Here is a 66,950-nt window from a genome sequence, read left to right as displayed (position 1 = left end):
CTCTAAGCCTCAATTTCTTCATCTGTACAATGGGGATAATAACAGCATCCACTTACGTCTGCTATGAGTAGTAAATGAATTTGTGCTTATAAAGCACTTAGCAAAGTGCCCGGTACACAGTAAGGACTCAGTAAATATCTCTTATTATTACTGAGTAGATGTACTCAGCAATTATATAATTATAGCACAGATGGATCATATCCACACACGTGTACATTATAGCAATATAAACCATTGTCTCCTTTCCAACTCCACCGAACACCCATTTATTTCTGGCCCTGCATGATTTCAGCAACTTCCTGATTCCCTCCTTCCAGTTTCTCACTTTTGTAAGTTGACCTGCATACACTGATAGGTTACTCTTCTCAAAGCCCAGCTCTGATTATATGTGCCATCTCCCTGTTGAAACACTATCTTCAAAGTAAGTGCAAGTTTCTCTTCCTGGCTTTCAAGGGTCTGCATATGATATGGCCCTAAGTTCCCACTCACCCCTTGTCCTCGCTATTGCCTGACATGGACTCTAGTTCCAGCTAAACTGATTTATGGGCCCTTCTTCATACATGAAGTTCCTTCTGCATTTTCTCCATCCAAAACGGCCACCCATCTCCTTACCCTCCCTCCACCTCATGGCTTTCTGTCAAAGTTTTCAATCAAGTACTCTCTCATCTCCAAGAGATGCAGGCAACTTCTTCCTTTGAACTCATTTGGCCTTTATTTCTTGAATTATAATAGTGTTAGGAAAAGAGCTTAGATTTTGCCACCAGATAGACCTGCGTTCAAATTTTGAATCTTCCTCTAGTGTCTCATGTCCCTGAGATTAAATGTCCTCATCTGTAAATTGGGGAAAATAAAATTATGGAGACGACTGAAGGAGACTGGCAAATACACGGCTCCTGCTCAGAGCCTGATTCAAGGACTTTTTCAGCGTCTCTTCCCTTCTCCTGTACGGGCATGACGCAGTTTAAATCCCCTATTTGTGGAGAGTGAGAACTTCACCTTCATTGTGTTGGTATCACTCACAGTTCTCAGAATAAATCTTTATAGACAGATGCTCACTAAGGACATGTTGAACTGAACCCACTGCCTCTTATTCGCTAAGGGGTCAGTTCACTTAACCTCTCTGAGCATCAGTACTCTTGTCCCTAAAGTTAGTGATATGAAAAAGAAATCTTTATGTTCCTTCCAGCTATGCCATTCTTTCATTCATTCAATAAATATCTACTGAGGAGCACTTACAATGTGTTAGACAATCTGCTAGGTTGTGGGGATGCCACGGGGAAGGTCAGATGTTCTATAATTAGAACTCTGTTCCACAGCAATGAAAACTCAGCCTAGCACTGGCTGTGGACCTGTGGAGCGTGGGCTAGCAGTGCTGGGCTGCAAATGTCGGTAGGAGAGAGCAATGTGTGTAGGCAGCTTGGGAGAGCTGGAGCCTCCAGGAAGGCAGTACTCTTTCATCATAGGTTGGAAAACCTATTGTTCCCCTTGGCTTGGTGCTTCGTAGGCGGCTGCCCATTAGTTGGGTATGAAAAAATTTTTAACGGCTTTACTGAGATAGAATTTACATACGATAAAATTTGCTTGTTTAGGGCTTCCCTGGTGGCGCAGTGGTTGAGAATCCGCCTGCCAATGCAGGGGAAACGGGTTCGTGCCCCGGTCCGGGAAGATCCCACATGCTGCGGAGCGGCTACTGAGCCTGCGCGTCTGGAGCCTGTGCTCCGCAACGGGAGAGTCCACGACGGTGAGAGGCCCGTGCACCGCAATGAACAGTGGCCCCCGCTCGCCGCAACTGGAGAAAGCCCTAGCACAGAAATGAAGACGCAACGCAGCCAAAAATAAATAAATAAATAAATAAATTTATTAAAAAAAAAAAAAAAGTTTCTCATCACAAATCTGCCATAAAGATGAGTTCACTAATTTGGGGTATTACTTTAAAAAAAAAAATTGCCTGTTTAAAGTGTACAATTCAATGGTTTTTTAGTATATTTACAGAGTTGTGCAACCATCATCATATCTAGTCTAATTAGAACATTTTGATTCCCCAGAAGAAACTGACAACTTTATCTTTGTAATAAAGGTCAAGTGAATGAATACCTTAGCCCAAGTCAAGTCCTGCCTTTCTTCACCAGCACAGAAATGTGGCTCAGATTGTTGTGGAGATGATAGGGTTGAGAAGTCAGAGTGTAGAAATATATATCTTAATTAGATCACTGGTATTCATTTGGTATGTCGGCTTAAAACATAACGTCAACCCCAGAGATCTCCAGCTTGGTTAAATGTGAAGTAAACATCCAGCCACATGATCTTCTCCAAGCACAGCCCCTGCTCTACCAGCTCCATGGCTCCCTGCTGGCTACAAGCAGGTTCCTTAAGCTGGTATCACATGATGACCCAAGATGGGGCCAACCTACCCTTCCTGTTCCTCTCCGTCTCCTCCCAACCTTTGCCCTCAATCCCTCTCTCTCCTCCCTCAGTCAAGTCAATTACCCCTCTGTGTGCTGTCTTCACAGGCACCCACCTGTAATAGCAAAGCCTTCTCTGGACCTGCCCCCCTCCCTACCCCAACTCTGGCTTCTCTTTACAGACACCATCCTTGGGTAAGTTACACATACTTCTGCCCATTTCCTCATTCCTAATCCCACTGCAACCTCACTTAGGCTCCCGTGACCCCCTCCTAACGCTTGCATCGAGACCACCCATGACTTTAGAATTGCCTGACCCAGAGGGTCCTTTCAGGCCTCCTCCCTGCCCTCTTGGTCCTCTCTCCTTGAAACCCTGTCACCCCTGGCCTGTGACCCATGCCCTCCTTCCACCAGTCTGCTCAGCCTCCCACCTGGCACTGCCCCCTCCCTCCCTCTTCCCAGCCTTGGTGGGGCTCAGGGCCCCCTCCTTGGCCCATGGCTCTCCTAGTGCTCAACACCCCAGCCCTGCTGTGACCTCACTCTTCACCCACACGCAGAGGCTCCCAAACCTTTCTGGGCACCAGGTGTCCGGCAAGACAGAAATGCTGTTCCCAAGGAAGACACCTTGGCACTGACCTTGGCTCTGTGCAGGGTCTCTGGACCCAGGCTCGGATAAGCAGAGGATCAGAGGGGAATGTGGGCCAATTTACATAAGAATCCAGCACCGCTGGGGAGAAGAGGGCCCCCTCCTCATCCCCTTCTCCTTGAGATCTGAAGGTAGAGACACGCAGCAGGTGGACCCCACGAGCTTGTCCCTGGTCCTGGAGCTGGTGGAAAGGGCAAAAGCCTCAACTGACAGCTCGCCCCAGGGATCCAGTGGACGAGCATCCACCGAGGGACGGGGAGGGCTGGTTCGGGGCAGTGCTTAGCTCTGCTCTTCTGTTTGGGGAAATGAAGGAGAGGGTTGTTGGCCTCTATGGGCTGCAGCTGGAGTGGTGATGAACAGTGACACCATCTGACAGTGGTGGGTCATTACAACAGTGACGTAAGGACTTCAATCCTCCGAGTTCTTGGGTAGTTGGGAAGGAAACAGGTCTCTTAACAGAGAGATATTGGACTTTCTGTTAAGAAGGGCAGGTGGGGGCTTGAGCAGTTAATTTGAAAAACAAAGATGTGACCACATTTGTACAGTGAGGAAGTGAGTGAGGCATATCGGGCACACATATGCAAACATACCCCATTCTCATCCTGTATAGACAATGCTACTGGACATCTCCTCTTGGAGTCCTGCGGGAACCCCAACCTCAGCATGCCTGAAGTTTTTGCTGTTTGTCCTCCCAAAGGCCCTATCCCGGCATGTGGCACAACCAGTACAGTCCCCAAGCCGGAAGCATTGGAGTCATTCTTTAAAAAATAAACGACTATGCAAATGTCTTTTCATTATATAAGTAATGTCCACCATGGGAAAATTACAAAATGATCCCATTTTACAGATGTGGGAACTGAGGCCAGGAGAAGAGTCATCATGACTTCAAGAGCACACAACCAATACGAGGCATTCCTAGGTGCACACTGGTTATTCTAGAGATGAGAACAAATGTTTGACATTTCTGGCTTTTTAAGAAGTCTCTTCAGATGCCAGTCTCCTTGGAGTGTGGTTAATCTGTTGATGTCCTGTGAATTCACTGAGGTCCGGTTTCAGGGTTGCTCCCAGGAAGACTGACTGTCCTGATGTCCTGACCCACACTGGTACACTGATTCTGTAACAGATTCTATAAAAGTCTTCTTGAGGCCCTCCTGCTGGTGTCTGGAGACTTTGCATATTTCACCTTGTCTCATCCTTACTATGATCCCATGAGTTTCATGAAATCCCTCTCCTTTTTTTTTTTTTTTTTTTAAGATGAGGAAATTGAAGTTGAGAGAAGGTAAGCAACTTGCCAGCTCCCATGGCTGAATTCGAGTCAGACCTGTCTGACCACGAGCCTTGGTCCTGTCCCTGGCCTTTCTATGCTTGCCAGCCTTGGGCCTGGCTAGGAGGGGCACTCTGAGCACTGCTTCTCAAACTTGACCGTGCACTGGGAATCTTGCCAAGATGCAGATTCTGATTCAGGACGTCGGGGTGGGATCAGAACGTCTGCATGTCTAACAAGCTCCCAAGGGATTCCAAGGCTTCTAGTCTGAGGACCACAGTGTGAGAAGCAGGAGTTCAGAGCGCCCCTCTCATTCTGCAGCAGAAGAAACCAAAGCTTGAAGTAAAGCAACATACTTCAAGCCACATGGCAAGTTAGGGGAAGGGGCAGGAGAAGGTTCAGGAACCCTGATTTCCAGTCCAGACCCTTTCCTACCCTGTGTGTCAGTTATTAAGTTATCGCCTCTCAGCTCCAACCCTGTCTTTCTACGCTTGGCTTTGGATACTGGAGATGGGATTCTGCAAACTACACTGTTCTGCTTTGCCCACTGGCCCTACATTAGGATCTGTGCATGTGCTCAAGAGATGAGAGACAGAGGCAGAGAGACAAAGAGAGAGACAGAGGGGGGGAGAGAGGGAGAAAGGCTGCTCAGCCATCAGTTGGAGTGGGGGAGGGGAAGGGGGAAGAAGGGACTTGCTCCCTCCTATTTGCTTCCAGAGGACTTGTGTCTGCCATGCTCTCCCTGTGAGCATAACCCAGCAGTGCTTCTATCGCAGTAGCAGTTCCTCCCTGTAGCAGCAGCTGGATCCAGTCTGCAGTTTTTCCCAGTCCTTGCAGAACATCCTCACAGGCACCAGCACCAGTGATCAGTCCCCCTTCCCCAGGGGTTGGGTCCCAGGTCCACGGGGCCCTCCTCCAAGTGTTTACTTTGAATAATTCCAACCTCTTCCCTGTGTCCCCCAGCCCTCGGAGTCAGCAGCTTCTTGCACTTACTCCCTCCTAAGTGTTTCCTTCTTGACTCTTCAACTACAGAGTTAACAACATTAACTGACCTTATATTTCTTTATACTAAACTCTCTCTGTTAAAATAACTGGACCTTGGCCAAGATACTGTATGATATATTAATTTAAAAATAAACAAAACATCCCCTCTAGATTCTGAATTCCTGGAGGGCGGCCACTGGGTCATTACGATGAGTCTGGCGTCTATCGGAGTGAGTGCCTGGGCATAGCAGCAAATACACACACACATACACACACACACACACACACACACACACACACACACACACACACACAGAATGGATGAAGCTGTTAAACACTTTTCTTTTAATGCGAGACCCGTAGACAGACCTTAAAGTCCAAGTTTTAGAATTAACAGGATTTGGGTTTCTAATCAGACTTTTTCAATTATTAGGCAAATTGCTCGCACTTCCTCTCCATTTCCTCCTCTGGAAAAGGGAGGTAATACCCCCGTTTGGGTTGTTAGAATTAGAAATGATGCAGGCAAAGAGCTGACACCATGCTTTGGAGAGCTGCCAGGACACAAGCTGTTAAAAGGGGATCAAGTCGATGTTCTAATCAGGTTCCAGCGGAGAAGAACAAGAAGCACATGGTGACCTAGGAAGGTTAAATTGTCCACGAGGATGAGACAAGCGGGAGGTAATTTTCTGATGAGGTTAAGACAGGGAGGGAGTCGAGGCCTAAAGTCTCCTTGGAGAAGGTTTTGGGCTTATGAGGAGCCTGGTGAGCACCAGGCGGCCATTCAGGGCCCTCCACGTGCCAGACCCAGTGCCAGGCCCTAGGGCTGCAGAGGTGAATGGGACGGGCCTGTTGTCTTGGAAACACACAGGGCATCCAATCAATTCACTCAACTCACATCACGGAGGGTCTACTGGGGGCCGGGCCCTGAGCCAGTGGCTGGGCGGCAAAGGTGAATTAAAGTAGTCTCCGACCTGAGGAATTCAGAATTGAGTAAGGGGCAAGTGAGACCAAAAGGATAGAAGGCACATAAAGCTTGGAGGATGCTCTGCTACTTAAATGGTCTTGCAGCCCCCATGTCCCTCTGCAGCCCATCCTGCTAACTCATGGCCATTGCAGCCATATCCCTAGGGCTCAGCTCTGCTCTGAAAAAGAGCTCAGCAGGCGAGAACTCTGGTTCAGGGGACAGGCACATCTGGGTTCAAATTCTAGTTCCTCCTCTTGTTACCTGTGTGGCTTTGAGCAAGTCTAAGGCAGATTTCATCTGTAAAATGGGACAGTACACAACCTAACAGGGATGTGCTGGTGGTTAAGGGAGAGAAAGTGTGGAAAATGCTCAGCACAGGGACTTCCCTGGTGGCGCAGTGGTTAGGAATCCACCTGCCAAGGCAGGGGACACGGGTTCGAGCCCTGGTCCGGGAAGATCCCACATGCCACGGAGCAACTAATCCTGTGCGCCACAACTACTGAGCCCGCGTGCCACAACTACTGAAGCCCGTGCACCTTCTGTGGCCTTGCTCAAGGCTGTGTGGTCTCCAAACCAGGTTCTCCGGGCCTCCCAGAGATGCAATGAGATACCCAAGATCCTTTAATGTGTTCCTTTTCTGTTTAAATATCTGGAGTTGTGTTACGTTGCTTGCAAACACAGCTCACTGCCAATGTGTTGGACACTGCTGGGTGCTGGGGTACAGAGAGGAAGAAGGTGTGGTTCCTGCTCTCAGGGGTGCCCAGTTTAGTGGTGGTCATAGCATAATATGTAAATAAAGTCACTTTATATTTATTCATTCAACAGCTTTTTTGCAAGTCAGCTCTGTGGTGGGCATCCTGCAGCATGAACTGTACAATGGTCGAGGCTCAAAAATAAGGCAGAGAAGGGACAATAAATCTGCCTTTTCTTCCCATCCATCTGGGCCAAGGGAAACCCTGCCTACTCCTCAAAGTGAGCTCAATCACCAATGAAGTCCCCTTTGATCAGTGCCTCCTGCCCCACCTTCAGCTTCCAGCTGAGTTCTGTCACTCCTTCCTTTCAACCCTTGTGGCTCTTTCTACCTTTGGAAGAGATTGATCACACAGCCTGGGGAGAGGAGTTCAGGGGAGATCAATCAATAGGACCAACGGGCCAAGCTCTGTGCTAGACTCGGGGCAGACGGAACTAATAGTAGATGCTTGATACCTGGCAGCTCTGAGCTACCACGTTACAGGCGTTATCTCGTTTCTTCTCCCAACAAGTCTAGGAATAGGTGCTACTCATCTAATTTTATGGATGAAGTGTGGAGAGGCCTGGCTCAGAGTTACGGAGCCATTTAAAGGCAGAGTCAGGATTTGAAACCAGGCCACTTTGACTTTAGGACCCACTACGTCAGGTAGTTCAGGTGAAGCGAGGAGCCATGCTGCCTAACTCTGTGCTCTGAGCATGCTTTCCTGGCTGTTCAATGTGCTCCTCATGGACAGGGAGCCCTGTTCAGTATCCACACAACACTCTATGTGTACCGACCGTCTGGCTGATACAGCCACAGAAAGTCCTGTAGGAAACCAACCAGAGAAAGATTTGCATTGACACATCTGGGGACAAACTGCATTGGGAAAGCTGATTTTGTTAACAACTGAACAGGAGTTGAGAAAGTGAAGAGGACTCAGCACTCTAAAACTCTTTGAATGAGCTTCAGATGCAATGACAATGATGATGATGGTGGTGGAACTGGTGGTAGAAGTGACGGCAGTGGTAATGATGGTGGTGGTGGTGATGGTCATGATGGGGGTAATTGAGATGTCAATGGGGGTGCTGGTAGTAGTGATGTTGGTGGTGGTGGTGAAGCTCATGGTGATGCTGATAGTGTTGGTAGTGGTGGCAGTGGCGGTGATGGTGGGGGTGACAGTGCTGATGATAGTGGCAGTGATGTTTGTGTTGATGGCAATAGTGGCAGTGGTAATGGTTGTGATTGTGATGATGGTGGTGATGGTAGAGGAGGTGGTGGTGATTACGGTGATGCTGGTGATGGTGGTTGTGGTGATGTTGGTGGTAATTGTGGTGGTGGTGATGGTGGTACTGGTGGTAGTGATGTTGCGATAGTAGTCATGATGGTTGTACGACTGTGGTGTGATGGTGGTGGAAGTGGTGATGTCGATGGCGATCACAGTGATTATGATGATCATGGTGAAGGCATAGAAATGGAAAGAGCATAGGACTGAGGATTCAGACTGACCTGATTTAAAATCCCAGCTCCACTATTTACTGGCTGTATTACTTGGAGCAAGTTAATACTTCTTTCTTTGAGTCCCACTTTCTTCATCTGTCAAATGAGAGGACTAAACTGAATCCATTCATTTATTCTATCAACAAACACTTATTGAGCATTAGTAGGTGACCAGTAGTGTATAGTTGCTAGGGATTCAACAGACTTGTAGTTCAATAAAGTTATCAGAGGGCATAGAACCAATTGTGTTTATAATCAGTACGAAAAGCACTGAAATAGAACACAGAAGAGTGAATGCTAAGTGTTCATTCTGGAGTGGGAGTGGGTGGTGTTTCACAGAGGTGACCTGGGCCATGTAGGAGGGCATAATCCCATTAGGCAGAGGAGGGGGTCGGCTTCCAGGAGCCCTGCCTGAGCAAAGGTGCAGAGGTGTGAGAGGCTGGGAGGGTGGTGAAATCTCCAGACTGATAAAGACAGGGGTCATGTGGGAGAGGCCAAATCTTGATCGGCCCCAAATAATAGACTTCAGCGCTTCTCCAAGGTTAGCCCCCTATGATGGTGTTAATCTCAGCCAGTTGAGTTCCTGAGGTCCTGCAGGCATAAATAATAGTTTGCTCCTGAAGGTAGAGAGAATGTTACCCACTATCAGATAACACAGCTGGGCATTCCAGTATTCCAGAAGGCTGATGGCCAGAGGTCAGGACATGCCCAAGGCTGGTGCTGCTATTTATCTCCACTGGAGAGAGAGAGAGAGAGAAAGAGAAATAGAGAGAGACCTCAACCTTTCAACCTTACAGCTGGCTTGAGATTTAATCATACACATTCAACAGCAAGTGAAATTCAGCTGTGTCAGTCAGGCTCTTCCTTCCTTCCTCCCTCCCTCCCTCCCTTCCTTCCTTCTCTCTCTCTTTCTCAAACTCAGAAATGGGTCCTGGCTAATCCAAGAGGAAAAGGAATCTATGGAGGGTATCAGGAAGCTGTAAGACATGATGGGATGGCTTGAGAGCCAGACTTTGACAGGAAGTAAGGGAAGCCAAGCGCACTGAAGATGCTGCCCACGAAGTGTCTGCTGAGCGATGAAGCCTTCTTGTATTGCTATCTGGACACTTGCTGCCGGGACACTGAAGACCTCACCCCCGTCTTCAATAATCCCTAATGACCAGACGTCTTTCAAAGGTCAAAGCCAGGAAGGAGCAGCTAATCAGCTACACTTAGAATGTGTGCCCACACTCCAGTGCCAAGGGGTGGATGGGACTCTCTCCTCCTTAGGTTTCCTGTCTGTTTCTCCCTGTTTGGGGGCCCCTACAATATAGGAAGGATGTTCAGATGCTGGACAGCTGTTGGATTTGTAGTATTCATGTTTATTAATTTTATACTGAATGTGCACACAAGGTGACTACATCAGATAGATTATCATTATTCACTTAAAAGACAAATAATAATCACTTGACTCCCCACACCCTAATTCTCACCCTTGGGGTGATATAATGAAAGTCAGAAAAATCTCCTGTGTATACAAAATCTGTTTCATAAATGAGGAATGAATGAAAAACGAAGTTTCTCTGCTTACAGAGGGGAAGGAGGCAGCTGTCCCCTGACCCTCCTGGAAGGGTCTCCTTGGAAACTGAGTGGGCCTGAGTCCTCACTGCAGCCCTGTGGTATGTAAGTCAGCCCGGCAGGGATTGAGTACCTGAGAAGCTCCATTCTCCCTGGAAATGTAAACACATTCCTCCATGATTAGGTACATCTCTCTGGAGTTCTCTCATCTAAACATTTGTAAACAACTTTAAGTTTTGCTCTTAGGTCTGGCCCAGGTTTCAGGAAAGTTTGTTCAGAAAGCCCTAATTGTGCAGAAACACACAGATATTTTTCATATGCTCCGTAGCAACCAAAGTGACAGATGTTTTCCACATCCATGAACATTCACTAACACCCACGTTGTGCCAGGCTCTGTGACGGGCACTAGGGGCGGGCAAGGAGCAAGCCACGGCCCCTGCCTTCACGGAGCACTCAGCTCCAAAGGGAGAAGAGGCACAGTCCCAGACCCAGTTCAAGCGTCCCCACCCCTACGTCTGCTCAGCTCACGTGCCTTGCTTCCTGTCCAGAGTGGCCTTAGTGACAAGTCCCACCTTACCTTGGCCTTAAAGCCTGGACACTCGTCACAGACCGAGAAGCCCCCCATGTCAGCGCCAGCTGACAAAGAGAGACTGCTGCTCCTGGCCACTAGCTGGCCTGGACCCAAACTTCAGAGGCCCTGGCTCTCCCAGCAGCTTCCTGGGGGGGGCCAAGTCGTGCAAGCTGGCTGTGCAGGGGGCTAGTGCCCACGGGGTGGACTTTGACCAGAGAGAGCAGGAGATGGAAATAATCCAGCAACTAAATTGCTTGCCCCACTCTTCCAACTCCAGGGCTGTTTAAGTTGCAGTGAATCCTAGTCTGCTTGAGCTGCCATAACAAAATCCCATAGACTGGGTGAGATGAAACAACAGAAATTTATTTATTTATTTATTGGCCGCACTGTGCGGCTTGTGAGGATCTTAGTTCCCCAAACCAGAAATTGAACCCGGGCCCTCAGCAGTGAGAGTGCAGAGTCCTAACCATTGGACCGCCAGGGAATTCCCCAAACAACAGAAATTTATTTCTCATATTTCTGGAGGCTGGAAGTCTGAGATCAAGGTGCTGGCATGGTCGGGTTCTGGTGAGGGCTCTCTTCCTGGCTTGCAGACGGCCGCTTTCCAAGAAGCCTACCTCAGCATTCATTCATTCATTCATCCATTTGTTCATTCATTCATCTCTGAGCCAACATCGGGAGACTCCCAGACCTGGCTGGGCCCCAGGTGAACCAGACCAGCCTGCCCTCTCCACACAGTGTGAGAAGCTCTGACTGACCATCTGCAAGGGGCAGGAGGCACAGAGCAGGACAGGAGTCGTTGGGAGTGGCAGGGGGTGAGCAGTGGTCAGGGGGACGTCGTAGAGAGTGGGTGAGCGGTGGTACTCTGGGCAAAAGAAACTGCCTGTGCAAACAGGGATGAGGGAGAGAAGCCAGGGGTTCAGGAGGGCTGCTGTGCAGTGTGAGGGGGTGATGGGAGGGGCCAGGTCCTGGGAACACTTCGGGTGAGGTACCTGGACTGTTTCCTGTGGGAGGCTTCTGAGAGGTAAGGAGGAGGGACAGTGACAGGCCCCCAGCATCAGGTAAGGAGACCAGCAAGAAAACAATGAGATTACACATTGTCAGTCCCAGGCTGAGGAGCTGGGGCTGGAATCAAAAGTTCTAGGGAGGAACTAGAACCCTCCTGGGGTTTCCTGCAGCACAGAGGTACCTGGGCAACATTAAGTAGTGATGCCTGTCTGTATGCATGCATGAATTCTGGGTGGATGGACCCTGTTCTTCCCTCTGGTAGCCCTTGCCCTGAGCCAGTACTTTCCAGGGAAGGGCAGAGCAGAGCAAAGCTCTTCCCCTCTTGCTCGTGAGACCCGCCCCAGGCTTGAAAAATGGGGTGAATGAGGTCTACGTTCCTGGAACCCAGGAGGATGGACAAATGTACTTATTGTGATGGAAAAGAAGCAGAGCTGTGAGACCTTGGGCAAGTCCTTTCACTTCCTCTGGGCCTCAGTTTCCTCTCCTGTACAGCAAGGAAATGATACCTGTCATGCGATTGTTGTGATGATAAATTTGGTCTGTGAAGCATCCAGCCCACCTTGGATACCTAAATACGGCTAGTTCTGACTCCTTCCGCTCCTTCATTCTCTCCCATCCCCACCCACACCAGCGACGCTGGCAGCTGGCTGGGTGGTGACTCAGCTAAAGTACCTGCAGCCCCCGACTCCTTTATGCACAAATCGATCCACAGACCACCCCGCCCTCCCTCGCCGGGCTGTGATGGGGAGGTTTGGAGCTCTGGCCTTCCAGGTGTCTGGGGCTGGGCTCTGCATGCACACCCCAACCCCCAAGAGCCTTTGGTGATCTGTTTTCAAAGCCACTTTAGTGTTCATTTTAGGGAAACGAAGGGGAAAAGAAGCAAACTCCAGGCTCCTATGAGTAAGCACTGCAGTGAAAGGACACACAAAGATCTCCCACAACCCTAAGAAGTAGTTTCTGTTAAAGCCCAATTTAGAAGAGGAAATTGAGGTACAGAGAGGTTAGGGTACACGGCTGGCAGGGTGGCCCAGCTGGAAGGTGGTTGAATCACATGGAAATGCACATCTGTGTGTCTGACCCCAATGCCTTTGTTTCTTCCATCACCCCCCTGGCCTAGAGCCACAGAACAAACACAGGGCCTGGCTGCTCAGCATCAGGGACCTCCCAGAGGAAGAGAAGTCCACCCACCCTCGTTGCCTGCCCACACTTTATTGTAAAGTTAACCAAGGCCCAGAGAGGGCCAGTGGCCTGTGGGGTCACACAGCCAGCTAACTCCGCTCTCCCACCCTGATCTCCACACACCCCATTCAACTACCACAATTTCCTGATTTTAGACAATTGTCCTTAAGAACTTTGTATGCATCTAACTGTGAAAATAGCCCTTGCCCAATACCAGAACAAAGCAGAGAAAAGACCCTGGAGGGTGAAGAGGGTTCTTGGTAGGAGTGATGCGAGAGGGGTTCGACCATTACCCTGGTTTCTGGAAAGAACAAATGATCGGCTTTTTATTCTTGTCTTTTTAATGAGAAAGCTTTCAAAACAAACTGGCGACTTCTCAGTGTGTCTGCATCTGTCACCATCCGCCCTTCAGCCCTGCACACGGTGGCTGTCAATGTGATCAGGTCCGTACAACTGACCCTTCTGAGTCTGGCCATGTCACCAGGCAGGGTTGTTCCACGTCCGAGGGTGGCAGGGATCAGCCTGGTGGTGGCATTGTTGGGACAGGGTCCTGCCAGGAGGCCAAGTGCTGGCAGTGAGGGCTGCAGGATAGCTGAGTCAGGGGCTCCCCCAGGGGCTCCCCCTCTGCAGCAGGCGTCCCCCAATGCACGAAGCTCTGGGAGTGGGTTAAAATGCGGATCCTGACTCAGGGATCTGGGTGGGGCTGAGATGCTGCATTTCTAACAAGCTCCCAGGGATACAAAGCTGCTGGTTGTGGACAAACTTTGAGGAGAAAGGATTTAGTGGATATATGCTGAGCACCGGGCCCTTTAAAAAATAACCTCTTTACACGTTGATTTTTACATCTCCTTTATATATCCATTTTGTACATTTTCCCTGCTTTTGTCCTCCCCCCTCCCATTTCAGTCATTATAGAGCTGAGAGCTTGCCAGGGGGGTTTCTACAGAGAAATTTCCATTGCCCACTTTTCCCTTCTAGAAGGTTGACTCAGGTCATAGTGCAGAGAGTAAGTGTAGGGGTCAAGAATGGAGGTGGGGAGGCCAGTGAGAGGGCCTTAGAGGTTGTCTAGGGCCGAGATGGTGGTGACTTGGACTAGGAGAGTGACGGGAAGGGAGAGAAGCAGAGGGATGCCACAGTATTGAGCTGTGGTGACTGGGGGTATGAACGGAATGAGGGGAGACTTGGCAGGATTCCCAGGGTGGAGGTGGGTGACACTGATGGGCATGTGGGGCTGGGAGGAGGGGAACTGGGGCAGGGAGGGGAGAAGTGGCTCTGGCAGGAGCACAGGACATGGGACACCCTGGGGTCAGGCTTTGGAGATGACCAGGCAGCAGGCACCTAGCATAGAGCCTGGCACAGTGCCTCAGTGAATGCGTATGGAATGAGTAAAACTGAAGCTCTGGGCCCCCAGAGATGGCACAGCAGGGACCACTGGATGGGCAATGGACCCCATTGTGCCTGAGAGGCCCTGAGCCATTAAAGACTATTTGTGAACCCTCTGGGGCTGGCAGACTGAGCTCCTGGCCCTGGGGATGTGGCCTTGTGTTGGTCACTGGAGTCCTTCCTTTTCCTGTGGCCCATGTGACCCGGGAACCACGAAGCACCGATTACACGCATGATGGTGGAGTTCACCACAAGGGGGCGCGCATAGGCTTTCTTTAGTTTTAATTTCAAACTCCCATGACAAATTTGGGATTTCTTGTGTTGCTGAACAAAGAGAAGCCTGACTTAGTCTTCACAAGTTACAAGGCTGACCCCAAGTGCTGTGGTGTTTCCTATTCTACCATGTTGCAACTACCCCCAGCCTGGGGAATACAGGCTCGGGTTCCAAGACCAAAATAAAGGTCCTCATTCAGCAACTCAGTTTGGATGGCAGCCTCCAATGGCACAATAATGCAACACTCCCACTGGTTGTGTGACCTTGGGCACATCAGAACCCCAGCTTTCCTAGGATGAAGAATGGGGATGATGATCATTCTTTTCACACACAGCTGTTGCGGGAAGTGAGCGCAAATGGAAGCAGTACCGTATTATTTTTTTTAGCCGAGTCCCTCAAACCCCGCCCTGTGCTACTACCTCAGTTGAATTCTTCCAGCCAACATTTACAAAGTCCCCACTTGGTCCCTGGCCCTGTGCCGGCTGCTGGGGAAGCAGAGATGAATGTGAGGCAGTGGCTGCCCTCAGGTGCCCCCAGCCTGGGGGAGTCTCCCATGAGGATGGGCCCTCCCTGGGCCCAGGATTGTGAATGATGCCCCTGTGGTCTCTCACAGACTAAGTGAGGCCCATCCGGGGCTGGACTGAGTGTCCTAACTGCCTGCCCAAGGTGACAGGAATTCAGAACGGCGACCTCAGCTCTCCCAGGTGGAACTAGATTCCTCTGATACCTGCCCCATGCCTGTTAACACATTGGCATTAGGTTGGCGGGTCCTGGTGAGTGAGGCTCCAGTTCGCACTCCAGTGAAGGGATTTACAAGGAAGCAGAGTCAGATTGCTTCCAGAAATGGCATGGTTTCCTGCAGGTCTGGGCCTTTGCAAAACCATAATAGGAGCCATTGTCCACTCAGTGACTCAGGGCCTCCTGGACGGTGGAGCAAGGGACGTGCTTCTCACTGAATAAAGTTCCCAGGAAGGGCTCCCCTCTGTGCAGACAGTTTGGTCTGCTTTCTTTTCTGAGGAAAGAGACACCAGGTAAGTCTGACTTTTCTTTGATGTCTGCTCAGCCAGGGAATGACTGGAAGTCGGATTTGGCTGTCACCAGCTCTTTGTAGGTGCCTGGTATCAGTGGCTCTTTCTGTCCCTTTTCAATAGGCTCTACTCACTTAGAAGTATAGCATTGGGCTTCCCTGGTGGTGCAGTGGTTGAGAATCTGCCTGCTAAGGCAGGGGACACGAGTTTGAGCCCTGGTCTGGGAAGATCCCACATGCCGCAGAGCAGCTGGGCCCGTGAGCCACAATTACTGAGCCTGCGTGTCTGGAGCCTGTGCTCTGCAACAAGAGAGGCCGCGGTAGTGAGAGGCCCGCGCACCGCGATGAAGAGTGGCCCCCGCTTGCCACAACCAGAGAAAGCCCTCGCACAGAAACGAAGACCCAACACAGCCATAAATAAATAAATTAAAAAAAAAAAAAAAAAAAAAGACTGAGCATTTCCTTAAAAAAAAAAAAAATCCTCACTTAAAAAAAAAAAAAAAAAGAAGTATAGCATTATGGTTAGGAGCACAGACCCTGCAGCCAGATGGTGTGGGTTCAAATCCCAGCTCTGCTACTTACTAGCTTGGTCATGTGACTTAACTTTAGTGTGGCTCAGTTTCCCCATCTGTGAAATGGGCTGCTGTGAGAATTAAATGAGCCCTTTCTGTAAAGTGCTTGGTCACATAATAAGCTGCATGTAACTGTGAGCTATTATGTATCTTCTCTACCTGCCTTGCTTTACCCTCTGTGGATGGGGATGCAATAGAGAGCAAGGGACACAAACATTTATTTTTTTATTTTTAATTTTTTTTGATGGTACAATTCACAGAGTTTATTCAGATTTCATCAGTTACATATGCATTCATGAATGTGCATGTGCATATGTGTGTCTGTATGTGTGTAGCTCTATGTAATTTTTTTTTATTGGAGTGTAGTTGCTTTACAATGTTGTGTTAGTTTCTACTGTACAGCACAGTGAATCAGCTATACGTATATACTATCCCCTCTTTTTTCGATTTCCTTCCCATTTAGGTCACCGCAGAGCACTGAGTAGAGTTCCCTGTGCTATACAGTAGGTTCTCATTAGTTATCTATTTTATACATAGTATCATTAGTGTATATATGTCAATCCCCATCTCCCAGTTCATCCCACTGTTCCCCTCTTCCCCCTTGGTATCCATATGTTTGTTCTCTATGTCTGTGTCTCCATTTCTGCTTTGCAAATAAGATCATCTATACCATGTTTTTAGGTTCCACATATATGCATTCGTATACAATATTTGTTTTTCTCTTTCTGACTTACTTCACTCTGTATGACAGTCTCTAGGTCCACCCATGTAAGGCACACAAACATTTATAAAGCAGCATTATAGCTGGAGCACTTTACGTATGTAATTTGTGATGCTCTGAGTAGCCATGAGAGGTAGGAACTCTCATCCTCATTTGATCAAGGAGGAAACAGAGGTTCATGTGGGGAAGTGCCTAATACTAGGTCACCTGTGCTGCCGAGAAGTACCCACGTCTTCATCCCCTAGGCTGGGGCATCTTCTCTGCCCTTATGTTCTTGCCCAGCCCCCTCAGCCTTCAGCTGCCTCTCAGTGCCCCCCTCACTCTAATCAGTCTGACCCGGGAGTCAGGAAAGACACTGGGGGGCGTTAGGGTAAATAACACTGACTGCCTAACAAATAGCCCTCAAATCTCAACACTTACCACACTGGAGATTTCTTTATTCACATCACAGTTTAATGAAGGGCAGGTATGGTGAGGGGGTCTGCTCCATACAGTCACTCAAGAACCCAGGGACCTTTCATTTAGTGACCTTGCCACCCTCCAGGGGCTCAGAGTCCCCCCCTGGATCCTCTGCATTTTGTCAGTCAACAGAGGAAGAGCGATTGTGTAAAGGGGCTTTATAGGTAGAGACCATGTCTGCTTCATCTGAATCTCACCCCACCCAGGACACATGAAATACATGTCTGCTGAACGGAGGGGCTCATCATGGGGGAGCTTAGATGACACCTAACTCTGCCCAGGAAAGGTGGGGAGGTGTTCACCAAAAAGGACACATCTGAGTTGGGTGTTGAAGGATGAACAGGAGGTCTCTGGATAAGGTGGAGGGGAAGAGTATTCTGGCAGGGTGGAACAGCATGTGAAAAGACACATGGATAGGAAAGGTAAAGGGCCAACCTGGCAGGATCACAGAGTGGGAGGTGGGGGGAGAGGAGATGGGGCTAGAGAGGTAACCAGGGCTGGAGTTTGAAGGTTCTTATTCCTCATTGTTTCCTACCCTTCAAGTACCAGCCCCAGGCCTCCTCCCCAGGACTCTAAGACATAGGGAGCCTCCCTCTGTCCTTGGAAGCACTGATGTTCAGGCCATTTTAGCCCAGAATGACTCAGCCTGACCCTGACAGCAGCCCAGTGAAGGAGGAATTATGATCCCATTTCTTATATTGTCTAATTGTTTATTGCTAGTTTACTTTAAAATTTTTGAATTTTGTTTATTGAACTTGTGTATAGTGAAATTGCTCAATTCACTTGTAGATTCTTTTGGATTTGCAACACGATCATATCATGTGCATATAATGAGTTTTATTTCTTCCTCTATAATCCTTATACATTTTATTTCTTTTCCTTACCTTGTTGCACTGGCTAGGATCTCCAATAAAATGGAATTGAATCAATGATGGCAAGCATCCTTGTCTCTTTCCTGATCTCATGGGGAAAACTTTCAAATTTTCACTATTAAGAATTATATTAGCTTGGGCTGCCATAACAAAATACTATAGACTGGGTGGTTTTAAACAACAGAAATTTATTTCTCACAGTTCTGGAGGCTAGGAAATCCAAGATCAAGGTGCTGGCAAAATAGGTTTTATTCTGAGGCCTCTTCTCTTGGCTTGTAAGAGCTGCTGTCTTGCTCTGTTTTCACATGACCAGAGAGAGAGAGGTCTCTTCATATAAGGCCATCAGTTCTATTGGATTAGGGTCCCACCTTTATGATCTCATTTAACCTTAATTACCTCCTAAGGGCTCTATCTCCATATACAGCCATATTGGGGGTTAGGGTTTTAACATATGAACTTCTGGGGAACACAATTCCATCCATAGCAAGTATAATGTTTACTGTAGATTATTTTAGTAGATACCATTTATCAAATTGTTTCCTTCCATTCTAGTTTGCCAAGTACTTTTTAAAAAACATGAATTGGCATTGAATTTTATCAAATGGTTTTTCTATACCTACCAAGATAATTTTATGGACTTTCTAGTTTATTCTGTTAATAAGATGATTTTATTATTGGTTCTCAACTGAGGGCAATTTTGTTCCCTAGGGGACATTTGACAATGTCTAGAGACATTTTTGATTGACTCAACTGGTGTGTGTGTGCGTGTGTGTTACTGACATGTAGTGAGTAGAAGCTACAATGCACAGGACTGCCCTTTACAACAAAGGATTATCCAACCAAAAAGGTCAATAGTGCCAAGATTAAGAAACCCTGATTTACACTGATTAATTTTTGAACGTTAAATCAACCTTGCAATTTGGAAATAAATCCAACTTAGTTGTGATGTAATATTAAAAAACCCTCAGGTGCTGCCTTTTGCTAGAGGTGGGAGGGGACATTTCCAGGAGCCTGAGGGGAAAGGCTGGTGGTGTGAGCAGGAGATCCCTGTGACCCCAAATCCTCAGAGCCCAATCAAGGGTCAGTGGAGAAGATCCCAGGCCACCGGAGGGCAGATAACCCTGGAGAATGGGGATCTCTGAGTGCACGACTGAGAATTAGAGGAAATGTTTAGCAGCATCACTGGGATTGGCCCCTGGGATCTTGGCAGCAATGTCTGAGCGACAGGAAGTGAGGTGCTGCTGGGCCGGCAGGCAAGGGACAGAAGAAGTGGAGAACAGAGCGAGTCCCAGGGACCAAGGGGGCAGTGTTAGGGAGATGACATTCAACTGAGGTGGCTCAGGGAGACACAAGGGCCCCGAGCGATTGCCTGGAGCACCAGCTGTGCTCAGTGCTCACCTTTAGGGTCTGCAAAGTGTGGGAGGTACAGGGGGTGAGGCTGGCTTTAAGAACCAGGACCAAGTGGACCGTTGTGTAGTTTAAAATGTTTATCCTCTTGTGCTTGGTGTAGGCGTCCATCCATTCCTCCTTCAGTCATGCAGATCACACGTACCAGATCCCAACTCTGCATGAAGCACTGTGCCAGGTATGCGTTGTAGGGTTGGAAAGTTCCTGTCTCTGAGGAACGTGGTCTGGTCATGGAAAAATAGAGAGATTAGCTGGTACTTTATTGGGAGCCCCAAAGAGGGCACTCATCCAATCTGGAAAGGCTTCCTCTGGAAAGTGATGCATTGGTTGGAACGGGAAGAGTGAGAAGGGCAAGGGGTGTGCCAGTGCAGGGAACAGCATTTGCAAAGGCTTAGGGCAGGAGAGCATTCCGTCCGCTCATGATTATGGCTGAAGCACAGAGTTCAGGGGGAAGGGATGGAGGGTCTGGACAGGCATTGGCTTAGAGCGCCACCTGGTGGAGTGGAAAAGGTCAGGCTTTGAGTCAGACTGCTCCGACTCCTCTGTGTGGTCTTAGGCGAGTTACTTCACCTCTCTGAGCTATTTTTCTCTTCCATAACACAGAGATAATAGTTCTTTGTTCTTGGGAAAAGTTTCATTAGGGATAATGAATAACTAAGAATTATTAATTAGAAAAATGAATTCAAAATAACTAGCACATTGTCTGGCACATAATAAGCATTCAAGAACAATTTATTTAATCAATTCCAAGAGGCATTTTCCCTCCAGATGTTCACATCTCTGATATGGGGAGTCATTGTAACGTTCTAATTGACAGCATCTCTTTCTTGGTGAGACACAAACAGATGGTGTCATATGATTGATGACATCTTACTGTCAATAAAATATGGTAATCGTTCTGGCTGTCCAGAATGGAGGTTGGCAAACTTTTTCTGTAAAGGTCCAGAGAGTAAAGGTTTTAGGCTTTGTGGGCCATATGGTCTCTATCACAGCTACTCAACTCTGCCATCATCGTGCTATGGAAAATATGATAATGAATGAGGATGGCTGTGTCCAATAACGCATTATTTATGGACACTGGCTTTTGAATTTCATATAATTTTCATCTGTCACAAAATATTACCCCACTTTTGATTTGTTTCCCAACCATTTACAAATGTAAAAACTATTCTTAGTTCCCAGGCTGTACAAACACAAGAGGTGGGCTGGATTGGCCCCATGGCACCCAGACCGTTAATAGATGGTCAAGAATTGCTTTTTATCAATGTCTGTGCTTTATGCTTCTGTTACTATCTGGAAAGTTTCCAGATTTTTTCAAGCCTTACTAGAAATTATTTGTAATGATGCTTGGGGCTATCTAGAGGCAATCTGGAAACTCAGTTTGGGTAGACTGGATTCAGGAATGTTTTCCTGGAGGAGATGGCCCATGAGCTGGGTTCTGCAGGATGAGCTGAAAGTGTGGTGTGGGGATGGGGGCTACCAACTAAAATGTGAAGCACCCTGTACGTGTGAGGAGCCAGGCATGGCTAACAATAGGTTCTGGGGCAAGCAGGCAATGCGGAGAGGTGAGGCTAGATCACGCCAGGCCTTGGACACCAGGCAAAGGGCTTTATTCCAATGCAGAAGTTCTTAATTCGAGGCTCATAAATTGTGCTTCAGAAGGTCTATGATTCTCTTGAAACTGCATGCAAAACTTTGCGAGGATGTTTATTTTTCTAGGGATGTCTGTGCCTTTGATCAAATTCTCAAAGGTGCGTGTGAGCCCGACTTAACAATAAGATGAACACTAAAATGAACGATGAGCCATTTGCAGTAGACGCCGTCAGTCAGGAGACTCTACCTGCCTGGCTGTTTTCCCGCCTCTGGGTGTACACGGGGATGGGCCCTTCGTGGGCATTTCTTTGCTACATGGCCCCACTGCCTAGCCACAGTTGATTGATCCAGGGGTGGGCACCTCACTCAACTGATAGTCCCTGGGATTTTTTTATTCTTTTATTCTTTATTTATTTTTTTGTTGCATTGGGTCTTTGTTGTTGTGCTCCGGCTTTCTCTAGCTGCGGCGAGCAGGGGCTACTCTTCATTGTGGTGCCACTTCCTTATCGCAGTGGCTTCTCTTGTTGCGGAGCACGTGCTCTAGGTGCACGGGTTTCAGTAGTTGTGGCTCGCGGGCTCTAGAGCTCAGGCTCAGCAGTTGTGGCGCACGGGCTTATTTGCTCTGCGGCATGTGGGATCTTCCCGGACCGGGGATCGATTCCGTGTCACCTGCATTGGCAGGTGGATTCTTAACAACTGCACCACCAGGGAAGTCCCCTGGGATACTTTAAACCTAGACCCAAAGGTGGTAGCTGGTGTTGGTGGTAATAGAGGATAAGGCTCGGGAGTGGCAGGTGGCCATGTTGCCCGTCCCGTGGAGGAAAGTAGTATGATGAGAGGATGAAACCAACACGCCAGGAAAAGCAGAAATACAAAACCTCAAGTGAGAATTTCACTGGTATGTGAGTCAAGGCACCTTGACCTCCATTCCTGCCCTTTTCACGGTTACTTGAGATGGTCCACTGTCCTAACATTAAATTGATTCTTTTTAAAAAAAAAAAAAATCTATTTATTCATTTATTTGGCTGTGCCGGGTCTTAGTTGCGGTATGCAGGATCTTTAGTTGCAGCATGCGGATTCTTTTTAGTTGGGGCATGCAGGCACTTAGGTGCAGCATGCGGGCTCTAGTTCCCTAACCAGGGATTGAACCCAGGCCCCCTGCATTGGGAGTGCAGAGTCCTAACCGCTGGACCACCAGGAAAGTCCCTAAGTTGATTCTTGCCTAACCTTAATCACATTGAGTTTCTGACAAACTAAAGAATCTCAAGCAGAGGGGGATGGCATGATCAGAATAGAGTTCAGAGTGGAAACTCTAGCTGCCACGAGGGGCATGAACTGGACAGAGGAGGCAGGGCCAGCAGGGAGGCTGATGCAGGGTCTCGGGGAGCGATGAGGAGGCCTGGGGTAGAGCTGGCAGTCTCGGTGTGGGGAGGAGAGGGATGAGGATGAAACATATACATTTCCAAGGCAGAATCAGCAGACATGGTTACTGATGAGATGTGGAGGGTGAAGGAGGAGAGGGAATGAGGATGGGCGCTGGGACCTCAAGAGGATGCTCAGGTTATGGCCACGTGGTGTTGGAAATCCAGGGTCGGGGATCTGGGGCTTAGAGGGGAGGTTCTAGGCTGCATATGGAGATTTATCTGCTTAGAAGTATTGGGTGGGCCAAAAGGTGTCTTCGGTTCTTTAAGTAAAAATAAAAGACACATTTTTCATTTTCACCAAGAAATTTATTGAACAACGTATTCACCCTTTTGTTCCACTACCTTCTGCCATTTTCCAGGCAACTTCATAATTCCATCTTCCCAAAACTTTTTATCTTTTTGAGCAAAGAACTGTTCCAGGTGCCTTTTACAGTCTTTCAGGGAATTGAAATTTTTTCCATTAAGAGAATTTTGTAAAGACCGAAATAAATAGCAATCCGAAGGTGCATTGTCTGGTGAATATGGTGGATGAATCAGAACTTCCCAGCCAAGCTGTAACAGGTTTTGCCTGGTCATCAAAGAAACATGCGGTCTTGCGTTATCCTGATGGAAGATTATGCGTTTTATGTTGGCTAATTCTGGACGCTTTTCGTCGAGTGCTGCTTTCAGTTGGTCTAATTGGGAGCAGTACTTGTTGGAATGAATCGTTTGGTTTTCCGGAAGGAGCTCATTATAGAGGACTCCCTTCCAATCCCACCATATACACAACATCACCTTCTTTGGCTGAAGACCGACCTTAGGTGTGGTTGGTGGTGGTTCATTTCGCTTGTCCCATGATCTCTTCCATTCCACATTATTGTACAGTATCCACTTTTCATAGCCCATCACAATTTGTTTTAAAAACAGAACATTTTCATTACATTTAAGTAGAGAATCACATGCGAAAATATGGTCAACAAGGTTTTTTTCGCTTAACTTACGTGGAACCCAAACATCAAAGCGATTAACATAACCAAGCTGGTGCAAAGGATTTTCAACGCTTGATTTGGATATTTTGAGTATGTCGGCTATCTCCCGCGTGGTATAACGTTGATTTTTCTCAATTAATGTCTCGATTTGATCGCTATCAACTTCAACTGGTTTACCCAACTGTGGAGCATCATCCAGCAAGAAATCTCCAGCACGAAGCTTCGCAAACCACTTTTGACAACGCTCGATCAGTCACAGCACTTTCTCCATACACTGCACAAATCTTTTTTTTGCATTTCAGTTACATTTTTACGTTTCTTGAAATAATAAAGCATAACATGCTGAAAATGTTGCTTTTTCTCTTCCATCTTCAATATTAAAATGGCTACACAAAAATTCAGCAATTTTGATAAGTCTTTTTTTTTTTAATGCACACTGATATGACAGCTGTCACATACAATCTAACAAAATTGTTTTGAATGAAGTTAAAGACAACTAAGTGCTACTAGAGCCGTCTTACGGAAAAAAACCGAACGCACCTTTTGGCTCACCCAGTAGTAACTGAAGCCATGGCAGTGAACCAGGTTGTCTAGGACAACGCAGAAAGGGCCAAAGCATGCTGTGCTCAATCCAGTGTGGTCAGAGGACATCTGGTCACCAAAGGGGGTGAGGGTCACAGACCCCTGCCCAGGGCTTGTGGGGGGCGGCGCCGGGCCGTATGGTCCTTCTCCAGGGTGGCGGTGCACTCCTGTGCAGGTGGTGGAGAAGAGGAAGCCAGGGCACACTTGGCGAAGAAGCACAGGACTAGGCCGGTAGTGATCGGTGCTTGCTGGGAAGAGAAGGGGGCTACCGGGGACATGGGATTAGTGGGGGTGGAAAAAGAGGGCCACAGGAGAGATCAAAGGTAACATTCCCCAAAGGGGATGGGGAAGAGGAGGAGCAGGGCCCGGTGTGCAGGGCCATGTGTGGGTGGAACGAACAGGGACTGAGTGTAGGACAGGTTGTGATTCCATTCTGGTGAATTCGACCCTCTGAATTTCTCCATCTGTGAAGCAGGAATAACGATTACTTTCTTTGCAGAACAGTTGTGGGAATTACAAATAACCAATAAAGTTCAGGTATCCCTTGCCATCTGAACTCTCATTATCTGAATGAGATAATCATGATGATGAGTCGCAAAACCATTACCCAACATTTACAGCCCTAAATGAATATCTGCCTAATGACTTGGCCTCTGCACCGGAGAGAGCATTTAAGTCACGGGCGAGCCCCAGTGAGATTATGTGGTTGCACCGAAGTCCTGCTTCAGTCTTTTCTCCATGGAGCACACCCCTTTAGTGCCTTGTGCAAATGTGCTAGGCATTATTGCTAGCATCTTCCTCACATTTTCAGTGAAAATACCTTCTAGAAAATGGAAAAGCCTGGGACGAAAGTGGGTGAGCCTAAGTGGCTGCCTTCATTAGCAGAAAGAGCACAGGGACAATGGGTGTTGACAACAGGGGCACATAAATGGGATGAGCTTGGCCATGACCCTGTGCTACTCAGCCATGCCTGTGTCAGGCAGGCAAAGTGATTGGGATTACAGGTGTGTGGTCATGACACGAGCAGATGTATCACATTTAAAAATTCAGCAAAGAGAGCACGGTCCCCGGAGCTCTATAACTGCAAGCCAAGGAAAAGCAAGCAGATGTCCACTTTGATTTATTTTATCTCAACGATTCATCTATGGCTTCAGATACTGGGTCACAGCCATTCACTTCCTGAGCCTGAAGTGTCAAGAAGAGAACAGCGTCCACTGGTTCCTTGGTTGTGAACACACACTGACCTCAGGCACCCTCACCCACCACTTACAGCCGCCAACTCCCCCTCTCACCCTGCACCTCACTCAGGTAACTCTCCTATCAGTTAGTGTGATTATTCAAATTGGCTTACTTATTTATTCTATTATGCTAAATGGTTCTTGTATTGGAATCATTTTAATATATCATTTCCTTATAATTTACATTACAGTACACATTCATTGAAAGAAACAAAAATGTGTACCCAATATTTTACAGGATCATTGCGCGTTAAGAACATCCAGTACTTCATGTTAAACAGAGATTATATACTTCATGTTATGTAGAAATCCTTAGTGATTTGTTAAATAGATGTCCAAGAGTGTTTTAGTGATACTCAGAAAATTAATTGGGCTTTTTAGGTGGGCTCTGAACACAATATTAATTTTCCTATTTAAAATAATGGAATATAAGCTCCTGCTTGCCAAGTTTTCTCCAGCTGTCAGGGGACCCACAGTGATTAAGGGACCTTCAATTGTTCCAAAGAACAATCTGGAAGCTTCCAGAGTGATGAGAGGAGATGAACACATCCAGGAGTTGTTAGCTAAATGATTTAAGGGACCTGGTCCCTGAGTTCCAGAATGTCAAGGACAGGGAGGGAGGGGCCCTGGGAGAGCAGGTAAGCCACCCTCCCCATCTGACCTAAGGGGAAACGGTGACCCAGCCTGGGAAGGGACCAGTCCAGGGTGACAAGATGAACTGATGACTAAGTGAAGCCAGATCTCCTGCCTCCACTGTCAGTGCTTTTTCCGCCTCCCCTAGTCCAAAACGTTATCTGGTCCAATCTGTTCAATTACTGATGTGGAAACTGAGGTCAAAGAGAAGAATGACTTGGCCAGGGTCACTCTGCAGGCTAATAACAGATTTAGAGTAAAATCATATCATTCAGGCCCGTCAGCAGCCTTAGCTACTGTCAAGGGCAACCGCTCATTGAACTGTTGATAAACCAGACCCAGAAAGGGTAGTGAGTGACTGCTTTGCTGCAGCTGGTGCCCTTGTTTGGGTGAGTTCACTGAGCACTTACCACGGGAGACAGAGCATCTTAGGAGGGAAGTGGTGATTTGGTTGGAACGGGCTGAGGGGGAGGTTCTTATGGGACGTCAGGCATTGGTTGAGTGGGGTTGGGTTGGCACAGGAGGTAGGAGTTGAGGCAGGAAATGGTGCACTTCAGAAATCCTGGGCTAGGGCTTCCCTGGTGGCACAGCGGCTAAGAATCTGCCCGCCAATGCAGGGGACACGGGTTCGAGCCCTCGTCTGGGAAGATCCCACATGCTGCGGAGCAGCTAAGCCCATGCACTACAGCTACTGAACCTGCGCTCTAGAGCCCTCAAGCCACAACTACTGAGCCTGCGTGACACAACTGCTGAGCCCACACGCCACAACTACTGAGCCTGCGCTCTAGAGTCTGTGAGCCACAACTACTGAGCCCGTGACACAACTATTGAGCCCATGCGCCACAACTACTGAGCCCGCGCTTAGAGCCTGTGCTCTGCAATAAGAGAAGCCACCACAATGAGAAGCCTGTGCACCGCAACGAAGAGAGCCCCCGCTCGCCGCAACTAGAGGAAGCCCGCGTGCAGCAACGAAGACCCAACACAGTCAATAAATAAATAAATAAATAAATAAAATTTATTAAAAAAATAATAATAAAACAGTATGATTTTTATTAAAAGAGAAAAAAAGAAGAAAAAGAAATCCTGGGCTAGAGGGAGATGATTCCAGAAGAGCCTCTATATACCTGCAAAGAAAGAGCTGACTCTATGAACAGAGTCTAGGATTTCTATTAGACTTGGCATGGAATTAGTGAGTCCAATTCAGAGGAGGAAGGAGGAGAAGAAGAAAGAAAATTAAGCCTCGGAATAGAGTCCCAGAGCCAGAAAGGACTCCCAACTTTTTACAGGTAGGGCAACGGGAGGCTGAGAGGGGACAGAGACTTGGCCAAGGCCACAAGTCACAGTCAGGACCCAGACCAGCCCCTCCTGTCTGTGAGGGCAGCTCTCTTCCCTCACGTCCCACCTCAGCACATTGAGAATCATTCTCCCCACTGACAGGAGGGCTTGCTGTATCTTTCTCTGGATCTCTGGGAAGAGCTGGCTCTTTCCCAGAATCTGCATCCTTTTACGTGTCTGTTCCCAGAGGCCACCCGTGGAGTCAAGGCTGCCGCCAGCCCTGCATCCACAGACCTTTGTTTCAGTTCCCAGACAAGATTTCCTCCCCTGACGGGCGAGCATCTCCCCTGTGCTCCAGGGCTGCTGGCCCAGTCTCAGCCTGCCCAGAACAGAGGCCCCAGAAGAGCCCGGGGCCGTCTCACTTGGGCAGAAAATGCCTTCCAAGGAAGCTGAGGCCTTGAGGTTCTAATTCTTTTCTTACCCACAGACAGCAGTTTCCTTTTTTAGAACATGAACTCAGAGGACGAAGCTCCTTGCCTCTCCATGAATAGACTATCTCCCAGGCACAGAATTCCAAGAACCCAGGGGACCACCAGAGACAACGACTTTTCAAGGTTGACTGCAGGGGGAGAGCACGTCCCTTGTAGGGTGGCTCGAGCCGGCTCCCAGAGTCTGAAAACTTCATCCTGGCACCAAGTCTGGAATCTTGAAAATTTCCCACTACCCCACTCACCCGCCTTCAGATATCTACACTTATTCATTCTGCCCTTCATTTAACAAGTGTGTATTGAGCACCTACTATGTGTCTAGCCTCTTTGAGGCACTGGAACTTTTTGAACGTATCAGATAAAACCGACAAAGATCCCTATCCACCCTATCCAAGAAATCCATATTTTAAGAGGGGAATGGTTAAAAGAGACCTGTGTACTATTTTATATATTTATCCAGAGGCAGGAGATAGAGAGCTTTGGTGTTGGATGGACCTGAGTTTAAACCTGCTCTCTTCTCTGATCTTGGGTGGCTGTTTTAACTTCTCTGAGCCTCAGTTTCCTCAATGCTAAAGTGGAGATAAAAATTCCTACTTTATCCTCAGTCGGCTAAATATTGAGTTACCATATGATCCAGCAAGTTGGCTCCTAGGTTGTACACCCGAGGGAAATGAAAACATATGTCCACACAAAAACTTGTACACGAATGTTCACAGCAGCAGTATTCATAATATCCAAAAAGGAGAAACAACTCAAATGCCCATCAGCTGATGAATAGGTAAACAAAATGTGCTATATCCATACAATGGAATATTATTTGGCAATAAACAGGAATGAAGTACTGCTACGTGCTACAACATGGATGAACCTTGAAAACAGTATGCAAGTGAAAGAAGCCAGACACAAAAGACCACATGTTATACGTTTCCATTCATATGAAATATCCAGAATGGGCAAATAGATCAGTGGTTGCCTAAGACTGGGGGAAATGGAGGAATTAGGAGTATAATGGTAAAGGGGTGCAGGGTTTCTTTCTTTTTTGTTTTTAAAGAGAGAGAGAGAGAGAATTTTTTTAAATTAATTAATTAATTTTATTTTTGGCTGCGTTGGGTCTTCATTGCTGTGCACGGGCTTTCTCTAGTTGCGGCGAGCGGGGGCTAATCTTCATTGTGTTGCGCGGCCTTCTCATTGCTGTGGCTTCTCTTGTTGCGGAGCACGGGCTCTAGGTGCACAGGCTTCAGTAGTTGTGCCGTGCAGGTTCAGTAGTTGTGGCTTGAGGGCTCAGTAGTTGTGGCTCGAGGGCTCTAGAGCGCAGGATCAGTAGTTGTAGGACACGAGCTCAGTTGCTCTGTGGCGTGTGGGATCTTCCTGGATCAGGGCTCAAACCCGTGTCCCCTGTATTGGCAGGCGGATTCTTAACCACTGTGCCACCAGGGAAGTCCTGATACAGGGTTTCTTTTGGGGGAATGAAAATGTTCTAAAATTGATTATGGTGATGCATGCACAACTCTGTGAATATTCTAAAAGCCACTGAATTGTACACTTTAAATGGGTGAGTTTTATGGTATATGAATGGTATCGCAATAAAGCTATTAAAAAATTCCTACCGTGTAGGGCTCTTGGAGGACTAAATGATCTAAGTATACAATGTACCTAACTCAGCATCTTGTATTTGGTAGATAGTTAATGGATGCTAACTTTTAGTCTGTTGATAATCCTTAATAGGCTTGTTTATACAAAAGCTTAAAAATATGTCAACACAAGAATGCCGTAACCTTTGGTAATCAGTGTTGTGCCTTGAGCAGATGGTCCTTCCCTACCCCCAGTCCAAGTCCCTTCTTTGCCTGTTGAAATCCTACCTGTATCCCAGCTCAGCTCAAATGCCACCTCTGCAACACCTCTGTGTCGGTCCACCTAGAAATCCTGGGACATTCAAAGGCAAGCTTTCGCCACAGTCTGGCTTGTTTCCTAATTCTTTGTGAACACTGCCTCTCCATGTGTCCTGCCCTCTGTGTCCAGCACCTGGCACGGAGGGCATGATCCTGTAACGAGAGGGTTTATAGCTCACATGCTCTGTCTCCCTCGTACAGAACCTGTAATGGGCAGAATTCTCCCATGGCCCTCATAACCTTTGCCCTCTGGTTACATGGCAAGAGGAATTTCACAGATGTAATTAAGGTTACTAATCAGCTGACCTTAAGATAGAGAGATGGGTGGGCCTAACCTAATCACAGGAACCCTTTAAAAGCAGACTTTTCTTCCACTGGTAGCAGAAAAGGCAGAGAAATTCAAAGTGGTCTCTGAGAGCTGAGAACAGTCCCCACCAGGGGGAAAATGGGCCTTAATCCTACAATCACAAGGACCAGGATTCTGCCAACAGAATCCTGGGTAGCAGCAGCCCAGGTTGTAACTGAAGAAGGGCCAGTGTGGCAAAAAAGGAAAAGTACATGTGGGTGTGGAACATTCAGACCGATGTGGATTTCAGCACTTGCTCTGCCACTCCCCACTCCCAGCCCCCCACTTATCAGCTGTGTGACCCTGAGAAGGCATCAATATTTCTCTCTCAGCCTTGATGAATTGACTGAAGTGACAATTAAATGGGAAAAGCACTGACTGGTGACGTCCAGTAAGTGGGTGCAAGTGGTAGTCCCCTCCCCCACACCTGGAGGCAAAGGCTGGTGACCAATTTTCTGCTCTGAGTTGCCCAGTGGTGCCAGGGAAAGCCTGAGGCTGATTGTTCAGAAAGGACCTGCAAGTATTCCCAAGTCTGCATGGTCCCCACAGTGCCTGGGCATCATGGCAGACTTCAGGGGCTGGGACCAGACCCCCCAAAAGTGGGGAAGAGGAAGATGGAGCCAGAAGAACTGGACCAGATCCTCAGGTTCGAATCAACACCCAGTCCCAGTCTCCTCTGGTCCTGGCCCTGCTGGGTCTGGCTGGACCCTGCACCAAGTCACATCTGGTCCCTGCCCTCAGGGTGGTCCCCATCAACTAGGGGAGATTCACAAACTGAACCATCGTGTAATGCGAGAGCATACCCAGGCCAGCTCCTCATGGATAAGGTCTTACTAAACTATTAGGCCCTCATAGCTACCCTGGGAAGAAGGTACCATTGTCTCCATTTTATAGACAAGGAAACAGCAGCTTAAAGAGAAGGACGTGGCCAGAATCTTCCGGCCTGGAAGTGGCTGAGTCAGGACAGAAGTTACAACCAGGCCGCCACCTCCAGGGCGTGAGTGTCCAGCCTGGGTCAGGGGACTCGGGTTCCAGCAGGGTCAGGTGTGTGCCCAGGCCCTGATCTCAACCTTATCAGCCTGTGACCTGTGACCCTGGGGAAGGAGAGTCTGGATCAGTGAGGGGCCCACACCGGCATGGATGCCTGACCCTGGAGAAATGGGTGGAGCTGACAGCTTCACGGCCTCCAGATGCTCACTCATATCCCCCCTGAGCAGGCCCACAAGGGCACTGAGAAGGCTGCTTGTCCCCACCTCCAGATTAAGCAGAGCAAAGCTGAAGGAGGTCCTGGTTTGAGGTCTACCTGATCCCTATCTCAGCTCAGCCACTTGTGAGTTCTTTAGATTTGCACAGGCCTTTGCCCCTCTCTGAGCCTCAGTTTTCTGTCTGTAAAATGGGAACGCTTACATAGATCACACACACAGTGATGATGAAATGAGATAACATGTAAAAGGACCTCACCGGTCAGAGGAGTCGGTGCCTAGAGAATGCTAAAACTCTCAGGTGGCATATTTCCTCAGAGACAAGGGAAAAAATTTTTTTAATTTAAATTAAATTAAATTAAATTTAAATTAATTAAATTAAAATTAAATTAAATTAAATTTAAATTTAAAAATTTTTTTAATTTAAAAATTGGGGGCCTGGGCCCTGCCGCTGACCTGCTCTGTGACTCTGAGACAGTGGTTTCCCCTCTCTGAGCTTCAGATCTCCACTGGATAGGCTGCTCTGACCTTCCGTGTCCCTGGGCTGGGAGGGGAGTTGGTCGCCACCGGCTCAGTGGGGAATCCTTGGCCATGGCTGAGGGGAATCCGCCCAGTCCCCTGGCTTGTTGGAGCAGCAGGAAGAAACATAAACAAAACCCAGACCCCAGCTGGTCCGGAACCACCTCCCTTTGACCCACCTGAAATTGTCGAGGTTTTACCTGCCTGTGACTTTGCCCAGGCTTTGCCCATGCTGCCCCTTCAGCCTGGACGCTGCCACCCCATTCCTACCTTCTACAACAGGTGTCCTCCCAGAGAAGACTTCACACAAGCACACACGCTGACCCTTCTCCAGGCTCCTACATCACCTGTCCGTAAAATCTGCCTCCTGCCTGCACTTGTGAAAGGGCTGAGCTCTATTAACCTGCTCAGCTTAACTCATTCAATCCCTGAAGACCTGTGAGTTGGGGTCCTCAGCCCTCTTTTGACACAGGAGGGAGTAGGTTCAGAGAGGTTAAGGTCACACAGGAGGTGGGAGGCCCTGCTCTCAAGCCTCCCTCTCCTGGCCTCTCACTGCCTGGGTGACTTCGCTCCTTTCGAGGCTGGGGAAGCACTTAAATGCCTTCCGTCGGAGAATGCCTTCCTCCCGGGGATGTGAGGGCCTGCAGGGCCCAGGAGGGCTTGCTGTCGGATTGACTGCTGTGAGAAGAAAAAGCCAGTTGTCAAGGTGTATGCGGTAAACAGTCAAGTAACTTTCCCTCCTTGGGCCTCAGTTTCCCTTCCTGTAAAATGGGAGTGAGGAGGCCTGGGCTTCACAGCCCTCTCAGACTGAGCGCGATGGCTCTCAGAGGAGTTTGTGTCCGGTTCCCAAGCCCGCCCCCGTGGAGTAGTGGGGGCGAGATGGCCCCAAGGACTGCGGGTTCCCGACAGTTCCAGGGAGGTTCCGGTTAAGAGCTTCCCCCGCGCTGGGAAACCCCGACCTCCTCCAGCCCAGGTCGCGCTGTCGCTTTAAGGTCGGGCGCGGCACCTGGAGCCGCGCCACCCTGGAGTCTCCGCAAGCCCTGCGGCCCTCGAGGACGCAGATCCGAGGAGAGGTGGGGCAGGCCGCGCCCTGAGCCCAAGCCCAGGGTCCCGGCCGCAGTCGGCCAAGCCCGAAGCCGAAGCGTGGGCGGGAGCCAGTGGGTGATCATCACCGGAGTCGACAGCGAAGCCGGACTCCACGCGCCCCTCGGCGCCCCCGCCCGGTGGCCGAGCCCCCTGCGCGGTGAAGCGGGCTCGGCACCGCTCCCACCGGGTCGGGGCGGCGATCGGACGGGACAGACGGCGGCAGACGAGACGCCCTGGACCAGACCCGGAGCCGGGCCGTAGCGCTTCTGCGGGCCCGGAGAGCTGGGCTGGGGGACGGTCGCCGGGCCGCCCCTAACGCCGGGCGCCCCCTGCAGACCGGAGAGACCGCCCTTCCCAGGTTCGCTCTGCCCACGGGCGCGACAGCCATCATGCCTTCACCTCCGCTCGGCTCGCCAGGCTCCCCGCTCCGGGACCACGCCTGACCCTGCAGCGCGATGGCTGCGCGCAAGGTGGGTATAAGCTTCCTTCTCTCCCCGCCCTTGGGAGCATCTCGGCTCCTCCTAATCCAACCCCCCCTGGACCTCTTCCCTTCACCTTGACCTCAGTGACTTGGTGAGCAGAGTCTGGACACCCAAGTCTCCTCCTGTGTTCTAACTTGTTGGGTGGCCTTGGACCATGGCGCTCAGAGCCTCAGTTTACCCGGGGTTACACGAAGATGGTTTGGAACACTTTTTGTTCAGATGGTTTAGTTCTTTACAGAAAACTGGCACCTAAAGTTCCCCTGTTGGTAGCAGGGATAGTACGATAATATTTGTGCCCATTTTACAAAGGAGGGAACTGAGGCATGGAGAATCTAGGTAACTTACCCAGTGTCAGAGCCAGGGTCCATCCTCTCTGTCAAGCTGTGTCACTGTTTGCCATCTTCCCATCTCATCTTCACAACTTGCTCCCCCCTGGGAGGCAGGAATTTGAGCTCAGAGATGTTGGGCCGCCTGATCAAGGTCACAGAGCTAACAGATAGAGTGGCTATAGTCAGAGGCAGTGATAACTCTGGCTGGTGGGAGGTGGGGTGGCAGCAGCAGAAAGCCTTCTGGGAGGAGGTGTATTTGGCATGGGTCTTGAAGGGGGGTGTGAAATGAGGGCCCTGAATGGGGACAGAGGGCTCCCCAGGAGCAGCAGGTGTAGAGGACCCCAGGAGTTTGGGTGCATGGGTCGGGGGGGATATGAGGGAGCTGGAAGGAGGGGGCCAGCCTGGCAGCCTGACTGAGTGCCAGATTGGGAGTGGGACCTCTCTGGGATTAGAGAAGTTTCCTCCCTGCCCAGGGCTGGGGTTATGCCCTCCGGGGCAGGGAGCCCTTTCTTCCTCCCCCATCAGGGTCCAGGGTACACTACTGTGAAGGGTGAGTAAACTGCCTGAAGATCACGTCTCTGAAATGGGCCAGGGGAATCTAGGGCAGGACATCCTTCCCATAAGCCATCAGAGCCCCGATCTGTAAAAATAATGAAAACCACCTCACAACAGAACAGGCTGTCCTTCATCCAGCGGACGTTGACACCTTCCATCTCCCGGGGGTGGTAGGTCTTCGTGTGCTCTGCCTGCCCATGGTGGATCCACATGGAGGGAGGGAGACTCACACAGAAGGAGATGACACAACATCCAGTGAGAACATGCCAAGGGGAATTCCAGGGGCTTGTCTGAGGTCTGGGAGCATCTGAATCAGGAAGGAGGGCAGAGCATTTTAGAAAGTGGGATCTGCCTGAGCTGAAGATTTACAAATGCATCTATTCAGGGCACGGTCTCAACTTGATATACTGAAAAATACAGATGGATCTAGCTGTGCACACACAGGGATTTGAGTCAGACTAGACCTGGTTCAAATTTGGCACTGACCTTGGACAAGCTGTCACCCTCGCAGCTCCAGTGTCCTCAGGACATAACGCTGTTGTAGGATTAAGATGGCGGATACCTGTAAAGTGCTTGATGTGGTTCCCAGCGCCTGTAAATGCCCAGTACACATCTGCTGCCGCCATCATCAGCTATGCAGGCCAAGGGAGGACTGGAAAGGAAGCATTCACTTGCAGATCATGCTCATCTCTGGGGGGCAGCATTAATGATGATTTGTATTTTGCATTTTTATTCTCTTCTGTGGTTTTCTCCTTTTCTCCACAATGAGGAACTATTGCTTTTATAGAAATTTAAAAGCATCGTAAGTTACCTTACTCAGGAGTGAGTTCTGCAAGGGTTGAGACACACAGCTGTATACGGCTTTAGGCAAAGTCCCTCACCTTTCTGGGCTCAGTCTCCTCATTTGCAAAACAGGAATTTCTTTCCCTGCCCTGACCACCCACCTCAGTTGTGGTGAGTTAGATGAGATTCCAGGTATGAAGCGGAACTGTTAAGTGCCATAATATACAGGCAAAGGGTTACCGTTATTGATTTGCTGTGTTTTTTTTCCCCCCCCCAAGCTGATTTCTCCAGCTTTTCCTTCTGACAGCCTCTCCTCGCTGTCTGACTTTGGAAAGAGTGTAGTCAGGTTCTTTTTCTCTCCCCCAGAAAATGCCTTGAGCTGGAGACAGGAGGCTTTGCCCCATAGACAAATTCACAGGAAGACAATTGAAGGTAATTTACAAGTGGCATTTTTCTATATGCTTCTGGTGGCCTGGAGGCTCAGAAAGATTGGGGTCCACTCCCTGAGCATTACATGTATACATTCTCTCTCTCTCACATGCATACACACACACATACACACACACGTTTTTAAACACATCTGGGAACATGCCCTTTTGAAATCTAAAGTCTCACCTACTAGATCTTGAACTGCCATGCTCCTCAGCTCCTGGAGGAGTATGCCTTTGAATGGCTGCACAGCAGGGCATCATTTGATGCACCACATTAGGCTGGGCAAGTCCCCATTTGTAAGGCTGACGATTGAAGTCTTCCTAAGGTCTGTGAGTTCCCCAGCCCCCTCCTTCACTGGCTCAACTTTTGGAAGAGGAGAGGGGGCCTCTGTAAGTTCTGCTAGCAGCCTGCTAGAGAGCCTGCCCTTTGTACGGATGAGGAGACAGGCCCGGAGCAGTTGAGAGGCTTACCCCAGGACACGGCTGGTGAGCTGTAACATGGGGAGTAAAACCAGGCTCCGAGGCTGGGTGCTGTAGCAGCTGGAATCTTGTGTTCCCTCCCCTCTCCCAGCCCCTCCCAACTGCGAGAGGGGCTTTTCACACAACAAGGTTTATTCAGCAACACTGTTTCTCATTTAGGAGAATTTCTTCAACAAATGTTTATAGAGCAGCTACTATGTGCTAGGCACTGGGGGATATAGCAGTGAACAGGGCCTATACAGACCCTGCCCCCAGGAAGCTTGCTGTCTGGTGAGGACAATCAGCAAAGGAGAAACCAAACAGACAGGATAAAAGCTTGGTCCAAGAAGGCCCAGGGAACTCCAAGTTTAAAGTGTCCCCAGCGAAGGCTTCTCAGGTGAGGGCCGAGCTGAGCTGGGAGGGGAGATACGAGCAAGTTACCAGGCAGAGGGAACAGTATGTACAGCAGCCTAGAGGTTGGCTTTGGGGACAGCCCCTTCCTGTCTGTATAATCTGGAGCCAGGGTTCCTCCCAATTATTTTTTTTTCCCCTGGGCATTTTGTCTTTGCCTCATTGAGATAACACTGTGCACATAATTTGGCAAACTAAGTTGACAAATGTCAGATATCATAAGCATTTCCCCCGTTGTTAAACATTTGTGCTGAGCTTTTTAAAAAATGAGTCATGAATATTCCACCTAGAGTTTATGCCATGGTTTACTCACCCTTTCCCTATAGTTGGATATTTAGGCTCTTTCCAAATTACAACCATTAAAAATAAGGCCCCGGTGAACATCTTTTTGCACAAAGTTTTGCTTTGTGTCGTTGAATTTCAACTTCAGGCTTCTCAATGCCCCTTTCCCACTAGCTCCTTTACCCACCCCCAGTTTCAATGTCTTCCTCTGTCAAATGGAGATAAGAGTATTGACCTTTCGAGACTGTGACCAGGGTGAAGTGAGGCAACGCGAAACCAGCAAGCCTCTCTCCTGGCAGGCCTGGCGGACCCCACGGCATTCACTCTTCTCCCTCCCAGCCTGCAGTGGGGAGTCTCATACACACCAGGCTGGTGAGGCCTCTGAGTCCGGGGGTAGTCCTGGAGTGAACCCAGCCACACTTACTGAGCCCCTACCGGGTCCCAGGTGTGGTGCTAGGAACTTGAGACACATTACTTGTGGCCTTCAAAACAACCCTGCAAAGTTGGAAGCATCATCTCCATTTCACAGATGAGGAAACTAAGGCACAGAGAAGTCAAATGACCCCTCTGAGGTTGCACAGTGACCTCAGGCAGAGGAGGACTAAAATCCAGTCTCTGGTACCCAGCAGGCCTCTCACGGGGCCCGTTTTCTCTTCTCTCTCCTTCTCGGTGTCCAGAAGTGTGACAGGGGCCGTGTGGCCTCCACCCTGTGCTACTGCGTGACGGTCAGTGGCATGGTGGTTCTGGTGGCCGGGACACTGTGCTTCGCCTGGTGGAGTGAAGAAGATGCAGGTCCCCAGCCCAGCCAGCCGGCTCTGCCCACAGGACGCCCTGAGCCTGAGGCCCCCGGTCCCCTGCTCAGGTCGGTCAGCTTCTTCTGCTGCGGTGCAGGTGGCCTGCTGCTGCTCCTCAGCCTGCTGTGGTCTGTCAAGGCCAGCACCAAGGGGCCGCCTCGATGGGACCCATATCGCTTCTCCAGAGACCTGTACTACCTCACTGTGGAGCCCTTGGAGAAGGAGAGCTGCAGGTCAGCAGGGCTGGGTGGAGGCCACAGGTGGGGCACTGTCATATCATCATGCATTTGCTCAGCAAACTTTCATGGGGTTTCTCCTCTGGACCAGGCCTTACCTATGCCCTGGGGTCTTGGAGGCTGATCAGCACTCCTGGAAGAGTTTAAAGTCCCTCGACAGAGGCAGACTTTGACAAATCAGAGTAGTTAAAGCTGTGAAAGAGGACAGACATGGTTCTGTGGGGACATGGAGAAATCCAGGAAGGCTTCTTGGAGGAGGTGGCAGCAGAGCTCAGCATACAATAGTAGCAAATGCCTGTATAGTACTTAAATGAGATGATGTATATGAAGAACTCAGCCCAGAGCCTGGCGCACAGTAGGTGCACAACAAATGTCAACTTTTCCTCAAGTAGATAAGGTGGAGAGAAGCGTTTTAGGCAAGGAGAAGATCATGTACAAAGGCCCAGGGGTGAGGTGGGGAATGGAGACAAAACCTTGCATTTGGACAATATTTCTCATCTTTTTTTTCATTATCATTCCCTCTAAGGAGACTTTTTAGGCATTTTTTTCTTCATCCTCCCCCATGAAATGTTAATACCACAGATATACTACATACTTGGTCTGTATGTATATTTGTGCTTTATACGTAAACACAGTATCAGCAAGAGTCCAGCCCTGTTTGCCCTGTTGAGAATGCATGTATCTTACATGCTCTTATGTACTTACTCATTCACCAAGTATCAGCTGGGCCGGCATATCAGGGGCCTGCATACATCTTCCCCAGTCTAACCTACCTGCAAGGTAAGAATTACTGTTGTCCTTTAGAGAAAAAGAAGGGTGAGGGTTGTACAGCTAGAAAGTAGCAGAGCCTGCTGGCTGTGAAGTGCGCATTCCCCCACACCACTCTGTAAGCACTGGATTTGCATGTACTAAGAGCTAAGCCAGATATTTGGGAACTGGCCTCGGACCTGGACACCCTTCTTCCCTTAGTTAGAGGGAAAAATGCATTCTGAGTCAAAGAAAGTAACAGATTAGTCCCTGCTACTGGCCTGTGACTCCTTGAGGTCACAGACAATAAAGTATTCAACAGAGGCCCCTTAGTCCAATGGTCAGGCCTTAATTTGACTATTAGAGGGAAGGGCAGGGCCCTGGGGACCCTTCACTTCTCAGAGGAGAAACCTGGGTCTCAGAGAGACCCGTGACCTACCTGGTCACACAGTCAGTTAATGGTCAGTTGGAACCAGATCAGGCCTCGGGGTGCTCTGGACTGGAGCCTGTCCCTCCCCGCCCAGCCTGGCCTGAGCACAGAAGGTAAGTGTTGTCTGTAGACACAGCCGTGTTGACCCAACAGGGTCCGGGACACAGCTGCATCCGTCAGGTGGGGCCGCTTGGCTTTCATTCCCAGCCGGGCCAGGGGGGAACCTACCCAGGAGGCTGTGGGGTGCTCATGGCCCATCAGGTTCAGAGACCAGGTCTTAGATTCAGAGCTGGGGTGGCTGGATGTTGGAGAGGCTGCTTCTGCTAATAGCTCTTTCTTGTCCCTGGGGCTGAGCCACCCTGGCCCTCCTGCTGAGAGCCCAGCATCTGGGCCCCATGGGGAGGCCACTCAGCTGTCCCTGCCCCCAGGGGCCTTGCTCTCTGCAGGTAACTCTAGGTTAGAGACAAAGGCCTTCTAGGCTGATGACTTGGGCAGGTCCATTTCTCTCTTGGGGCCTCAGTTTCCTCATTTATTCATCTAATTATTCTTTCCTGCATTTCACCAACACTTACTGAGTACCTAACTACGCAGGGTGCTGACAATGCAGCAGTGGATGAAACAGACAAAACCCCTCCTCTCAGGGGCTCCCATCTTAAGTGTGAGCCCTAAATGAGGTGCCTGGATGGGAGGCCTCCTGGGACCCCCCCCCCCCAACGCCTCAGTGAGTACAGCAGAAAAAGCGTGGGTCTAGTCAGACACGAGGCTTTCAGAGTCTGCTCTTTCTTTTCTAAGCTCTGTATTCTTGAGCCTGTTACTTAGACTCTCTGCGCCATGTCTAGTTCTTCCCCTGTCAATCCTGGAATTTTCCCTAGGATTGCTGTTAGGCTCAGATGAGATGATAGATGGGGAGGTGTATTCACTGCAAAGTTTGCTGTTCTTCCTGCGCTTTCATTTTATGATGTACTCTCATGCCTCCTGATTTGAGCCTCACTGCTTATGAGGCAGTGTAAGGATTAGATCCATTTTGCAGATGAGGAAGCTGAGGTGTGGAGAGATTAGGAGTCAGGGTTGGGGGAGGTGTGATGGGTGGAGCTGGCTTGGGTTTTGCAAGCAGACAGAGCTGGGGCTTTGCCACTTTGTTGAAGTGCGGCCTCCACTCACCTGTGCAATGGCTGAGGGCTGCTACCCCCAGGCTTGTCATGAATGTGAAATAAGATTAGAGAGCTTGAGTGTTGGGCATATAGTGTTTCATCCCTGGTCCCTGTCCCCTTTCCCTACTGTGTTTGCTTAACTCAGCTGAATAGTGGAAGAGCTGGTGCCAGGCTCAGATCTCATGTCCCCACCAGGCTCCAGAGAGTGGGGTGAGCCCCAGCCTCGGTGGAGCTTCCTGTGCATGGGGACCACAGTGGCCAGCCCGCCCCACACAGCTGCAGGGGGCCACATTCAGAATACACCACAAATGGGGCTGCCCCTGAAGTGTGCAATATGGTCACCCTGAACTTCATGTTCCCCAAGTTTCCAGCCTTCTGGACCATGACTCTGGCAAGCTGGGGCTGGGTGGGTCCAGCTGGCTAGGTGAGGTGGCATGAGGGCTACTGCACCTCTGCCCTCTAAGCAAACTTCCTGCTGTGGTCTGATCTCACCTGGCAGCTGTGCCCTGCCCTGCCAGCTGTTGCCTGCTGGAGCGGCCCCAGGCATACGCAAAACCTGCCTCATGTCTCTGGGGCTTGGAGAAGTAGGGAGCAGCAGGGGCGTGGCTGGGAGGTGAGCAGGCCAGGAGATGTGGGGTTCTGGAAGCCTAATCACCCATATTTTCCTGAGCGTTGTCAAAGCATTTTCCATTTTTCCCTCTCCCTGAATCTACAAAATGGGAATTGTTATCCTCATTTTATAGATGAGGAGAAAGAGGCTCAGAGAGGCTGTGAACATAGCCTAGGTCACACAGCAATTGAACCTAGTTTGCCTGCCTCCAGGAGCAATATTCTTTGCCTGCCTTCATCTCAAAGGACGCTGGGATTCAGAGGCGGGTGAGACCCCTTATCTGATTTCTCAGCTGCAGGGCTCCTGGGCTCCGGAGGAGGAGGGTCTGTGAGAGAAGTTTGCAAAAGCACTGGAAGGGGAGCCCAGCTTGGGCTCTTGGCTGGTGCCCTCCATCAGACTGGCACACAGCCTGCTCCATGACCTTGGTCACGTGGTCCCAGTGGGCTGCTCTTAGGGCTGTGGTGGGCGTGGGCTGAGAAGATACGTTGCCCATAGAAGGGCGATGTCCACGGGAGTGATGGATGCTTACCTGAGGGGCAGCAAATTCCTGGCACAGCTGCTCCATCACCACTGGAGCGAAGACCCCTCCACCACCTGTCTGTCCTCTGGCCAGCCTCCTGCCATCGGCCTTCCCCTGTCTAGACAGGCTGGTATGGATTGAACTAATTTGCTGCTGGCTCCAAACTGATGGTCTTGGGCAAGTGACAGCCTCTCTGAGCCTGTGTGGCACCTGCCAGCAGGAGATCTGTGATAACTTTTGTTACCCACACCCCTGCCTCATGAAGACCTTTGAGATTTTGTTACCAGCTCCCATTTATGGAGCATGTGTTAAGTGTCCCTGTATTACCTCATTTAATCTTCACAGGGTCCTGTGAGGTAGATGCCCTTATTGTCCCCATTTACAGATGGCGAAACTGGGGCCTAGGTTAATAGAGTTACTGACCCATGATCTCCCACCGAGAATGTGGCTGAGCAGGGAGGAGAACCAGCCAGTGCCGACTCCTAGCCAGCCCTCGAGCCACTTGGGGTGGGAGGGGACCTCCAAGGTCACCTAGTCAACCTCCGTATCTGGCAGTATCTTCCCAAAGCAGAAGCAGTCCAGACAGAGGATCAGTGACCCTCCCACCCCCAAGGTCCCGGGAGGGGAAGGAGCCCTGACTTCCCAGAGGTGACCCCCCAGGGCCCTGGGAGGACCGAGGGCCAGCTTCATTCCCATCAGCATTGGTGTGGCTGGGATGCAAGTGACCTGGTCTCTACCTCAGATCCCTCCAGGGTGGTTCATGTGGGGGAGGTGGGGGAAAGTCACAGGAAAGCAAAGCTCTTTAGAGATAGCTAGGGTTGACTGGCTAGATAGTGAGCTCTCCATCTCTGGAGGTATGCAAGCAGAGGTAATCACTTGGTGGACTTACCATATCAGGGCCTCAAGCATCCAGATGGGCAGGGGAATTGAGGTCTCGCATCCTGCCCTGAGCATCCACAACTCCAGATTGTGTAAGGGAGATGATTACAGTAAGCTGGAAGTCTTTCTCCCCATCGATCATCACTCAGTCTTTCAACAAACATCCCCAAGCATCAATCCCTGGACACCCAAAGTCAGTCCCTGCCCTAGGGGACAACCAGCTGGGGTCAAGGCAGTGACAGAAGGGAGAGCACTGGGGGGACGCAGAGAAGGGAGTGGGAGCTTTGCTAGGGGAGGTCAGGAGAGCTCCCCGGAGGAGACTCAAAGGACAAGTGGGGATTGACCAGCAGGGGAGGGGTGAGGGAGGTGGGAAGGACTTTCCCTGCAGAGAGAACTGAGGAGACAGAGGGTGTGGTGAGCCCATGTGGGGAACTAACTGTATGGAGAACTAACTATAGCACAGGGAGGGTGGAGTTGGGGGAGCTGAGGTTGGCAGGGGCCGGCTGATGTCAAGCTTCAGCTGTGTCTATGGGGCCCTGGGGAGCCTACAGCCTTGCTCGCTGTCTTCCTGGCGTGCAGTAGGGTTTTGCCCAACCCCCTGCTCACAGCCTCTCTTCTGTCCCTGTAGGACCCCAGAGGTGGTTGCCATCCCTACTTACGAGGAGGCCGTGCACTGCCGACTGGCTGAGGGGCCCCTGACACCACCTGCATACCCCGTGGAGGAAGACCCGGAGTGCAGTGCCTCGGGGGATGCCCTGCTTGGGGCCCAGCCCCCCTGGCCTCCGCCCAGCTACGAGAGCCTCATCCTCGCTGACGGTGGCATCTCTGGAGAGACAACACCTGGGGCTGCATGCTCCCGCCCAGGCCCGGTTCAGACTGCAGGGGAGGAAGTTAAAGGCTTCTAGCAGGCCTGGAAGCCAGAAACAAATGATGGGCTTCTTCTAGTGTCTAGTACAGTGCCTGGTACACGGCAGGCACTCAACAAATGTTTGTTGCCGAATGCTGTTTTATTTTTCTATTGCCGTGTAACAAATGGCTTGAAATAAATCCATTTCATCATCTCTCATGATTCTGTGGGTCACCTGGGCCCAGCTGGGTGGTTCTTCTGCCCCACGTGACATTGGTGGGGCTGTAGTCTTCGGGGCCCAGCTGGGCCGGCACGCCCAAGATAGCACACTCACGTGGCTGGCAGTTAGTGCTGGCTGTCAGCTGGGAAATGTTCTTGTGCCGATGAGAAAATTGGGGCCCAGAGGCAGAGCCAGGACTGGCCCAAGGGAACACACTGAGTTTATAACCAAAAGAACATGGACTCTGAATTCAGACCACCTGTGCCTGGGTTCCACCAGGTACCAGCTGGTGAGTGACCTTGGACAAGTGACTTTACCTCTCTCTGCCTCAGTTTCCTCATCTGTAAAATGGGAATTGGGAATTACAAAGGCACCAGCCCCTACCTTAGAGAGGTGAGTTTCGAGGATTAAATGAGATGATAACAGCTGACATTATGAGATCACACTGACCGTGCAGGCTCAGTGCTAATGCGTCAAACAATAAATGCAGACTTCTTAGCGCAGAGGCTGGTGTCTCTTAAGTATGAAGTGATTGTTAGATTTTGTTAGTAAAGGTAACCCCCTCCACCAGGTGCCTCTGCTTCTATACCTCCTGTGACAGGGAGCTCGATACCTCTTCTTATATTCCAGATAGGCAGAAGGGTCTGCTTTCACAATGTCATATCCCATTCACAGATGGGAAAACCAGCCCAGAGAGGCTAAGTAACCTTCCCAGGGTCACTCAGCCAGCTGGAGCTCAGTCAGCTGTGTAGGGACACTGTTCCCTGAGGGCCTACCATTTACTGGGCCAGGCTCTCTGCTGTTGTTTCACATCCTCGAGGCCTCTCTGCTACAGGTGGTAGCCCCACTTAACAGGTGTGGAAACTGAGCCTCAGAGAGGTAAAAATCGCAGAGAATAAAGGTTTTTCATGTAAATAAAGGTGTTTTCATTCAGGCCTGGTTGGGCTCCAGGCCTCAGATCCTCCCACTTAGGCCTGGACCAGCTCGGTAGCTGCCTATCCCAACTCCCTGCTTCTGCCAGGGTCCCCTGAAGTCTCTTCAAAGCTCAGCAGATGGAATGAGCCTGATCAAGCCCAGATCCATAACATCCCTCCTGGGCTCAAAACCCTGAGTGGTTCCCAGCTCACTTTGAGCAATGAAAGCCCTAACGAGGATGGTGTAGTCGGGTCTGGGTCCCTCCCCTTGCTCTCTGCTGCTGTTGGTCCCCCTGTGGGCCTTTGCTCCTGTGTTTTCCCTCCAGAAGCTCTTCCTCAGGCTCACTCCTCATGCCCCTTGCATATTTGTCCCTCTCTTCAAGACACCGTCCTGGACCACTCTGTTAAAACTGTTGTCTCACCCAGCCCCCTGCACTCCCAGCCTCCTTCCTGCTTTACTTTTTAAATAACACCTGTCATCATTTAATATTTTGCCTTTAAAAAATTTGTTTGTTTGTTTTTTGTATGTTTCCCCCCACCAGTAAGCTCTCTGAGAGCAGGGATTTTTTTGTTTCTTTCCTTTACGTTTATATCCCTAAAGCCTAGAAACGGTGCCTGGCCCGTGGAAGATGCTCAGTAGGTATTTGTGGGCTGAGAGAATGAAGCAATAAATGTCAGCTATCGCGATTGTTTCCGGGCCCTCTCTCAGCCACCTGAGCCAGATCTTGTGGATCTTCCTGTAGATCTTGTGGATCCTCTCCCTCCCCCTTCTCCAAATCCTGGATCCCCATCCTGTACCCCTTCCCTTCCTCCCCATCTCCCCTGTGTGTGCCTTATACTTACTGCTATGATGGAGATGCAGGTTTGAATGCTGCCTTAGCCCTGACCTTTCTGTGTGACCCTGAAATGCGTGTGTGCGTGCGCGCGTGTGCACACACACACACACACACCAGCTTCCTGTGTGAACCATGGGGATTTGGTTGGGGGAGGTGCGGGGGATTTATCAGGCCCTCTGCAATTCCGAAGGGGTTAATGGGGTTCCAGGCTGGGAAGCAGAGCCCAGCTTCCCTCCTACCCCCAAACTGAGGAATTTCCCCCAGGCAGGTGAGTTAATGAGTTGCAGGTGTGATTTGGAGGTGCCACCCACCACCTTTGCCAAGTGGGAGCTGGAAGGGGCAGGGGGTGGGGAAGGCTGGAAGACCGGAAAAGCCTTTTCTAGTTTCCTCTCTAAGCTCACCTGCATCCCAACTGAAAGCCACCAAGGAGGGGCAGTGATTTGCTCAAGGTCACCAGCTCCTTAGAGGCCAAGCCAGGGCCATGGAGCCAGTCTCCCTAACCCTAACCCTGACCCTGCCAAGCCAAGGTTCCTTATGAGATGCAGTGGCCTTGCTGTGAACTGGGAAGGCCTCAGGCCGGGCAGCCCCCTGAGGCTGGGTCTGTCACTCCAGCCCCCAGTAGGCACTGTTTTGCTGCCTGGTCTCTTTCCTCCTGGGCCTGGCTGACGGGTTTCTTCATCCAACATTCAGAGCTCACATCTGGTGCCCACCACCAGGCCTGGGACCTCAGGGACCCTCTGAGCTCAGGCCTCTCCCACGCTTTCCCTGGGCCCCTCCTTTGCCCTGTTTCCCTCTGCGTTGACCGGTGACCCCCGCGCCCTGGAGCTCACCACCTCAGATCAGTTGGAAAATTCCCAGTCAGGAATTCCCTTGCCCTCCATCCCCTCAGCAATTAATTACTCTTTAAAAAGGGTTCATTTTAATCTTTCCCTCCCTAGGTTTCTGCTAGAGTCTGGCAACTGCCCCTCACCTCCACCATCTCCTCTTGCTTCTTCCAACCTGATCTCAGAACCAGAGAATCAGTGTAAAATTAAAATCCGACCTGTGTCACCCCCCCTGCACAACTCCCTGGGAGGCTCCCTGTTGGCCTCTGAAAGATGTTGGCCACCTTAGCCTGACCCCAGGAGCTTTCCTACCTATGCCTCCTCTCCGGCCTCCCTCTCCTCTGGAGCCAATAGCCATCCCTCCATCCCCAAACATGAGCTGAGAGCCAACAAGTTCTAGTCCCTGGAGACACAACAACGAACAGAACAAAGCCCCCAGCCTGTGGGGGCTCGAGTTCTAGGGGAGGAAGACAGACAAGAGACAAGATAAATAAATGATGTGTACAGTATGATAGATGGTGACGAGTACTACGGAGAAAAGTAAATTGGGAAAGGAAGACAGGGAACACCTGGGGGAGGGGGGTTCTGAAGTTTCAGATGTCACACCAGAGATGGCCTCGTTGTGAAGCTGACATTTGGACAAAGAATTGAAGGAGGTAAAGGAGGGAGCCATGCAGATATCTGGAGGAAGAGCTTTCCAGGTGGGAGGAAGAGCAGGGGCAAAGGCCCGGGGGTGGCCGTGCATTCCCAGAAGAGCACAGAGCCAGGGTGGCTGGGGCGGACGGGGTGAGGGGAGGTGTGGCAGGAGGTTATCTCAGAGGGGTGATAGGGTGGGCAGCATGGGCAAATTATCTTTTGCCTACGGGCAACATGGGCAAAGCCCAAGGGCTTTGTAGGCCATTTTAAGTCTTAGCTTTTACTCTGATAGGGCAGGGAACCATTCCAGGGTTCTGAGCAGAGGAGTGACATGGTCTGACCTGGCGTTTGGGTGGGAAAGAGATTTCAGCCAGCAAGGGAAGAAGCAGAGACCTCTTAGAAGGACAGACATGATGGCCTCAGACTGAGGCAGGAGATGGATGGGCTCCAGGCTAGACATTTACAACTAGCCTCCCGTTCACACTTCCTGGGGTGAGAAGAAGATGGGCTCCAGGCCAGACATTCATTCCCAGCCCCCTGTTTACGTTTCCTGAAGCAAGAAACAAATGGGCTCCAGGACTACATATTTATGACCGGACTCCCATCTATATTTTGAGATCTGCGCCTTGATATAAAAACCAACAACAGAAATAGGGTAAATAACCGGATTTTGGACATTTTTATGGCAGGGACAGAGAGGGGCTAAACCCTGTTAAAAGGTCAAGAGGTCATACATTTCCCATCCTTGGGGCAATGGAAACATTGCACATGCACAGAAATGCTCCTTGGGGGTCAAAAAGGAGGGGGCACCACCCCATAATATGTGATGCTAAGGCTGTCCCATAGGCCTCTGGGCTGGAATCCATTTTGGAAAAAAGTTGCGCAAGCGTGTTGGGCAGGGCCCTAGGGCAGGGCAGGTGTGGAAAAAGAAACAAGATAATCAGCCAAATGTAAACAAAGATCTGGAAGAACTGCCCTGTATGAATGACTTCACCGCCCCTTTACCGCGCTCCTCCTCATGAGAGAGGACGCCCACACCCTTTCTCTCCAGGTGTGCATCTCTGCCTTGCTTCTGTCTTAACTGAACAAACTGTTTCTCTGTGTGCTCTCCCACTTGTTGTTGCGCTATGTCTCTAATAATAAACTTTGACCGGTTTTTACAGTTTTGCCTCCGTGAGAAATGCATTTTTCACTGGGGGCAAGAGCCAGGGGGTGTGGTGGCTAGGATTCCTGGTTGTCATCCAAGCTACCCGGGTTCAATTCCTGGGCAGGGAATTAAGATCTCGCTTCACGCCACCACTCACTGCCGCCTCTCTGAGCTCAAGACCAGGGTGATGAGCAGTAGTGGGGAGGGAGAAGTAATTGGATTCTCCTATCTCGGAGGCAGGGCCAATAGGATGTGGGTGTGAGAGGGGAGGTGAGGATGTTGGCTAGGATATCCAGGCGGTGGAAGGATGGTTTTGACATGGAGGAGCAGGAAGGGGAGGAGTACGCAGTGTAGGAGTGAACGTGCACACAGCATTTAGAGTTTTACCTCCAGCTACGTGTCAGTGCTTACTTGCCTCTGGGCCTTTGCACACACTGGTCTCTTTGCCTGAACTGCTTTTCCTGCCCTGACAGAACTCCAACTGGCTTCTCAAGAATCCCTCCTGTGAATCTGTCCCTTCATTCCTCCCCCTCCACCCCAGTTTCTCCCTCTGTCTGCTTTGTGCACCTGCTGGACCTCAGGCATATCTCAGAGCCTTTATCATATTGTGCCCCAGAAGACAGGACCAAGTGCCATCACACTGAAAACCCGTGTTCATCAGACACCTCGTACCTCAGCGTCCTGCACGAAGCAGGTGCTCAAGAAGAGACGGACGTGGGGCCTGGCTTGAACCCTGGCTCTGCTATTTATAGGTTCTGTGATCTTGGGCCATTAGTGATGCAGAGCCTCAGTTTCTGCATCGGTCAAATGGGTGTGATGTTTCCCCTCCCTGCAGCAGCTCTTAGGATCTTGCGAGGACCCCGAATCCTGTAGACCGGAAGAAAACCGTGGTTATCGCGTCCTCTGCTGGAAAACGGCAGGCTCCGCAACCGCTCCTCCCACTCACCCCGCTTTGCAGGGAAGGAGGCAGAAGTCAGAGGCGGGTGCGACGTGAGCGGGAACCGCGGATGACCCAATCCTTCCAATGCCCGGTACTCACGTGTCCCCGCTTAACCCTCACCACGGCTCTGTGGAAGAGGTTAGACTAGACCCATTTTACCGAGCACCTACTTGTCCCAGAACTTCTTACTCGTTGCCACTTCCCCCCTACCCCCCTCTTTTAAGGAGAGAAAAGTGGAAAGGAGACCGGGTCGTGATGAGGAAAGAAAAGATGGGGAGACACGGAGAGTGCTCGGGTGACCAGGAGGACTCTCAGGAAGCCCTAAGGACCAGATCCGATCCATCCACAATGGGGCTGGGACCGTGTGGATCCCGGTCACCGCTCAGCCCCCGATTCAGTTTGGGGAGATCTTTGGGGAAATCTCCCCGGGCTCGGTTTCCTCGCCTGTGAAATAGGCACGATAACCTCTTCCCTGCGCCCCTCACGGGGCTGCGGGTTTCAGGCATGACCTACCAGATGTGAAAGCACCTCGCCAAGCGCGTGCTACGATGGCCACCAGGGGGCGCGAGAGGCTCCTGCTGGACCGCGACCCCGCAGATCCAATCCCGCCGTGGGCCAGGGCTTCAGGACCAGACAGGCAGGCTGAGGCCCCTCTGGGCCCCGGTCTCCTTTTCTGGGAGGGGCACGTAGCCTCTCTTCACTGAGCCTGTATAAGATGATTATAATAGTATTTCCCTGGACGGTCCTGCCCTGTAAATAATCCCAGATTACAAAGCATTTTTCCCTCCATCATGTCACTTCCCTCCACAACCCCTGGGAGGTGGCCTAATACCACCTTCCATCACTGATGACAAGACTCAAGCCCAGAGCGGAGCCACCAGGCCAAGGTCACCCCGGGAAACAAACATGGATGTCACCTGGTGCCTCTCAGCCCTCCTCTGACTCCTCGGCAGCCTCTCACTGGGAGGGTCCCCCAAGCTCTGCTACAGGGGACCAACTCCGCAAACTGTAAGTTCTGGGTCTGAGGGCTGGTGAAGGAGGAACAGCTTCACAATGAAACCCCAAGGCGCTGTGGGCAGCGACGCCAGAGGGTATCACGTGAGCACAGGTGTGATGTCGGGAACCAGCACAGCTTGTTTTGGGGAGGAGGGAGAGGGTGATGATCACAAACAGGAAAATCCCCAAACCTATGAAGTCAGGATGCCAAATGAAAGCCTTTTATCCTGCAGCGGCAATTCAATACCATACAAACAACATGTTAACATTTTCTTTTAGAGATACTGTTGACCCTCATTTTCCTATAATCCTGTAAGGGAATCTGATTTTTACCATCATCCTGTCCCCAGGACTGAAATTCCACCATTAGAGTGTCATTCTTAGGATGAAGGCATCTTCCTAGGTTAGGAGGCATGGAAATTGCTGTCAGCCATTCACACCCTAGAGGGGCATTGCCTCACCATGGCCAGCTCAGAGCCAGCAGGCCTGGCTGGAGCACAGGGTATGGGAAGGGGACAGAGGCACTCAGGGAGGCCAGGCCTGGGGATAGAGCCAATCCTGTGAGTTGCTATTATTATCCCCATTGTAGAGAGGAGGAAAACTGAGGCACAGGAGGTAACTTGACCAAGACCACACTGCGCCATGATAGAGGAACCAGAACCCAAGCCCAGGCAGTCTGTCCAGCCACCAGAGCCTGCACGTTTAACCCTTGTGCTACAGTTAGGCAGTATCACCCAGTGGCAATACTGTGGACCCACGGCCTCCGGGTTCAAATCCCAGCTGCTCTGCCTTTTCTAGCTGCGTGACCTTGGGCAAGTTACTTGTTCGTGTCTTCATTTGTAAAGTGCGGATAGTAATACCTGCCTCACGGGGTTCCTTAAATGAGTTAATATGTGTCACATGTTTAGAACAGAGCCATGCGTGCAGCCACGGTCAAATAAATAGGGGCCAGAGGGGCACATGACCTTGGAGAGTCTAGAATTCTTCAGGATTCTAAAATGCCAGCCTGTGGGACCCTGGGGGATCCTCCAGTGGCATTCTGATGTCTTTGGGCTGCAGCACTGTATCTGCTTCCCGTGGCTGGACGGTGCGGGGCCACCTGTCAGCCCAGCTTGGCCCCGAACAGGTAAATGAGGTGATGTCAAAGCCTTGGCTGAGGCCCAGCCCCTGGAACCTCCCCTTCCTACCCTCGTGTCTCCCTCACTCGGATTCCCACACACTCCGGAGGGCCCAGAGGGAAGGTGAGAGGGAGTGAAGGTGGGAGCACGTGGCCACCCAAGCGTAGCTCCTCCAGCCTGGAGAACTGGTGCTCCCAGGGGCTGAGCTGGACACGAAGGGAGCCTCCCTCCCTCTTACCTTAAGCCCTGATCTGCAGCGATCCCGGAGCGTCACTCCTCCGGTGTGAGCGTGTGGAGACGGCTGGCTGGTTCGTTGGCGTCCCTCCGCGGGTGGCGCACAGGCCAGGCCTGGCCAGGCAGCGATGGCTGATGAGAAGACCTTCCGCATCGGCTTCATCATGCTGGGGCTCTTCCTGCTGGCCCTCGGCACTTTCCTCATGAGCCACGACCGGCCCCAGGTCTACGGCACCTTCTACGCTGTGGGCAGCGTCATGGTGATCGGGGGTGTCATCTGGAGCATGTGCCAGTGCTACCCCAAGGTAGGTGGTAGTGGGGACAGGTGGCCTGGGGGCCAGGGCCCAGGAGGGCCTGGGGCTGTGCCTCTATTCCAGGCATCAATCCTCCATCCTTGAATCATCTTGTTATCCTTTCCCCTTTACCCCTTCTTTTCTTATCTCCACTCTCCTGAGCATCCATCCATCCATCCATCCATCCATCCATCATCCATCCATCCATCTATCCCTTATCATAAAGATTGATCAGGAGCCCCCTGGATCTGCAGCCCTGAACTAGGCACTATGGGGGAGACGCAGCAAAACCCACCACACAGTCCAGGTGCTTGAAACCAGAGTTTATGAGGGCTTGCTGCCTGCCAGGCACGCCTGCATCCTTGGTGCAGTTCAGTCCTCATCCTGAACTTTTTGGTACCTTTGAAGTTCTATTTTACACTAGAGACGCCCGAGGCTCAGAAAGTGAGGTCCCACAGCTCCTAAGTGTCAGGGTTGGGATCAGAGCTCAGATGTGTGTCGCCTAAAGCATAACCCTCCACCTCGGGAGGGCGATCCCTGTGTCCCAGGGCTGCTGAGTGTTCTGGGTGGGTCAGCTGTAACCTTGATGGCATGGGTTAGGCAGCTCTATCTTTTGAAGTTTTAATGGACTCCTAGCCTAATATGTGACTTAGTGATGGGAAGAGCACTGGTTTGGGAATCTTGAGTTCTAGTTCTAGCTCTGCTCCAAACTCTCTGTGTGACCTTTATCTTTCTGAGCCTCAGTTTCTTTCATCTGCAAAATGAGGCCCCGAGCTCCTATTTCTCCCAGCCTCACAGAGTTATTATGGAGAACAGAAAAGAGATGGGCAGTTTTGTAAACTGTAGAGTGTTATATTGAGGTGAAGCGCTGCCACCCTTACTGTTAGTGATCCTCTCAACAACCCTGTGAAACGGGCATATCAGGAGTTGTAATCCTTCAGTGCCCAGAGAGGTTGAGTGACTTCTCCAAGGTCACAGCAGCTGGTCAGATAGACCCAGGGAGACAAGGAAAGAAGCATGGATTCTAACTTGGGCTCTGCCTCTAACTACCTGGGAGACTTTGGTCAAGCCCCTTCCCTCTCTGAGCCTCAGTTTCCACATTTGCAGAATACGTGAGTCAGGAAGAGGGGGTGGGAAAAGGCATGCATCTCAAGGGCCTTGCTGGTCCTGCCATCAGGGGCTCCAGGCCCCAGGCAGCCTCACACCCTCAGCCCCCTCCTCGCCTCTTGCCTGGATGGCTGTGCCGGGGTTTGGGAGGAGGGAGGAGGCTCCTGGGGGCCTGGGCTCGGCTCTCCCCGTCCTGTCTCCTCTGTGGGAAGCCCCGGGCTGTTAGCGCGTTCATTCAGCACTGAGGCGGTTCGGGCTGGTTTGTGGTCATTTACCGAGCAGTTTACAGTCAACTCGCCTCTCTCTGTTCAGTGTCCTAAGCAGAGGTCACCGGGAGAAGAGGGCCCTGGGGCCCGAGCCGCCCACATCACCACCACCTCCATCGTCATCCTCCTCCCGGTGAGGAGGCTGGACCCTGGGGGACAGCAAGGTGATGGCCGGGGTGGGGTGGGGGGAGTGTCCTTCCTGCCCTCACCCCCTTCACAGAGCTGGCTGTGGTCGGTGGGCAGAGTGACCGGGTGGCAGTGGGGATGAGGGAGCGGGGGGCGGGGGAGGAGGGAATATTGCTGGGTATTAATGAGTAACTGTTGATAGATTCACGTGTTCATGTGCTGTGGAGGCCGCATGGCGGGTCAGAAATGGCACAGGTTTCAGTGCCCACCAGGCCCTGACTCAAATGCCCCTCCCTGTGCCCCACTTCTGTGGCCTTGGCAGAGGCTCGCCCGGGCCTGTGGAGGAGCCAGTGGGGGCTTGTAGGTGGGGGACCTGGTATCACGCCTGGCCTGGAGCCAATGCGAAGGCAGCGTTCTCAGGACAGGTGTTTGTGGCTTTGGGCGGGTCTCTGGATGTGTGTGCAGGTGTGTGAGCACAGACGTGGGTGTGTGTTTCAGGGACGCAGGCTGTTAGGGCTGGAACACTAAAGGAGGGGAGGGAAGTGTGTCGTAAACCAGGGAGGTGTGCTAGACGAGGGTCCCAGTCTCCCACATTGTCTCATTGGAGCCCGGGCCATCGGAGCCCTCAGCAAATGCTGGTGCCCATCCTCCCAGCCAGATCCTCTCCTGCCTCAGTGCCTGACGAATGGAAATTTTCTGGATTGAAAAAAATATAAATATAAGGGAATGGAATTAGCCGATTATGATACGGGGGAAAGGGTAGCCAGTACCCATGCGAATTAAGCTGTCCCTGTCTTTGGGGCCCTGGGGGTCTCATGGAGGAGACAATTTTCTGCCTGATGGGGAGGGAGTGGGCTTCACAGGGAAGATGAGCTGGGGTTTGTAGGTTAAGTAGAAGTTCACCAGGCAGAAAAGATGCAGAAAGAAATTCCAGGCAGAAGGAACAGCATGAGCAAAGACATGAGGTGAAAGAACAAGGCAGTGGGTCAGCCTGGCTGCCAGGTGTGGGGAGCGAAGTAAGGCGGAGAGGGAATGGGGCTCGGGTCCACGGGACCTGGATGCCATGCTGAGGAATTTGGACCTGACCCTTTAGTGGATGGGATGAGAGAGGGCTGTGAGCAGCTTTGCAGTTCAAGGAAGCTATCAGGCTGACATCTGGGAGGAGGAAGGTTCAAGAGCCACCAGGCCAGTGGGGGAGGCTCCTTCTCTGGTCCAAGGGAGGATGATCATCTCCTAGACTAAGGCAGAGCTTGAACCCAAGGCTGTAGGAGCTGAGAAGACATTTCCAGTTCATCAAACATATAGTACCTGCTGTGGCTGGGCGTGGCCCTGGTACTCCCATCCAGCTTATTTTATTGAATTTCTGAAGTAGACTTGGTCAGATTTGGTGGTCAGCTGGGCCTCAGGCTTGAGAGCGAAGGAGGAATCGGGGCAAATCTAGCAGGTGGGACCGTCAGGGATGCTGTGCCCATTAGCTGAGATGGGGCAGGGGAACTGGGAGAAGGGGAAGGATTGTCTGGGAAAGCAGGGCCTCTCCCTGTCTGGCTTCTGATTCTGCCTACAAGTCGCCCACTCCCCACTCCTGCCTGCTCTGCTGGAGCCCAGGACCAGGCCCCTGATTGGTGGTTGATCCTCTCCATGGGCCTCCCTCCATCCCTCTGTTCCCTCCCTTTGGGGACTGCTCAAAACTCTGCCTGAACATAAATCTGGCTATGTATTCTCCTGCTGAGAACTCCTCCAGGGCTCCTATTGCTTCTGGATAAAGGCTGAATTTCTTAGCCTGATGCTCTGGGGTCTTTATGATCTGATCTCCCCTCCCCAGCTTCAACACTGCCTGTCACCCTTTCTTAAAAGAACTTGTGTTGTAAGATTCTCAGGACTTTCCTTCTCCTCCAGGCTTTTCACAGTGACAATGATAATGATGCTGTAGAGTGATAATGATGATGGTGATGGTGATGCAGGCGCTGGTGCTGATGTTGATGGTGATGATGGTGGTGGTGGTGGTGCTAGAGTGGTGATTATGATGAGGAGGAGGAGAAGGAAGAGGATGACTGGAGGAAGGGGCAGCTTCTAGGAAATACAGAGTCAGCTGGCAAGTTCAGGACATACTAAGTGGGTGTGGAAGATACCCAGGCCCCTCCCTCATTTCCAGACATCTGGGGGAAGCTTACCCCTCACAGGAGTTCTAAGAACACATCCATCTATCATTCCCTTCTCCCCAGCGGGATTGGGTGCTTTCCTGGTGCAGATAAGTGTCTTTCTCTCACCGTACTCTATGGGAAGGGAGAAAAGGGGCTGCTATTTATGAACCTGGTATAACACAATAGGGTCTCATCAAATATTTGATGAACAAATTTTCAGCTGAGGAGAATAAGACTCAGAGAAGTCAGGTAACTTCATCTTCAGTAGCATCAAACTATGATTTACTGAGCAGCTACTGCGTGCCAGGCTCTGTGCTGGGGGACTCCTTATATGTTATCTCATGGAATCCAGGAGACAGGCATTACTAGTCCTACTTTTTAAAACTGTAAAATATACATAACATAACATTTACCATCTTAACCATTTTTAAGTGAACAGTTCAGTAGTGTAGGCACAACCTCAGCCATCCACTTCTCTGTCCTCCCCACCGCAGCCTCTGTCTGTGCCAAGGAACACATGAACTGCTTCCCACTCACTCACCAGATGCGGATGAAGGGCCTACTCCGGGTCGGGCAAGTGCTGGGCACTGGATGAGGACCCCTGGAAATGACAAGATATAACCTCCCCCCAGGGCAGGGGTGTTCGTCTCATTCACTCATTGCTGCCCCCTAGTGCCTAGAGGAGTGCCTGGCACGCAGCTGATGCTCAATGAGCGCTGGGTGAATGAAGAGCCAGCGGGAGCAGGAGCCCAGAGGTCCAGCCAGCCACAGGTGCTGGGCCCTGAGCAGGCACCCTCCTGTCAAACGGGGTGGCCTCCCTTGTCAGGCCTTGCTCCTAGGGTATGTGGAGATGGTAGGCCCATGCTCTGGGGGAGCAGTGACCACGGATGTGTGTGGGTAGCTGCAGAGAAGCCTTCTCCCCTTTGCCCTGCAGATCACCTTCGTACCCGCTGACTCTGATTTCCAAGGCATCCTGTCACCGAAGGCGCTGGGCCTGCTGGAAAACGGGTTCACTGCTGAGATGAAGAGGTGGGTTCCGGGCCCTCTGGGGCGGGGGTGGGGCAGTGGAGGGAGGGGAGGGGCAGTGAGCCCCTCAGGCCAGTCTTCCCCCTGCCAAGGAGAGGGGGGCAGGAGGGGTGGGCGGTGTCTCCCCCGCTGCCCCAGGCTCTGGCTTTGCCTTCCCACTTACTGAGAACATACCATCAGAAATCATGGATTGTTTTGACCTCTCAATTCTATGAGGTGAGCGTTATTATTACCATTTCACAGATGAGGAAACTGAGGCTCAGGGATTTTTGTCCTGTCTTACAGCGAAGTAGTGGCAGACCAGAAATCAAAAATAGGTGTGACCCTAAATCCCACACAGCGGTGACTACTACTACTCTAGCAAACAAGAGGCATAATGATGGCCAAGGCACAGCCCTGGGGCCCTGCTACTTTTTGGCTGGGTGACTTTGGGAAAACAACCTGCCTCTCTTTGCCCCATCTGTGAAATAGGGTTACTAATAGTACCTTCCTCCTAGGCTTCAGGGAGGTCTAAGTGAGATAATACAGCCGTCCCTCAGTATCTGTAGGGGATGAGTTCCAGACACCCTCTCCCACCACGTACACCAAAATCTGCAGATGCTCAAGTCCCTTATATAAAATGGCTTAGTATTTGCTTGCAATCTATGTACATCCTCCCATATGCTTTAAATCATCTCTAGGTTACTAATAATATTTAATACAATGTAAATGCTATGTGAATAGTTGCCAGTGTGTGGCAAATTCAAGTTTTGCTATTTGGAACTTACTGGAACTTTAAAAAAAATATTTGAGATCCATGGTTGGTTGAATCTGCGATGCGGAACCTGGGATATGGATGGTGGACTTTAATAAGCCAAGTACTAAGAACAGAGCCTGGGGCATAGCGGGCCCTCTATAAGCCTTTGCCATCATTAGTAGGAAGTGATTCCAAAGCACCAGAGACCAAGTCAGGCATTTTGTGCCCATTTCTTCTGTCAGTCCTCATAGAAACCCTGTGAAGTGGGGGGTGGCAGGCCCGTTATACAGATGTGGAAACTGAGGCTCAAGAAGTGCAATCACAAGCCCCAAACTTCATGGGGAGTCAACACCAGACCAGATCTGGGTGGGTGGGTGTGGGGGCCAGCCTCAGGGCTGGTCACACAGGGAGAGCTGCTAGAACAGAGCTGGGGCTCAGGCCACCCTGAGCCTGTGCTCCTCCCTGCTGCTCCCAGCCCTGGACTGTAGAGAGCAGTGGAGAAAGTGGTGCTTGGAGCCCCAGTACCACGCCCTAGGTCTGTGCCACCTGCGCAAGCCAGCTAAGGTGCCTGTGCCTCAGCTTCCTCCAGTATCTCCCAGAGTTACAGGGAGGGTTAGGTGAGCTACCTGATAGAGCCCGGCCCGCAAGGAACACTCAGTAGCTGGTTCTTACTGTTGCTCTGTCCTCATCTGAAAAGTGGGAACGACCATTCTGCTTCAAGGTGTCGTTCACAATAAATGGGATGATAAATGTAAAGGCTTCAGGCCACCGTCTAGAACCCAGCAAACGCTCAGTCAACATGAACTGCTCTTCATTTGACAGTCGCAGCCTTGGGGTTAACTTTGGAGATGCGGGTGAAAGGAACACTGAACTGAGGGTCTGAGCTCTGCCTCTCAACTTAACTTGTTGGGCCTCAGCCTCCTCATCAATGAATTGGGTACAGTAACCACCCGCAGAGGCTTCTCTGAGATCGGGGGAGAGCCGGTGCATGGAGCAGGTGGGCCAGAGGACGGCACTGACGTCTGTTGATCGAATCTTTGCCCACCTGCCTGTTCTCTCTCCCGCTGTCTGCTGTGCCCCCCGCCCAGCTCCCGGACCTCCTATGTCAGGCTGTGGGAGGAAGCCGCCTATGACCAGAGCCTGCCGGACTTCAGCCACGTGCAGATGAAGGTCATGGGCTACAGCGAAGACCCCCACCCCGTCCTGGCTCCTAAGCCGGGACGGCCACAGCCAGGAGCCAGCGATGGGGGAGAAGGTGGCCCTCGCGACCCTCAGGCCTTGTTGGAAGCTGCCGTGGTCATCCACAGGGGCTCGGACCAGGACGAGGGAGAAAGAGACCCAAGTCAGGGCAGGCCCGGGTGAGTGCACGGAGCGCAGGGGCGCTGGGGTGAAGGAGGAGGGGTGTGGCCACTGAGAGGTGGCTGGGGACACTGGGGAGTAGAGAGGCTGGAGACACCCTGAGAAGCAGCAGGGGTAGCAGACACATGGGTCTCGGCTTAGATGGGCCTGGGTTCAAATCCCAGCTCCTCTGCTGTGTAACCTTCGGATGTTCCTCACCTTCCCGAGCCTCAGTTTCCCCACATGGGAATAATCGGTCCTACCTCAGAGTTGTCCGAAAACTCGCCACGAGGGGCCAGGGCAGGGAGCCAGAGGACCTGAGTTCAAATCCAGACTCTGCCACTGATGTGCTCTGTGACCTCAGTCAGGTCACTCCCCACCCCACCCTGTCCCCAGCTGTTCATGAACTGGGTTCCTCATTCATCCACGTGGTCACTCATCCACCAGCATTACTGGGTACCTACTTCCTGCCAGCCCTTGACAGCCCCTACCCTGCGGGAGCTCCTCATCCAATGGGGGAGGCACACAAGGGAACAGAAAGTGACACCCAGTGTGACAGGGATCGTGGGCCCAGAGGAGACCTCCAAGTGATTGGAGAGGCAGAGGAGTGACCTGGTTTGGATAACATAATAATGGCCCTTTTCTTGAGCACCTACTATGTGCCAGGCCTTGTGCAAAGTGCTTTACGTTCATTATCTGTTGTAAATCTCAGGGATAAACATAGGAGTGAAAAAAAAAAAAACATAGGAGTGAATGCTATTATTTCCCCCATTTTACAGAGGAGGGAACTGAGGCCCAGACAGGTGAACTCACCTACCCTGGGCCTTGCAGCTAGTGGCTAGGATTTGGACCCAGGCAATCTGACTCAGAGCTACCCTCACCCTTTCCGCCTTTACCCCTGCAGCCCCCCGACCTGTCCCCAGGGCCCTGCACCCTTGGCTTCCTTCCAAGATGACCTGGACGTGGGCTCCAGTGAGGGCAGCAGCCCCAACCTGGCACCATCTGAGGGGGCGGAGCCCCGGCCTGCACCCCCGGAGCCCCAGGCTTGCAGGTGCCGGCTGGACCGCTTCCATGACTTTGCCCTGATTGATGCCCCAGCGTTGGAGGGTGTGCCTCCAGAGAAGCAGCTACAGGTGGCAGCCCTGCCCAGCTCCTGGCAGAGACCCCCGAGGACAAAGCTGGAGGAAGAGGAGGCTTCGGACGCAGGTACAGAGGAGCCGGAGCAGGAAGAGGAAGACTTGTACTACGGGCTTCCCGACAGCCCTGGGGACCCCCTTCCGGACAAGGAACTGGGCTTTGAGCCCGACGCCCAGGACTGACATGGAACTGCTCCCTGGGTTCTAGCCTGGCTCCGGGGCTAACCCTGACGTGACCACACAGGACTTCAGTTTCACTACCTGCAAAATGGGGTTAGATGGAGGTTCACAGGAGACAGTGGACCCGAGAGCATTTTGAGAACTGCACAGAAATGCACAGGGAGGAGATGAGTACATTACTGGGCCATTGCTGTTCCGATTATTAATACTTTTTGTAAAGCTTTGAAGGTAAAACATGATTAGTTGAGAAGATCTGCAGCAGCCAGGGCCCTTAGGAGCCCTTTCTGCCTCCCCCCAGAGCTGGCTTCTGAGCAGGAACCCTCCTGGGTGCTACTCCCGTGTCCCCGATCCTCTGTGAAGGCCTCTCAGGGTTCTTGTTCCTGTTGCGTCTTTTAGTGCAGCCGGGGGATGGCGTGATTCGTCTTCACTCAGAGCTAACGTCCCCGGCCCGCATCCCTCCTGTGGCTCCTGTAACTCTGGGATCCAACACCTTCCATGAGTGACCTCTGCTGACCTCCCAGCTTTCTCCCTGGTCAGCCCCACCCCACGCTCACCCTGCTGCCCCATGCCCTTGCCAAGCTGTCTCCTCTGCCCGGATGCCCTTTGTCCCCTGTCTGCCTGGCAAATTCAGGCTCATCCTTCAAACCTCTGCACAGACATCCCTCTTCTGAAAGCTTTTCCTGATGTCACCGCTTCTGGGCCGAGTTAGTCCTGGCTCCCGTGTGCCACCTCTGGGCCGTCTCTGGGCCTTGCGCATTTATCATTGAGCATGGCTGCCTGCTCAAGGTCAGCACCTTTGCTTTACTCACCTCGGTCTCTCCTGTGCCCAGCTGGTGGTCACCGAGCATGTACAGAAGTGACCAGAACCCACGAGCCTTTTGCAGGGAATTCTGCCTCCCCCACTTCCCTGAGTCTCAGACTCCTGACTTAACTAACTTGGTTCAGGTGGCATTTACTGAGCATCTACTGTGTGCCAGACGCTAAGCTGGGATCTTTAGGAGGAAAGAGACACAAACTGATGACAGTTCTCACCCTTGAAGGGCTCCCAGTCCACTGAGCCTGGTGTCTTGTAAGTTAGCACAGAGTGCAGAGCACAAACTGAGGTGGGAACAGAGGAGTTAAAAATTGTCACACCAGAGGCAGCAGAGTGACACCCACACAACCGTTGGGGCCATCGAGCGCAGGGGCAAATAGCTCCAGCTGCCTGAGCAGCCCCTGGAGATATCACCGTATGGTAGCATCACCAAGTGACGCTTTTCTTAGGCTGATCTCTGCAAAGCCCCTCTGCACCCCATCAAAGGGATGGTGGCACTACCTCATCCTACGTCCCCACATTCAGAGCTTGCAGCCTGGGCCTCCTGAGAGGGCTGGCCTTCACCTGGGCTGGGCCTCTGGGTCAGGGTTGGGGTCACGGCCAAGGGAAGGGCACGCCCCTAGGACCCCCTCCCTCTCCTTTCTGGGTCATTGCTACCTCCCGTAGGAAAACCTCTGCTGTAACAGATGTTCCTGCTCACGGCCCGTTCCTGCTCTCTGCTCACTCACGCAGGGAAGGGGTGACCGCATCAGAAAGAACACCAGTGTGAAAGGCTAAAATAAAAAAGTTTTCAGTGTTTAGAGCGGTCACCTTCATTCACCTGCAAATTCTTTTATGTGAACCCCTCCCATACCCCCAGTCCCCCTCTGGGCAGGATAAACGAGGCATCATTGAGGGAACTCTCTGGAAAGCCAACACCAAACACGGTGGCGTGGCCGGCTGGGACAGCTGTGTGTGTGGAAACCTGGGTGTGGCCCACGCCCAGGCATCACACTGCAGGGCACCCCCAGACCTCAGCGGAGAACCAGGAGTCTCTGGTTGCCAGGCCCGTCCACGGAGAGAACCCTGTCCCTGGGAGGGCGCAGGGACACAGATGGCTGGGCCGGGCTTTGACCCCCGTCCGGCTCCCCTGCTTTCTTGCTGCTTGATTGGGAGACCACTCGCCTGGCCTGCCCGGGGAAGTCTTGGTTTAGGCCCACTGTCCCTGCCTAGTTAGCAGTAGTGCGTCCTTTCACCCTCGAAAGTATCCCCTTGGGACGATAAACTACATATTCACCCTACTCTGTGACCTTGGGCTTGGACCTCACTTTCCTCACCTGTGAGAGGGAGGTGATGGATCCTGGGCTTTGCCTTTTGCAGGGTTAGGTGGTGGTGGCGATGGCGGGGGGCCGGGGGGGGATTTGATGAGATCCATCTGCTGGTGCCCTGCAGGTGAGGACCACCAGGAGCTTGCCTGTGGTTAATAGTTGGGTTTGTGGCTCAGTGCAGTGAGGGGAGAAACCCCATGGGATCTATGAGGCGTCTCTGTAAGAGGGTGTGAGAAAGGACTTATATGGGATTTGGGCTTGTGTGAGGTGACTTGGGGGAGGGTCTGAGGAAGTGGGCTCCAGCTTGGATGCTGTTGGGAAGCAGGGCTAATCTGTGGTGGGGCATCTTAATCAGTCCTATGTAGGAGACCAAGCTAAGGATGCAAATGGCAAAGAAGCAGCAGTCATGCTCCAGCCAGGAGAGGGTTGTGGGGTCACTGACGTTATTTGGACAATGCTCTTGGTTGCTATGCTCAGCCGTAGCTACCGGTGGTCTGGATTTGTCTTGACCCATCATGGTCACAGAGTGCCTTGTCTGATGCTGATATTCTGTGAAATTGTTCGACTTCATCAGAAGACCACCGGGGCCCAGCTGTGAGGGCTGGGCCGGCCCCTGGCTGTCAGGCTGCCCTTCTTTCTCAGCCTCCCTGCTCCTCTGGGGCCTGCTGGTGACTGTGGGGTCGCGCAGTTGGGGGGCAGAATGTGCTGTGGATTTCATTTGAAAACAAGAGTCTGCGGCTGCTCTTCTGTTCAGCTCCAACCACCCCAACTCTCTGATTTGCCACCTCCATTGTGCTCTGTTCCCTTGACCTTGCCAACTTTCAGTCCTCTAAGAACATGGGCCCCTGGGATGGCCCCTCTCTTCATGCAGGTCCCCGGGGACAGGGGCGGTGCCGAAAGGGCCTGGTGGAATGGCCTTGGCAAACCCTGGGATTCCAGCTCTCAGCCCCAGGCTCCGGATTGGTGTACCATGGCAGAAATTCCTGTTCTTTCCATCCTCCCATCAGGTCAGAGGGACTTTGGGAAATTTCCACTCTCTGGGGAGGGATGGCCCCTGCCCTTTACTGGGAAAGAGTGATCCTGGGGGCAGTGAGCGTGGGCTCTGTGATTGCTTGCTGTGACCTTGGGCATGTGGTGACCCTCCCTGGACTTCTGTCCCTGTTCTCTATACGATTAGAGGGAGGTAGACAAAATTCCACTTCTACTCCTGGCCCTTAAGCACGGTGCTGGTCACCCTCACACCGATTACCCCATTTAGTCCTCTCAACAGCCCTAGGGGACAGGTCTGTCGACTCCACATGGCAAATGTTTGCTCTAAATCCCAGACTTTGGAGTCAGAGAGACCTGGGTTTGCACTCAGCCTCTGCCAGTTCCTCGCTGTGTGACCTTGGACAAGTCACTGCCCCTCTCTGAGCCTCAACATCCACATTTATGCAGTGGGAAGGATAATACCTGCCTCTCAGGATGTCATGAAGAACTAATGGATTGATGCTTCCAACACATCTTAGGTGCTTGAACAGCGTCTGTGTCCTTCCTTCCCTCTCTGGGTCTCAGTTCCTCACCTGCACAGTGGGGATTAACTCTGTCCCCCTTATAAATGGGACAGTGGGTGAGTGGATTCACCAGGGAGAAGATGCGTGTGAAAGCTCTTTGCAAAGGGTGCAGAACATCTATGGTGTGCCAGGCGCTCAGGGGCAGAGGAGCTGACAGCAAGCGACAGGGAGCTAAGAAGGAGCAGGATTACTTGTGCCTGGGCAGACGAAGAAGCAAACAAAGTTACAGAGCATCTGCTAAGTATCAGGTGCTCCCTGAATGGAGGCCTCCCACCAGCCCTGAGAGATGGGCATCCCAGGGCCTGGGCTGGGATTCCAGCATGGGCCCTGGAGCCTGTGCTCTTCCTCCAATGCCACCTGGGCCACACACGTAGCAAGACCCATAATCGCCTACTATGCTGTGCTCACCTGCACATTTCTCATTTCACCCTCAAAATCTGCAAGGTTGGCGTGCGTCCCCACGTTACAGATGAGGAAATGGAGGCTCTGAGAGGTTGAATAATTTGCCCATCCTCCCAGAGAAGGGCTAAACGGGGGAGAAGAGATGAAGCTGTAGGGCCTTCCACTTCTGGCAGGATTCGTCCAGTAGTCCCAGGTGATTCCGACCCTAGTGAGGACAGGAGAAAGACACACTTCAATAATTCAGGCAGCAAGGTTGCACTAAGCATCTACCTGTGTCTTTCCCTGTGCTGGTGCTCAGGGCGGACACACGCCTGCTCTCACACCTTCCATGACTCCCTATTTCCCACAGGATAAGCCCAGACTCCTCAGCCTGGAGTCTGAGGTTCTTTTCAGCCGATTTGTCCACCACTTCCTCCAGTGCCATAGCCGCTGGAAACTTGACCCTTGACCCCATCTGCTTAATGCCCTTCCTCCCCTTCTCTATCATCCCTCAAGGCTCAAATTCCACCTGTTCCCTGGAGCCTGAACTGGCCTTGCTCTCCCTCCTGGGGCAGAACCCATCCGCATCCCACCCTTTCCTCTGTGTCCTTCCCAAAGGGCGTGCACTGCTCTGGTCCCAGCGCTGCTTACGTGACTGTGTGTGGGCTGGTCTCCTCACCTGGACTGGGATGTCCTTCAAGGACAGGGGCCTCTATCCCCCCATTTCTCTATCCCCAGGACTTAGCAAAAGCAAGTGGCAATAGTGCTGGTGGAAGAGGATGGAACTGACCCAAATTGAACTGAAACACATGGCCACCCTGAAGGCTCGTGGCCCTGTTGCACAGACCACATAGCACAGGGATGAAGAGCTCTGGCTTTGGCATAACCAGTCCTGAGTTTGGGACTGGGCTTCCCCTGGCAAACTGTGTGACTTTGGCCAAGAGACTTACCCTCTCTGGTCCTCAATTTCTTTATCAATAAAGTGAGATTAATAATATCTACCTAATCGCATATGAAGATTAGATGAGATCACGCATATCGAGTGCTCAGAGTGTGCCTGGTGAGCCCTCAGTAAACGGTAGTTATTATCATTACCATTTGCAGAGAAGAAGGGAATGTACACAACGTGTAGACATCAGGAGCCAGTATAGACTTGAGGTTGGCATCCAAGCACTGTATTATTAGCACTTCCCAAATGCAGGTCAATGAACCCAGCTGGGCTGGTGGCGTCAGACTCTCCTGGGAAGTTTTCAAAGCGCAGTGTCCTGAAATACCCCCAGAGAGGTCTGGGATGGTCTGAAATGTGAATAAGCCAAGCCAAGTAATTCTAAAGTGCAGAAGGGCTTAGTCTTTTGTTTTTAAACAAGTTATCAAGGACTGGAAAGGTTGGAAGATGGCCCAGAGAAAGTGGGGTGGCAAGCCAGGAATTAGATGGGTAAGACAAAAGGGCAAGGGTATCTCAGGCAGAAGGCATGGTGCAGGCAAAGTTCCATAGGAAAGAAGGAGGAAGATGTGGTCCCAAGAACCTGGAGGAGGCTAGCCTGGCTGGAGCGATGGTGGACGGAGTCAGAGAATGAGGCTGGAGCTTGGTCACAGGACTTCTTGAATTCCTACTGCAGAGCTCACATTCTGTTTGATGGGCAAGTGGGATCCACTGATGGTTCTTGAGCAGAGGAGTGACATGAAGAAAGGAATGGTAAGGACATATTCTGGTTAATAGGTGCAAGAGAGAATGGAAGGGCACATATTGGTGGCAAGAAAGCCAGCTCACGGCCTGTGGCAGGGTTCCAGTTCCCAACCTGACATGGGAAATGTTTTTTCCACTGTGGAGGGGAAGCTGGGTGGGTGCTAGGTCAGGACTGAAGCTTGGTGGAGGCAATGTCTCAGATTCCTCATTGCTGACCACAAAACCAGCCCAGCAGAGCAGGGGGCTATGTGGCAGAGGCTGGATCTTCTATCCAAGTCACCAGAGCCCTGGTCAAGGCAGTGTTCAGTTCAGAGAGAGCCCAGGGGAAGGGCAGGTGAGGGTCCAAGGGACCCAGTATGTGCCCAGGTCAGATAACTGGCCCCATAGGTGATTCTGCAGATGGTGAAAGCTCCCAAGCCACCTGCATATCCTCACATTAACTCTGATGAGAGCAGACCTGGGGTGGAGGGTAGGTGGACAACAGCAGGCTTTGGATGCCTGGTCTGCCAGCCTGGAGACAGGCAGGGGTCGATTTCATTCATTCATCCATTCATTTATTCATTCATTCATTTATTCTGGCCACAAGCACTCTCTGATCACCTGCTTGGTGCCACCCCCTGTGCCAGGCACTGGGGGCAGAGAGATGCGTCTGACCCATGCCTATCTAGCTGGCGCCCCCCTCCCCTGGGGTAGCTGCAGAATGAACAGTGACAGGTCAGAGTGGTCAGTGCTGGGCAGAGGGAGGCACAGTAGGGGTCCGACCCCACCTGGAGAGTCAGCAAGAGCTTCTCAGACTTGCACCGAGCTACGTCCTGAGGGTTCACTGGGGGAGTAAGGGAGAGGAGAGCAGCCTAGACAAGGGCAGGGAGCCCGGAGTCACCCCACCATGTTTGAGGAGTGACCCAGGGGTAGGTGTGAGCAGAGTTTAGGATAGATGGGGAGGAGGGCTAGAGAGGACACGGGTGGGTAGGTGGGGACTTGATCAGGAAGGGCTGTGGATGCCACCCTGGAGCAAGTGGGAGAGCCCCAGTGGGCTGGATGACAAGTACACAGCTGCAGTCCCCAAGGAGGAGGACCTTGGAACACACAGAGCCGCCCAAAGAGTGGCGGCAACATCTGACAGGCGGAGGTCACAATCCTTCACACAGAGAGCGCTAAAAATCAGACAGGAAAAGAAAAGGAGTTCACTCACAGGAAAGATCTGTGACCCCATAAAAGAAACAAATGAAAACATGGTCAATCAAAGGAATAATCAAAGGAACGGAAATTAAAACAACAAGAAACCATGTTTCACCCCATAACACTGGCAACGTTTTACAAAGATTATGATAACAGACGCTGTTGGCAGAATGTGGAGGAACAGGGTGATTTCTTACATTGCTGGTGGGAATAGAAATGATGTGAGCTTTTGCGGGGAGGAGTATGGCAACGTAGGCTAAGTGCCTCAGCACATGGGCTGCCCCAAGATTCCGCACTTCCACATGTAGGAACCTATCCCAAGGAAAAATAATCAGACAGGTGCACCAAGATGGACTTTGGGAAGGCTGTTTACTGTGGCAGTGTTTATGACAGCTCAAGTGTGGAAAGAATCTAAACATCCAGCAGTAGGAGATTTGTTGAAATAACGATGCAACAGCTCTGCGAGGGAATGGTGTACGGCTGTTAAAATGGAGACCCTCCTGATTGAATCACACCCCCTTCCCCGACCTCTCCTTGGTAGCATATGTGATCATTGCAGTTTCACATTTACTTGTGAATTTCTTGGATGACTTTCTGCATTCCCCATCCGATATTAAGCCCTGTGAAGGCCAGGACTCTGCTTATTATGTACAATATTATGTCCTCGGTGCTGACTTCGGTTCCTGTGGGCCCTCAGCAAATAGTTATTAAACGAATAACTGAGTCTGTACTTCTTTAGTGTGGTAAAATACACATATCATAAAATTTACCGTCTTAACCATTTTCAAGTGTACGGTTCAGTTTTGTTTAGTACATTCACGTTACTGTGCAACCATCCCCGCCACCTGTCTCCATGTTCATCTTCCCAAACTGAAACTCTGTACCCATTAAACAGTAACCCCCATTCTCCCCTCCTTGCTCCCCAGCGACCACCATTCTACTTTCTTTCTTTTAATATCCCCCTTTTCCCTATGCCCCTGTATTTTTTGATGTGGAAAGATGTTCATGACATATAATTGATAAAAAGAGACATTATAAAGTGGAATGCAGCAAACACTGTTAATTCCCTCCTTCCCTGATTTTGTCTGGAGGGATCACATGTCTACACC

At 51.1% G+C, this 66,950-nt stretch overlaps 2 protein-coding genes and 1 long non-coding RNA gene across 6 annotated transcripts; 2 read left to right on the top strand and 1 right to left on the bottom strand.

Annotated features, from left to right (window-relative positions):
- Nucleotides 1-22,111: 22,111 nt before the first annotated feature.
- On the bottom strand, nt 22,112-35,269 carry LOC309662077. Its single transcript, XR_014264494.1, has 2 exons — nt 33,588-35,269; nt 22,112-24,332 (listed from the first exon to the last, which is right to left on the bottom strand). It is a non-coding gene; the product is annotated as an uncharacterized lncRNA (long non-coding RNA).
- On the top strand, nt 32,277-46,299 carry TMEM61 (transmembrane protein 61). Of its 3 annotated transcripts, XM_082464475.1 has the most exons (4): nt 32,524-33,230; nt 35,276-35,341; nt 37,170-37,519; nt 42,488-42,925. In XM_082464475.1, the coding sequence occupies exons 3-4, from the start codon at nt 37,227-37,229 to the stop codon at nt 42,762-42,764; spliced, it is 570 nt and encodes a 189-aa protein (XP_082320601.1). In that variant the 5' UTR covers nt 32,524-33,230; nt 35,276-35,341; nt 37,170-37,226; the 3' UTR covers nt 42,765-42,925. The 3 variants fall into 3 exon arrangements, with proteins under 3 accessions (XP_082320602.1, XP_082320601.1, XP_082320600.1); XM_082464476.1 differs by lacking the exons at nt 35,276-35,341; nt 42,488-42,925 and adding an exon at nt 45,615-46,299 and having other exon boundaries at nt 32,277-33,230; nt 37,170-37,546; XM_082464474.1 differs by lacking the exon at nt 35,276-35,341 and having other exon boundaries at nt 32,527-33,230.
- A 3,894-nt stretch (nt 46,300-50,193) lies between these two features.
- On the top strand, nt 50,194-66,565 carry BSND (barttin CLCNK type accessory subunit beta). 2 transcript variants are annotated; one of them, XM_082464454.1, is made up of 5 exons: nt 50,194-50,345; nt 50,595-50,876; nt 55,439-55,533; nt 57,355-57,624; nt 58,509-66,565. In XM_082464454.1, the coding sequence occupies exons 2-5, from the start codon at nt 50,700-50,702 to the stop codon at nt 58,921-58,923; spliced, it is 957 nt and encodes a 318-aa protein (XP_082320580.1). In that variant the 5' UTR covers nt 50,194-50,345; nt 50,595-50,699; the 3' UTR covers nt 58,924-66,565. The 2 variants fall into 2 exon arrangements, with proteins under 2 accessions (XP_082320580.1, XP_082320581.1); XM_082464455.1 differs by lacking the exons at nt 50,194-50,345; nt 50,595-50,876 and adding an exon at nt 55,132-55,344.
- Nucleotides 66,566-66,950: the final 385 nt, after the last annotated feature.

This window comes from Balaenoptera physalus (assembly GCF_965194825.1).
Source record: "Balaenoptera physalus genome assembly, chromosome: 1".
NCBI lineage: Eukaryota > Metazoa > Chordata > Mammalia > Artiodactyla > Balaenopteridae > Balaenoptera > Balaenoptera physalus.
The sequence above is the reverse complement of the archived record's forward strand: the minus strand, read 5'-3'. Positions and strand labels throughout refer to the sequence as shown.

Excerpts from the sequence above, each read along its gene's own strand:
- TMEM61 (XM_082464474.1), top strand. Across the intron at positions 37,520-42,487 it reads TTGGAGAAGGAGAGCTGCAG|GACCCCAGAGGTGGTTGCCA; the intron begins GTCAGCAGGGCT and ends CTGTCCCTGTAG.
- BSND (XM_082464454.1), top strand. The coding sequence starts at position 50,700 with ATGGCTGATGAGAAGACCTTCCGCATCGGCTTCATCATGCTGGGGCTC. Across the intron at positions 50,877-55,438 it reads TGTGCCAGTGCTACCCCAAG|ATCACCTTCGTACCCGCTGA; the intron begins GTAGGTGGTAGT and ends TTTGCCCTGCAG. Across the intron at positions 57,625-58,508 it reads CCAAGTCAGGGCAGGCCCGG|CCCCCCGACCTGTCCCCAGG; the intron begins GTGAGTGCACGG and ends TTACCCCTGCAG.